Source organism: Petromyzon marinus, unplaced genomic scaffold, assembly GCF_048934315.1.
Source record: "Petromyzon marinus isolate PM22_M1 ecotype Great Lakes invasive population unplaced genomic scaffold, UKy_Petmar_22M1.pri1.0 PM_G_Scaffold_47, whole genome shotgun sequence".
Lineage (NCBI taxonomy): Eukaryota > Metazoa > Chordata > Hyperoartia > Petromyzontiformes > Petromyzontidae > Petromyzon > Petromyzon marinus.
In genome coordinates, this window is record NW_027422999.1 from 360,343 (window position 1) to 432,431 (window position 72,089).

The 72,089-nt window shown below is 46.8% G+C and overlaps 3 protein-coding genes and 1 long non-coding RNA gene across 5 annotated transcripts in view; 1 reads left to right on the forward strand and 3 right to left on the reverse strand.

The window, feature by feature from the left end:
* Positions 1 to 8,490: 8,490 nt before the first annotated feature.
* Positions 8,491 to 34,076, reverse strand: LOC142917348 (R-spondin-3-like). The gene is made up of 5 exons (XM_076061983.1): positions 34,047 to 34,076; positions 32,579 to 32,774; positions 10,141 to 10,398; positions 9,589 to 9,738; positions 8,491 to 8,501 (listed from the first exon to the last, which is right to left on the reverse strand). Exons 1-5 carry the CDS (start codon positions 34,074 to 34,076, stop codon positions 8,491 to 8,493), a joined length of 645 nt encoding a protein of 214 aa, XP_075918098.1.
* A 2,892-nt stretch (positions 34,077 to 36,968) lies between these two features.
* On the reverse strand, positions 36,969 to 40,257 carry LOC142917358 (uncharacterized). Its single transcript, XR_012936973.1, has 2 exons — positions 40,168 to 40,257; positions 36,969 to 37,019 (listed from the first exon to the last, which is right to left on the reverse strand). It is a non-coding gene; the product is annotated as an uncharacterized LOC142917358 (long non-coding RNA).
* A 3,917-nt stretch (positions 40,258 to 44,174) lies between these two features.
* LOC142917337 (uncharacterized) lies at positions 44,175 to 55,915 on the reverse strand. The gene is made up of 6 exons (XM_076061972.1): positions 55,826 to 55,915; positions 53,338 to 53,522; positions 51,995 to 52,259; positions 46,257 to 46,332; positions 44,585 to 44,649; positions 44,175 to 44,342 (listed from the first exon to the last, which is right to left on the reverse strand). Exons 1-6 carry the CDS (start codon positions 55,875 to 55,877, stop codon positions 44,215 to 44,217), a joined length of 771 nt encoding a protein of 256 aa, XP_075918087.1. The 5' UTR covers positions 55,878 to 55,915; the 3' UTR covers positions 44,175 to 44,214.
* An 11,749-nt stretch (positions 55,916 to 67,664) lies between these two features.
* Positions 67,665 to 72,089, forward strand: part of LOC142917360 (speckle-type POZ protein-like) — an 8,747-nt gene continuing 4,322 nt past the window's right edge. Inside the window, exons 1-4 of one of the 2 annotated variants that reach the window (XM_076061995.1) lie at positions 67,665 to 67,782; positions 68,345 to 68,466; positions 68,640 to 68,791; positions 71,994 to 72,089. The exon at positions 71,994 to 72,089 is cut by the window's right edge and continues 32 nt beyond it. In XM_076061995.1, the coding sequence (XP_075918110.1) occupies positions 67,705 to 67,782; positions 68,345 to 68,466; positions 68,640 to 68,791; positions 71,994 to 72,089 (448 nt within the window). In that variant the 5' untranslated portion in view covers positions 67,665 to 67,704. Of the gene's footprint in view, positions 67,783 to 67,858; positions 67,923 to 68,344; positions 68,467 to 68,639; positions 68,792 to 71,993 lie in introns of those variants that run through there. The other variant, XM_076061997.1, reaches the window with a different exon arrangement.

Consider the following 72,089-nt stretch of genomic DNA (forward strand, 5'->3'; position numbering starts at 1 on the left):
GCGCTATGCTGCGCTACGAACCCGGAGACCCGGGTTCGTTTCCCGCTCACGGCCAACACCGCCAGTGACGATTATCTGAACCGGTCCTGGGCCTTCCCTAGGTCGACTCAGCCTAAAACTGAGTACCCAGTGTGATGTGAGCATCGCCACTCGGGATACAAAGGCGGCCGGGCGCGGTGCTGGCTTCCCACCCCCTCGTGTGCCGTGCCAGCCTTCATAGGTGCTCGCTAACAGCACTTGCCCCTAGAGTCTGTTAATGCTCTACCGGGGATCTTTGTTCTTGTCGTTGTGTACGAGTGGGGAGCAGTAATTTAGTGGCTATCGCACTGAACTCCGTAACCCGGTGACCCAAATTGGATTCCTGCTCATGACACACAACAGTGGCAGATATTTAAACCAGTCTTGGGTTTTCCCTACACCGATGTAGTCTTGAATGACTTCCTAGTGTGGTAAATACCAGGGGAGACAAAGGCGGCCCGGTGCGGTGTTGGCCACCCTCCCCCTCGAGTGCCGTGCGTGCCGGCGTTTATAGGAGCTCACCAACAGCACTTGCCCCAGCAGTCTGTTGAAGGCTGTACGGGGGATCTTTGTGTGTGTGTGTGAGTGTGTGAGTACCTAGTACGGCGTGTAAACATTGCCACTAGGGAGACAAAGGCAGTCGGGCGTGGTGCTGGCCACTCACCCCCTCGTGTACTGTTCCGGCCTTCATAGGTGCTCGCTAACAGCACTTGCCCCTACAGTCTGTTAAGGCTATATGGGGGATCTTTGTCTTTGTGTTAGTGCAATAAGATCAGGCAACATAACTGGCAGAGAAAATTGCTTGAGATTATTTTAAAAGCATGGGTTTAGAAAAGTGAACAAAGCATGTCTCTATTATGTGCATTGCCATTGAAGGGTGCATTGGGTTCAAAGCCATCCGCATAGCCTCAAATCTGCATTAATGGCAATTTGTCTCCGCATCTGGTAAGATCATAGTATTACAGGAGGTCCTCTCACGTGCTAACCCAGACTGATGTGAGTGCACAATCTCTGTATTAGTTTTTTTTATTGTCCTTAACTCAAATCAAACAATATGCAGTTCAGGTCAAATAAGACATTCCTTTTTAACGCTTTCCAACCAAGGTTGAGATGTTAATGCATTTGCTCCGTTCGTTCATATCTGCCCATCTGTCTGTAGCATGGCATTTAGATAACCCTCTTAAAGATGTATGGACTGATGCTGTACAGAAGGATGTGGAGCTGAGTGGACTTGCCGATGACTGGTACCAGCGGTGTCAAGATCGGCCTCTGTGGAGGAGGCTCATGAAGCACGCTGCTGGGCAATTGGAGGCAGTCGCCCTCCAGTAACAACAGAGGGCGGATGAGCGATGCTCACGACAACGAGCGGAGCGTCAGCCACACCAAGTCGGTGCAGTGGTGCCTCTGTCAGTCATCTTATTGAGCACATGGCAACTTGGGTCTGTCCTGAGCTGGCAGAGAGCCTTCGACACATCACGTGGCCTCAACACGTAAGACAAAACTAAAATTCGTGTTGTAGAGAATGTACCTCCTCCTATACGTGTAACTTTTAAGTGGTATGCCTTGTAACTGATGAATGATCCGAGTGTGCCACCTATTTAAAAGACAATGAGTTGCTCCAGATGCTTCGTGGGACACAAAAACACCGTTTGACCTGTATCACAAGAACAACGGGTCTCACCCGAGTTCTCTGTACAGGTTACTTTCAAACACACACGCACACTTTGTCCTAACATCACTTATTCAATATTTGACCCTTACAGATCAAATGTTACAAGTATGCACAAAACCAGACAAGTATACATTCTAAATTATTGACAGGCATATTAACAAAACTGGATTACTTCATTTACCACACTAGGAAGTCATTCAAGACTACATCGGTGTAGGGAAAACCCAAGACTGGTTTAAATATCTGCCACTGTTGTGTGTCATGAGCAGGAATCCAATTTGGGTCACCGGATTACGGAGTTCAGTGCGATAGCCACTAAATTACTGCTCCCCACTCGTACACAACGACAAGAACAAAGATCCCCGGTAGAGCATTAACAGACTCTAGGGGCAAGTGCTGTTAGCGAGCACCTATGAAGGCTGGCACGGCACACGAGGGGGTGGGAAGCCAGCACCGCGCCCGGCCGCCTTTGTATCCCGAGTGGCGATGCTCACATCACACTGGGTACTCAGTTTTAGGCTGAGTCGACCTAGGGAAGGCCCAGGACCGGTTCAGATAATCGTCACTGGCGGTGTTGGCCGTGAGCGGGAAACGAACCCGGGTCTCCGGGTTCGTAGCGCAGCATAGCGCTAACCGCTGCCCTACCGCTCGTACAAAGATACGTTTAAACACGCGCACGCAAATACACATTCTGTTTGACTAACACTTCTTTCAAACCGTACGTAGCCAAACATTTCCGTTGTAGAGTTTCTGGATAATGTTTTGGAATTACCACAATTTTGACCGTGACACCAACATGCAATGACCTGTGCGTTGTGAGTGACACAATACTCTGTTTTACATCCGCCGTGAAGCAGAACAGCGCATATTGTGGTGAATGTTACTGGTGTAGCCAGGTGTGCCTGTCGGATTTGAACTTTGAACCTCTGCAACAAATAGAGAATGCGCTACCATATTCCTGATTCTTTCGGTAAAGTCACGTAGATAGAAAACAAAAAAAAGATTAAAAAGATACAAATAAATACAAATAAATAAAAATAATACATTTTTTTAAATAAATTGATGAGAAGATGCCATGGGTCGACTGACTCAGATGACTGGCCAATGCACCGCCTTTGCCCCCCACTACACTCACACAGTGTTTGTACACTGTGTATACGTGCATACTGTGTGTGTATGTACACACACTGTGTGTGTATGTACACACACACAGTGTGTATACATAACAATGTCCACGTTGTTGTTGCTGAGTTCACGCACTCAAGGGAGGGGGCAATGGAAAATTAAGCTAAATCAACTTAAACTCCATCCCCGCTCTGTGACGTCACCACTCAGCATGACCTCATCGGCATGAAAGCGACCAGATTGTTAAAACAATAAAAATTCCATATATCTCAGGAGTAACTGACAAATTAGCCGGTGTTTTGCAAAAGCAAAACATTACAGTAAGATTTGGTACAGTACACAAAATTCAAAAACTAGTATCTTGCACTAAAGACGCATTACCTAAACTATCAACAGAAGGTGTATATCGGATTAATTGTTCATGTGGCAGCTGCTACATTGGGCAGACGGGACGTAACATCAGTGTAAAACTAAAAGAACATCAGAGAAATATTAAATTATCTCAAACACAACTGTCGGCAGTGGCAGAACATGCTTGTCAACAAGGACACTCAATTGATTTTGACAATGTTGCAGTGGTGTGTAAAACTAATTATTACTGGCAAAGACTAATTAGAGAATCCATTGAAATTGAGAGGAACAAGAATAACTTTAATCGCTCTGACAGCTACCGGCTTAATGCGGCCTGGAAGCGTATTATTAAATAATACACATTACATTTTGATTTAAAGAATTACTAATCTACAACTCATTTCTAATCATAACCAATGACTGATTACTAATCGATTATATAATTACAATACCCCCCCCCTCTCCGCCTCTAATCACTGCACCTGATATGAGTTAAGTGATGACGTCACCCTGCTGCTCTATATAAAACCGGGAGCAAGCGAGGGCTTTACCATTCTGGCGAATTGCCCGATGATGCTGGATGTATTTACCAGCGAAACGTCGTACTCAAACTGTAAATGTGGATTCACTCTTTAACACACCGGTGGGCTAAAGTAGTGAATTATTTGTCTTTTGTCAACGTGACACTTTTTTTGCTGATTGGCCGTGTCGGGTGGTGGAGGGTTACGACACATTTATAAATAAATGCGATCTAACCCAAAAACCTTTATTATGAATAATATTGGTCGCGAAAGCCTACGTGTTAAACTGACAAGTAGCCTTCTTCACGTGAAGAAACAGAACTGTCGGGACGACAGCGCTTCAATGAACGCTGCTAAGATTCGTAGCGTCTTTTAAGCTAGGTGAGAGAAGTGAAGCGCCTTGAAATAGCTGAGGGATTAGTTTGTGACTGGTCACAGAAATAGCTATGTTAAAGTCAAAGTTTACATATCAACAGAGGCATGTAGTATATGGATGCTAAAGGGCTGCAACTACCCAACTATCATACAGTAAACCAATATGAAAAAACTAAGTCTAAATTACATCAATATAATAAATGTAAATTTTGATTTAAAGCTTTCGTGACTGCAGTAATTCAAACCGACACACCTGATGATGACCGTTTGAGTTATGGTCGAAACGTCGTAAGAATTTTTTATTGTTTTATATATATTTTGTTATTTTGTTGTTTCTCTTCAACGTGACTTTACCGAAAAAACTAAGAATATAATAAATGTACTCAATATATTCTAACAATAAGGTGAGCTATTAATACAAAGCAACTTGGTATACACTACACTATATAATGAATACCATATAGTAAACCAATAAAAAAACTAAAATATAAACTACCTCAATGTTATCAATAAACTCTATATACTCTCCAATCAGCTGAGCCACCAACAATAAGTCGTTATATATCACAATGCCATATGGCGAAAAATTCGGTGGCGGTTTCTTCCCCTCAACGTCAGCACCACGGACAGCGACGAGCCCCGTTCAGATGGAGGAGTCCATCCATGCTCGGAACGGAGGAGGGGGGAGAAAAACAGCTATTATACTCGATGTTATAAACCATACCATTAACCGTGGTGTGCCAGCGAAAGAGCTGCGGTCTGAAGGTCACCGTAAAATACAATTAAGAAACGAAATGGTTTAAAACATCTTTCCAATGGTTACAAAGCCAGAATCCATCTTCTCGGTTGGAATTGTCTCTGTGCTTGTATATGTGGATGGCCTCATGAACGAGTCTCTCATGGTAGCCGGTTGGCTTGCAAAGAACCTCCGTCTTGGAGAAGTCAATGTCATGTGAGCCCACTGAATTATAACAGTGATTTGCCACGACAAAGGAGTTCGTCCTACCGTGTTTCAAGTCTGCTTTATGTTCGCGGATGCAGTCCGAGATATGTCGTTTGGTTTCTCCAATGTAGCTGCTACCACAGCGGCACTTTAGTTTGTAAACGCCCGGGTACTGTATGTCTGGAAGAGCATCTTTTACAGATGGAACCAGATCACGGATTGTATGTACTGTGTTGAATCGGACCTGGATCTTGTGTTTATTCAGGATTTTGGAGATCTTTTTAGTGACCCCTACAATGTAGGGTACGGTGATGGTTTTGAGTGGCTCCTCAAGAGGATCCTTCTTCATGACTGGAGTGATGGCTTTGCTGATTGTGTAGTCGGAGTAACCATTAGCCCTGAGAGCCTGGTGTATGTGCTTGAGTTCACTGGCAATGTGTTCCTGGTCGGAAACGCATTGGGCTCTATGGTATAGAGTCTTGATGAGGGAGTTCTTCTGGGATAGATGGTGGTGGGAATCCGGTTTCAAGTAAGCATCTGTATGGGTAGCTTTCCTGTAGACAGAGTGGCTCATTGAACCATCAGGTCTCTTTTTAATTAAGACATCAAAAAAGGGTGGCTTGCCATCTTTTTCGACCTCCATGGTAAATCTGATGGCTGGTTGTATGGAATTTATGTGGTCAAGGAATTGGTCTAGAACAGGCTGGCCATGTGGCCAGATGACAAAGGTGCAAATCAATTTATAACATTTTTGACATGCGTTTTTCTGGATTTTGTTGTTGTTATTGTCTCTCACTGTTCAAATAAACCTACCATTAAAATGATAGACTGATCATTTGTCAGTGGGCAAACGTACAAAATCAGCAGGGGATCAAATACTTTTTTTCCCTCACTGTACAGCCCAGCCTAGCACAAGCGTCGTCGTGACGCCACTGCCACTTAGCGGCGAATGGTGGTTGTTGTTGTTGATGTTGGTATACTGCTGCCGCTGGTCAGTTTGGCGTTGCTGGTCATTGTGGTGGTGGTGGTGCAGGTGGTGGCGGTTGTTGTTGGTATACTGCTGCCGCTCGTCAGTTTGGCGTTGCTGGTCATTGTGGTGGTGCAGGTGGTGGTGGTTGTTGTTGTGGCTGTTGGTGACGCACAGTCGCGGGTTGATGTCAGGGCTCGACCTCGAATGTCGTCACCGTGAAACGGTCGCCTCCTCTTCTGCTCCAAACGTTCTGCCTCAGCAGACCCAGCTCTGCAACGCGCACACGGCACGATGGCATTTGACGTATTGACATCACTGACGCGTCTTTCTGCACGTGTTGGTTTACACACCGATACTCATGGCACATGCCCTTGAAAGGGGCGCGATGCAAATCCTCTACAGAATCTTTGTTTGTTCGCGTGAGAGCGCTATGGGTGGAGCCTATATTTGTTTTTACAAGACGTGATTTTGTAACTTGTATCAGGGGGTTAGTCTCAGTGCTGAATCTGTTCAGAGCTGCAGGGGATATTCATATTTAGCTTCGATTTAACGTCGATTTATGTTCGTTTTTACAAGACGTAATTTTGTAACTTGTATCAGGGGGTTAGTCTCGGTGCTGAATCTGTCGGAGCTGCAGGGAATATTAATATTTATCTTCGATTTAACGTCAATTTATGTTCGTTTTTACAAGACGTAGTTTTGTAACTTGTATCAGGGGGTTAGTCTCGGTGCTGAATCTGTTCAGAGCTGCAGGGGATTTAAATATTTAGCTTCGATTTAACGTCGATTTATGTTCGAGCAATACTTTCTATGGCTCGTAGGCCTTATTTTAATTTCCGATTGCTGTTTTTACATAATTTCTCTGCTTGGTTTTCACCGTCTTCGTTTCGGGGCCGTAGGTCACCTCGCCCGGTATCCCGAGCGCTCGCCTGGTTGAACTTCATCAGCTTGCAACTTAAACACGCGGCGGAGCGCATGTCGAGGCGCGGTTGAATTCAGACGCCTCTAATGACAACCCCGAATGATGAGAGTGCACGGTGTGGTTGATATTAATGTGGATGTGTGAAACTTATTGATGGAACCGATGCGGTAACGTTGCACTCGGATTACACGTAAAAAAATGTATCAATGTTGGTAATGGCCAACGTGTTTGTGATAAACGCTAAATATTATTGCAATTTCGCAAGCAGAACGATACACAACCCAATACAGCATGCTGTCGCAATGTATAATTGCATTGGCAATTATTGTTCACGAAGCGCCGTTGAGGACACACGTGTTAATGCACCGGTCACGTAATATCAGCTGTGATGAATGGAAACGCAACGATGGTGACAACGATGGGAATCTACCGATCGTATCAACGATTACAATTGCATCCAATGCGGGCAGCGTCATCGATTACGATGACGAGGATGACGATGATGATGGATCAAAGATCCTCACCATCCCCGGGGCAAACCGGGGCTGCACGCGGCAGCGCCGAGCCTGCCGGAGTGGCGGGCAGCGCTGCCCATGGGGGGCAGTGGGGGCACTCTTCTTCACACTGCGCCTCCTCTCCTGGGCCCCCCACATGAAGCTGCACATCCTCCCCCCCCTTTCACACGTGGACCATGGCCCCCACGTGGACACCTCGCAGTTCCCTGGGGATTCAAACATCAGTCTCGCCAGCAGCAGCAGCAGAATTATCATCCTCACCAAACCACCAAGACGACCACCACCACCGGCATCATTCCCATTAACCTCAGAAGCATCCATCAGCATCAGCGTCAGCAGTGGCATGACCACGATTATAACAACAACCAAGTTCATCATCAGCACAACAAACAATCGCGAATTTCACCAACACCAAGGCAGCAATCCTATACGGTACACTCAAAAACAATTTCGACCACGCACAGAGACCACCTCCACATCTACTGAATGTAAATATAGCGTGCATCATTTCAGGGTTACTCATGTCCCCCTCATGCCCCCTCTCCTTGTGCCCCACCAGTGGCCCCACCAGTGCCCCCCTCCCAAGTGCTCACCCACGTGCTCCGTTCAGTAATGAAATCATGAACAAGCAAGAGTCACTCAACATGAAATTACAACAGCATTCCACTCCCACAGTCTATGTGCATTCTGGACCAACATTTTCCAGCAGAGTTTGCAATTTAGGCGACAAACTTTGGACCAGTGTAAATTTTGTTTTTAAAGACAGGCCACACACTGCTGCATGAGACTCTGGTCAAGTTAGAAACCAGCCCAGGGATTGCTTATGGAAAAAACTTTGTTCCAAGAGAATCTTAATGCTTTGAGCCGAACGTCAACCTTTTTTTTCCACACGGCGGAAACCGACCCTTGCCCCTTGACGATTTTATTTACGGACGCTGCCGGCCCACGTGTGGGGACACGGCAAGGATGACGGCAACGCAGGCAACAAGAGCAAACTCCACGAAGCAGCTGTAGCCGTGAAGACTCGAGGCGTTTGTTGCAGTTGACGACGCCACCACCGGTGGCAGTGGTGGAGCGGTTAGCACGACGCTGCGCCAGGAACCAGCGGCCAGATTACGATGCCCGTTCACGGCCAAAACCACTGACGATTATCTGAACCCGTCCAGGGCCTCTCCTAGGTCGACTCGGCCTCAAATGAGTACCTGGTGCAGTGTGGAACATTGCCCCCTGGGATGGGGCGCTGACCACCCACCGCGTTCTGGCCTTCAAAAAGGTGCTCGCTAACAGCACTTGCCCCAAGTCTGCTAAGGCTACACGGGGGATCTTTGTCTTTATCTTTGGTAGTAGCAATAGGGAGGGGTGCTGTATTGGTCCCCCACCTCAATGCCCTACCAACTTTGACCCCTAGGTCACGGCCAACTTCTCTGGGTAGTGATATCTCACAGTTCCGCGCCTCCCTTGGGTCAACTCGGCCTTAAAATTACAACCTGGCACGGGATGCGGACATCGGCGCTGGCGAGCCAAAGGTCGCTGGCCGGGCATTGCACCGACCATAACGCCTCACCGGCATTCATAGATCTTGGCTGAACCGCACTTGTACCCAACGGCCTATAATGTGGCTACGTGGTGAACCATTGCCCTGGTGGTGGCGATGTTTATGCTGTTGTTAACGTGGTCAAACAGACAGGAGTCTTTGTTTTATTATCCACGATATTCCGCGAAGGATGAACTCGGACATTTGCGGTTGTCCCCAACTCCCTTCACCCCCCGGCGTGTCTCCCGTATAGCGGTGGGCAGACCTGGCTGTGGCTGTGTGTTCAAACCTCCCCCCCACCACCACCCTGACTAACCATATCCCAATGGCTTGGTTTGTAACTGCAGTGGTTGGGTCCCCGTGTCGTGATCCGTACAAGTCGGCAGGCGGGTCCACATCCATTGCGTCCCCCATGTCCTCTCTCTCCCTCTCTCGTCATTCCGTACGGTTACATGTACGCAAGTTGAACTTTTTTTTTGTTTAAACACTTCGGCTTTCGCGACGAATATCATTCACAATAAAGGTGTGTTTGGGTTAGATACTTAGCCAGCCATGACGATCAGCGGCGGTTGCGCGTCCCTCTGGTCACAATGACCCCGCGATGTCCATAGTCCCCACCTCCCCCCCACCCGCCCAGCGTACCTGCGGGGAGACAGCCCTGCGTGAGGCTGTTCCCCTCGTATCCGCTGGGACAGCTGGTCACGCAGCGGCCACGGTGCTGGAAGTGCCCCCGCGAGCAGCGCTCGCACGACGATTGTCCGTAGCAGCTGTCGCAGTGCGGGACCTGGCAGCCTGCGGGGGACAGCGGGCCGAGTGCTAGCGAGCGCCCGGTAAAGGTCGGCACGGCGAGCGGGTGTGTCGGCGAGCGCCCATCAAGGTCTGCACGGCAGCCCGACGAGTACGGGGCGCTCGTCTAAGTCGGCGAACAACAGCCGGCGGGCACCGAGGAGCTAGTGGGTGAAGTTCAGTTCAAGCGAGTGCAAGCGGGGGACCGCAAGGTCGTGTCGGCTGAAGGTCAGGAGCTCACAGTCTGGCGAGGGGCTTTGGGTCAGCACGGGCCACCAGAGACGAGTGGTTGGGTTAGCGTCGGCAGGGCTGCCGCATACACGAAGCTCGTGGAGATCGGTGCCGGACATTGGCGGTGCAGCGAGGGACGTGCGAGTTCAGTGAAATCCCAGGTCAATTGTGGCACACTGCATGCAATGGGGACGCGCATCTCGAGGAGGGCGTTGAGGAGGGGGCGCAGCTCACGCAAGCAGCGGGGTCCGATGACGCCGCCGCCCTTGCCGTAGTGGCCGGCGGGGCAGGCGAGGAGGCACCGGCCCAGCTGCCGCATGCCCAGGCGCTGCAGGTGCAGGAAGAGGCGCGGGGCGCACTGCAGGCAACCATTGGCGGCCGAGCAGACGGAGCAGCCCGGCGGGCACGAGAGCGGCGCCTTCCCCGCCGACAGATCTGGTCACGGCAGCCGGGGCAGGGCAAAGACAAAGACCCCCCTCCCCCCACCGTGTAGCCATGACAGACTGCGGGAGGAGGGGGGGCAAGTGCTGGTCGCGAGCAGCACCTGTGAAGGCCGGTAATGGTACGCGAAGGGGTGGGTGGGCCAGCAACCACGCCCGACCACCTTTGTCTCCCCGGTGGCGATGTTGACTACACAGCGCTACACCAGGTGCTCATGTCAGGCCGAGTCGACCTCGGGGAGGACCGGTTCAGATAATCGTCACTGGGCGTTGGCAGTGAGTGGGAATCGAACCCTGGGTCGCCAGGTTCGTAGCGCAGCGTAGCGCTGACTACTACACCACCGCGCCAGGGCACACGCGATCACACGGTGGGGGGGGGGGGGGGCGATGGGTCACCCACACGACCATGGGAATGTTGAGGGGGGCGATGGGCAACATGTGGGGCAGCCGTAGGTCACCCGCCGTATGGCGTTGGGTCACACGGTTGGGGCGATTGGTCACCCGCAAGTGATGCAACCAGTAGGTTATAGTCCCACATGGTCACCGATGGATTAAAGATCCCCTTCCCGGCATATCGCCGCATCTACACTGACCTGCGATTCCTAAAGTCTCACTCTACAATAGCCCCAAAATATTAAAACCTAATTATAAATATCAAAGTCACTGCCCTTTGGGTGTACGAGCTTCATACATGAACAGTGAACTAAATAAACTAAATAAATTATTTGTTTACGGTGATTCCAGTCACCAGGCATTAACGTTGAACATTAAGAATTAAAAACAACTTTCTTGATTTGGCTCCAGGCCTCGTATATCAACACCGAAGCTTCTTCAGTATGCCCAAAAAAGCCTCAGGCATCAGCAGCTCTCGGAACCTGGTGGGGGGGCTGGGAGACAGACCCACGTGGCTTGTCGCGGTGCAAGATGAAGAGGCATGAGAGGGGACAACAACAACAACAACCGCCATTCACCACTAAGTGACGGTGACGTCACCACGACGCTTGTGCCAGGCTATGTGCACCCTGAGGCCACGTGAAGTGTTGAACGCCCGCTGGCAGGAGGTCACGGGGCAGACCCAGGTGCCACGGGTCGACTGACTGAGATGACTGGCTGATGCACCACCTGTGCCCCCTACTGTGCCAACCTGCTGTGCTTTAGCCACCCGGCGCTCCGCTCGTTGATCTGAGCGTCGCTCCTCCGCCCTCCGTTGTTGTTGGAGGGCGACTGTCTCCAACTGCCCAGTAGCATCCTTCACGAGCCTCCTCCACAGAGGCCGATCTGGACACCGCTGGTACCAGTCATCGGCAAGTCCACTCAGCTCCACGTCCTCCTGTACCACATCACTCCATCTCTTCTCTAGCCCGTGCCGCGCCCGCTTAGCCCCCTCGATCCGGCCAAACAAAAGCTGTTTCGGCATGCGGTGGCTGGGCATGCGGGCTACATGACCCAGCCATCGCAGCCTTGCCTGCCGGAGGAGCTCACCGATGGGACCCTGCCCAGATCTTTCAAGGATTTGTGAGCTCCTCACACAATCCAGTCTGGTTAAACCCAGGATGGATCGTAGGCAGGCCAGCCTAAATGTTTCTAACCGGCGAAGATGTTCCATTAGGGGGGTCCACGTTTCGCAAGCGTAGAGAAGGGAGGGAATGACCGTGGCCAAGAAGACCTGAAGCTTAGTGCGGAGCGACAAACCAGGTAGCTTCCACACAGCGTTACGCAACCGATGAAAATATATTGCCGCTCGACTGATTCGGAGTGAAACCTCTGCTGTTAAACCGGAGCCAGTCATAAGCACACTGCCCAGGTATGGGAAACTCTCCACTCTCTCCACAACTGCCCCATCACCGTTTGGGAGTTGTGGGGGTGTAGTGTCCGATGGTACAAAATAACCAGGCATACATACATACAACAACAACCGCCATTCGCCACTAAGTGGCGGTGACGTCACCACGACGCTTGTGCCAGGCTATGTGCACCCTGAGGCCACGTGAAGTGTCGAACGCCCGCTGGCAGGAGGTCACGGGGCAGACCCAGGTGCCACGGGTCGACTGACTGAGATGACTGGCTGATGCACCACCTGTGCCCCCTACTGTGCCAACCTGCTGTGCTTTAGCCACCCGGCGTTCCGCTCGTTGTTCTGAGCGTCGCTCCTCCGCCCTCCGTTGTTGTTGGAGGGCGACTGTCTCCAACTGCCCAGTAGCATCCTTCACGAGCCTCCTCCACAGAGGCCGATCTTGACACCGCTGGTACCAGTCATCGGCAAGTCCACTCAGCTCCACGTCCTCCTGTACCACATCACTCCATCTCTTCTCTAGCCCGTGCCGCGCCCGCTTAGCCCCCTCGATCCGGCCAAACAAAAGCTGTTTCGGCATGCGGTGGCTGGGCATGCGGGCTACATGACCCAGCCATCACAGCCTTGCCTGCCGGAGGAGCTCACCGATGGGACCCTGCCCAGATCTTTCAAGGATTTGTGAGCTCCTCACACAATCCAGTCTGGTTAAACCCAGGATGGATCGTAGGCAGGCCAGCCTAAATGTTTCTAACCGGCGAAGATGTTCCATTAGGGGGGTTCACGTTTCGCAAGCGTAGAGAAGGGAGGGAATGACCGTGGCCGAGAAGACCTGAAGCTTAGTGCGGAGCGACAGACCAGGTAGCTTCCACACAGCGTTACGCAACCGATGAAAAGATATTGCCGCTCGACTGATTCGGAGTGAGACCTCTGCTGTTAAACTGGAGCCAGTCATAAGCACACTGCCCAGGTATGGGAAACTCTCCACTCTCTCCACAACCGCCCCATCACCGATTGGGAGTTGTGGGGGTGGAGTGTCCGATGGTACAAAATACCCAGGCAGGTGCTTAGTTTTGGTGGGGCTGATGGTAAGGCCCCACCTCTTAGTGGCACGCTCCAGTCTCAGCAGCAGCGTCTCCAACTCCTCCTCTGACTGAGCAGCTATTACATACACACACACATACACTACACACCACACATACACACATGCATACACACACATACACACACACTACACACGCACACGAACACACATACACACACACATACACACGAACACACATACACATTACACACACTACATACACACACATACACACCACACACACACTACATACACACACCACACATACATACACACACATACACACCACACACTACATACACACACTACACATACACTACATACACACACCACACATACACACACACACTACATACACACACCACACATACATACACACACGCGCACACTCCGCACCTCTCCGGCTCCTGTAGGAGAGGCGCGGCGCCGTGGCCTCGCGCGACCCCACAGAGCCGCGGAGCAACAGGGCGACGGCCAACACCAGCAGCAGCAGCAACCTCATCGCGAAGAGGACAGAGCTGGCGACGACGACGACGAGGAGGAGGGAGTTTTGACGATGACGGGAGGTCTCCTCCAGGGCTTCTCCTCTTTTCGGTGCCGAGTGGCTCTCGTCACGGGATCTGAGTTCGTGTGCAACGTGTGGCATTGATTGGACATGTGGCATTGATTGGACAACATGTGGCATTGATTGGACGTGTGGCATTGATTGGACGTGTGGCATTGATTGGACGTGGCATTGATTGGACAATATGTGGCATTGATTGGACATATGGCAGTGATTGGACATGTGGCATTGATTGGACTTGTGGCATTGATTGGACAATATGTAGCATTGATTGGACAACATGTGGCATTGATTGGACATGTGGCATTGATTGGACATGTGGCATTGATTGGACGTGTGGCATTGATTTGACAATGTGGCATTGATTGGACAACATGTGGCATTGATTGGACAATATGTGGCATTGATTGGACAATATGTGGCATTGATTGGACAATATGTGCCATTGATTGGACATCATGTGGCATTGATTGGACATCATGTGGCATTGATTGGACATGTGGCATTGATTGGTCAATATGTGGCATTGATTGTACAACATGTGGCATTGATTGGACAACATGTGGCATTGATTGGACAACATGTGGCATTGATTGGACAACATGTGGCATTGATTGGACAACATGTGGCATTGATTGGACAACATGTGGCATTGATTGGACAACATGTGGCATTGATTGGACAACACGTGGCATTGATTGGACAACATGTGGCATTGATTGGACAACATGTGGCATTTATTGGACAACATGTTGCATTGATTGGACATGTGGCATTGATTGGACAACATGTGGCATTGATTGGACATGTGGCATTGATTGGACATGTGGCAATGATTGGACAATATGTGGCATTGATTGGACAACATGTGGCATTGATTGGACAACACGTGGCATTGATTGGACAATATGTGGCGTTGATTGGACAATATGTGGCATTGATTGAACATCATGTGGCATTGATTGGACATCATGTGGCATTGATTGGACATGTGGCATTGATTGGTCAATATGTGGCATTGATTGGACAACATGTGGCATTGATTGGACATGTGGCATTGATTGAACAACATGTGGCATTGATTGGACAACATGTGGCATTGATTGGACAACATGTGGCATTGATTGGACAATATGTGGCATTGATTGGACATCATGTGGCATTGATTGGACATCATGTGGCATTGATTGGACAATATGTGGCATTGATTGGGCAACACGTGGCATTGATTGGACAATATGTGGCATTGATTGGACAATATGTGGCATTGATTGGACATCATGTGGCATTGATTGGACAACATGTGGCATTGATTGGACAACATGTGGCATTGATTGGACAACATGTGGCATTGATTGGACAACATGTGGCATTGATTGGACAACATGTGGCATTGATTGGACAACACGTGGCATTGATTGGACAACATGTGGCATTGATTGGACAACATGTGGCATTTATTGGACAACATGTGGCATTGATTGGACATGTGGCATTGATTGGACAACATGTGGCATTGATTTGACATGTGGCATTGATTGGACAATATGTAGCATTGATTGGACAAGATGTGGCATTGATTGGACAACATGTGGCATTTATTGGACAACATGTGGCATTGATTGGACATGTGGCATTGATTGGACAACATGTGGCATTGATTTGACATGTGGCATTGATTGGACAATATGTAGCATTGATTGGACAACATGTGGCATTGATTGGACAACATGTGGCATTGATTGGACAACACGTGGCATTGATTGGACAACACGTGGCATTGATTGGACAACATATGGCATTAATTGGACATGTGGCATGATTGGACAACATGTGGCATTGATTGGACAACACGTGGCATTGATTGGACAACACGTGGCATTGATTGGACAATATGTGGCATTGATTGGACATGTGGCATTGATTGGACATCATGTGGCATTGATTGGACATGTGGCATTGATTGGTCAATATGTGGCATTGATTGGACAACATGTGGCATTGATTGGACATGTGGCATTGATTGGACAACATGTGGCATTGATTGGACAATATGTGGCATTGATTGGACAACACGTGGCATTGATTGGACAACGTGTGGCATTGATTGGACAACATGTGGCATTGATTGGACATGTGGCATTGATTGGACAACATGTGGCATTGATTGGACAACATGTGGCATTGATTGGACGTGGCATTGATTGGACAACATGTGGCATTGATTGGACAATGTGGCATTGATTGGACATGTGGCATTGATTGGACAACATGTGGCATTGATTGGACGTGTGGCATTGATTGGACAACATGTGGCATTGATTGGACAACATGTGGCATTGATTGGACAATATGTGGCATTGATTGGACAACATGTGGCATTGATTGGACATGTGGCATTGACTGGACAACATGTGGCATTGATTGGACGTGTGGCATTGATTGGACAATGTGGCATTGATTGGACATGTGGCATTGATTGGACAATATGTAGCATTGATTGGACAACATGTGGCATTGATTGGACAATGTGTGGCATTGATTGGACGTGTGGCATTGATTGGACAACATGTGGCATTGATTGGACGTGTGGCATTGATTGGACAATGTGGCATTGATTGGACAATATGTGGCATTGATTGGACAATGTGTGGCATTGATTGGACAACATGTGGCATTGATTGGACAATATGTGGCATTGATTGGACAATATGTGGCATTGATTGGACAATGTGTGGCATTGATTGGACAACATGTGGCATTGATTGGACAATATGTAGCATTGATTGGACAACATGTGGCATTGATTGGACAATATGTGGCATTGATTGGACAATATGTGGCATTGATTGGACAATGTGTGGCATTGATTGGACGTGTGGCATTGATTGGACAACACGTGGCATTGATTGGACATGTGGCATTGATTGGACAACACGTGGCATTGATTGGACAACACGTGGCATTGATTGGACAACACGTGGCATTGATTGGACAACATGTGGCATTGATTGGACAACATGTGGCATTGATTGGACAATGTGGCATTGATTGGACAACATGTGGCATTGATTGGACAACATGTGGCATTGATTGGACAACATGTGGCATTGATTGGACGTGTGGCATTGATTGGACATGTGGCATTGATTGGACATGTGGCATTGACTGGACAACATGTGGCATTGATTGGACGTGTGGCATTGATTGGACAATGTGGCATTGATTGGACAATATGTGGCATTGATTGGACATCATGTGGCATTGATTGGACATCATGTGGCATTGATTGGACAATATGTGGCATTGATTGGGCAACACGTGGCATTGATTGGACAATATGTGGCATTGATTGGACAATATGTGGCATTGATTGGACATCATGTGGCATTGATTGGACAACATGTGGCATTGATTGGACAACATGTGGCATTGATTGGACAACATGTGGCATTGATTGGACAACATGTGGCATTGATTGGACAATATGTGGCATTGATTGGACAACATGTGGCATTGATTGGACATGTGGCATTGACTGGACAACATGTGGCATTGATTGGACGTGTGGCATTGATTGGACAATGTGGCATTGATTGGACATGTGGCATTGATTGGACAATATGTAGCATTGATTGGACAACATGTGGCATTGATTGGACAATGTGTGGCATTGATTGGACGTGTGGCATTGATTGGACAACATGTGGCATTGATTGGACGTGTGGCATTGATTGGACAATGTGGCATTGATTGGACAATGTGGCATTGATTGGACAATGTGTGGCATTGATTGGACAACATGTGGCATTGATTGGACAATATGTGGCATTGATTGGACAATATGTGGCATTGATTGGACAATGTGTGGCATTGATTGGACAACATGTGGCATTGATTGGACAATATGTAGCATTGATTGGACAACATGTGGCATTGATTGGACAATATGTGGCATTGATTGGACAATATGTGGCATTGATTGGACAATGTGTGGCATTGATTGGACGTGTGGCATTGATTGGACAACACGTGGCATTGATTGGACATGTGGCATTGATTGGACAACACGTGGCATTGATTGGACAACACGTGGCATTGATTGGACAACACGTGGCATTGATTGGACAACATGTGGCATTGATTGGACAACATGTGGCATTGATTGGACAATGTGGCATTGATTGGACAACATGTGGCATTGATTGGACAACATGTGGCATTGATTGGACAACATGTGGCATTGATTGGACGTGTGGCATTGATTGGACATGTGGCATTGATTGGACATGTGGCATTGACTGGACAACATGTGGCATTGATTGGACGTGTGGCATTGATTGGACAATGTGGCATTGATTGGACAATATGTGGCATTGATTGGACATCATGTGGCATTGATTGGACATCATGTGGCATTGATTGGACAATATGTGGCATTGATTGGGCAACACGTGGCATTGATTGGACAATATGTGGCATTGATTGGACAATATGTGGCATTGATTGGACATCATGTGGCATTGATTGGACAACATGTGGCATTGATTGGACAACATGTGGCATTGATTGGACAACATGTGGCATTGATTGGACAACATGTGGCATTGATTGGACAACATATGGCATTGATTGGACAACATGTGGCATTGATTGGACATGTGGCATTGATTGGACAACACGTGGCATTGATTGGACAACATGTGGCATTGATTGGACAACATGTGGCATTTATTGGACAACATGTGGCATTGATTGGACATGTGGCATTGACTGGACATGTGGCATTGATTGGACATGTGGCATTGATTGGACATGTGGCATTGATTGGACAATATGTGGCATTGATTGGACAACATGTGGCATTGATTTGACATGTGGCATTGATTGGACAATATGTAGCATTGATTGGACAACATGTGGCATTGATTGGACAACATGTGGCATTGATTGGACAACACGTGGCATTGATTGGACAACACGTGGCATTGATTGGACAACATATGGCATTAATTGGACATGTGGCATGATTGGACAACATGTGGCATTGATTGGACAACACGTGGCATTGATTGGACAACACGTGGCATTGATTGGACAATATGTGGCATTGATTGGACATGTGGCATTGATTGGACATCATGTGGCATTGATTGGACATGTGGCATTGATTGGTCAATATGTGGCATTGATTGGACAACATGTGGCATTGATTGGACATGTGGCATTGATTGAACAACATGTGGCATTGATTGGACAACATGTGGCATTGATTGGACAACATGTGGCATTGATTGGACAATATGTGGCATTGATTGGACATCATGTGGCATTGATTGGACATCATGTGGCATTGATTGGACAATATGTGGCATTGATTGGGCAACACGTGGCATTGATTGGACAATATGTGGCATTGATTGGACAATATGTGGCATTGATTGGACATCATGTGGCATTGATTGGACAACATGTGGCATTGATTGGACAACATGTGGCATTGATTGGACAACATGTGGCATTGATTGGACAACATGTGGCATTGATTGGACAACACGTGGCATTGATTGGACAACATGTGGCATTGATTGGACAACATGTGGCATTTATTGGACAACATGTGGCATTGATTGGACATGTGGCATTGATTGGACAACATGTGGCATTGATTTGACATGTGGCATTGATTGGACAATATGTAGCATTGATTGGACAACATGTGGCATTGATTGGACAACATGTGGCATTTATTGGACAACATGTGGCATTGATTGGACATGTGGCATTGATTGGACAACATGTGGCATTGATTTGACATGTGGCATTGATTGGACAATATGTAGCATTGATTGGACAACATGTGGCATTGATTGGACAACATGTGGCATTGATTGGACAACACGTGGCATTGATTGGACAACACGTGGCATTGATTGGACAACATATGGCATTAATTGGACATGTGGCATGATTGGACAACATGTGGCATTGATTGGACAACACGTGGCATTGATTGGACAACACGTGGCATTGATTGGACAATATGTGGCATTGATTGGACATGTGGCATTGATTGGACATCATGTGGCATTGATTGGACATGTGGCATTGATTGGTCAATATGTGGCATTGATTGGACAACATGTGGCATTGATTGGACATGTGGCATTGATTGGACAACATGTGGCATTGATTGGACAATATGTGGCATTGATTGGACAACACGTGGCATTGATTGGACAACGTGTGGCATTGATTGGACAACATGTGGCATTGATTGGACATGTGGCATTGATTGGACAACATGTGGCATTGATTGGACAACATGTGGCATTGATTGGACGTGGCATTGATTGGACAACATGTGGCATTGATTGGACAATGTGGCATTGATTGGACATGTGGCATTGATTGGACAACATGTGGCATTGATTGGACGTGTGGCATTGATTGGACAACATGTGGCATTGATTGGACAACATGTGGCATTGATTGGACAATATGTGGCATTGATTGGACAACATGTGGCATTGATTGGACATGTGGCATTGACTGGACAACATGTGGCATTGATTGGACGTGTGGCATTGATTGGACAATGTGGCATTGATTGGACATGTGGCATTGATTGGACAATATGTAGCATTGATTGGACAACATGTGGCATTGATTGGACAATGTGTGGCATTGATTGGACGTGTGGCATTGATTGGACAACATGTGGCATTGATTGGACGTGTGGCATTGATTGGACAATGTGGCATTGATTGGACAATATGTGGCATTGATTGGACAATGTGTGGCATTGATTGGACAACATGTGGCATTGATTGGACAATATGTGGCATTGATTGGACAATATGTGGCATTGATTGGACAATGTGTGGCATTGATTGGACAACATGTGGCATTGATTGGACAATATGTAGCATTGATTGGACAACATGTGGCATTGATTGGACAATATGTGGCATTGATTGGACAATATGTGGCATTGATTGGACAATGTGTGGCATTGATTGGACGTGTGGCATTGATTGGACAACACGTGGCATTGATTGGACATGTGGCATTGATTGGACAACACGTGGCATTGATTGGACAACACGTGGCATTGATTGGACAACACGTGGCATTGATTGGACAACATGTGGCATTGATTGGACAACATGTGGCATTGATTGGACAATGTGGCATTGATTGGACAACATGTGGCATTGATTGGACAACATGTGGCATTGATTGGACAACATGTGGCATTGATTGGACGTGTGGCATTGATTGGACATGTGGCATTGATTGGACATGTGGCATTGACTGGACAACATGTGGCATTGATTGGACGTGTGGCATTGATTGGACAATGTGGCATTGATTGGACAATATGTGGCATTGATTGGACATCATGTGGCATTGATTGGACATCATGTGGCATTGATTGGACAATATGTGGCATTGATTGGGCAACACGTGGCATTGATTGGACAATGTGGCATTGATTGGACAATATGTGGCATTGATTGGACATCATGTGGCATTGATTGGACAACATGTGGCATTGATTGGACAACATGTGGCATTGATTGGACAACATGTGGCATTGATTGGACAACATGTGGCATTGATTGGACAACATATGGCATTGATTGGACAACATGTGGCATTGATTGGACATGTGGCATTGATTGGACAACACGTGGCATTGATTGGACAACATGTGGCATTGATTGGACAACATGTGGCATTTATTGGACAACATGTGGCATTGATTGGACATGTGGCATTGATTGGACATGTGGCATTGATTGGACATGTGGCATTGATTGGACATGTGGCATTGATTGGACAATGTGTGGCATTGATTGGACAACATGTGGCATTGATTGGACAATATGTGGCATTGATTGGACAATATGTGGCATTGATTGGACAATGTGTGGCATTGATTGGACAACATGTGGCATTGATTGGACAATATGTAGCATTGATTGGACAACATGTGGCATTGATTGGACAATATGTGGCATTGATTGGACAATATGTGGCATTGATTGGACAATGTGTGGCATTGATTGGACGTGTGGCATTGATTGGACAACACGTGGCATTGATTGGACATGTGGCATTGATTGGACAACACGTGGCATTGATTGGACAACACGTGGCATTGATTGGACAACACGTGGCATTGATTGGACAACATGTGGCATTGATTGGACAACATGTGGCATTGATTGGACAATGTGGCATTGATTGGACAACATGTGGCATTGATTGGACAACATGTGGCATTGATTGGACAACATGTGGCATTGATTGGACGTGTGGCATTGATTGGACATGTGGCATTGATTGGACATGTGGCATTGACTGGACAACATGTGGCATTGATTGGACGTGTGGCATTGATTGGACAATGTGGCATTGATTGGACAATATGTGGCATTGATTGGACATCATGTGGCATTGATTGGACATCATGTGGCATTGATTGGACAATATGTGGCATTGATTGGGCAACACGTGGCATTGATTGGACAATGTGGCATTGATTGGACAATATGTGGCATTGATTGGACATCATGTGGCATTGATTGGACAACATGTGGCATTGATTGGACAACATGTGGCATTGATTGGACAACATGTGGCATTGATTGGACAACATGTGGCATTGATTGGACAACATATGGCATTGATTGGACAACATGTGGCATTGATTGGACATGTGGCATTGATTGGACAACACGTGGCATTGATTGGACAACATGTGGCATTGATTGGACAACATGTGGCATTTATTGGACAACATGTGGCATTGATTGGACATGTGGCATTGATTGGACATGTGGCATTGATTGGACATGTGGCATTGATTGGACATGTGGCATTGATTGGACAATATGTGGCATTGATTGGACAACATGTGGCATTGATTTGACATGTGGCATTGATTGGACAATATGTAGCATTGATTGGACAACATGTGGCATTGATTGGACAACATGTGGCATTGATTGGACAACACGTGGCATTGATTGGACAACACGTGGCATTGATTGGACAACATATGGCATTAATTGGACATGTGGCATGATTGGACAACATGTGGCATTGATTGGACAACACGTGGCATTGATTGGACAACACGTGGCATTGATTGGACAATATGTGGCATTGATTGGACATGTGGCATTGATTGGACATCATGTGGCATTGATTGGACATGTGGCATTGATTGGTCAATATGTGGCATTGATTGGACAACATGTGGCATTGATTGGACATGTGGCATTGATTGGACAACATGTGGCATTGATTGGACAATATGTGGCATTGATTGGACAACACGTGGCATTGATTGGACAACGTGTGGCATTGATTGGACAACATGTGGCATTGATTGGACAACATGTGGCATTGATTGGACAACATGTGGCATTGATTGGACGTGGCATTGATTGGACGTGGCATTGATTGGACAACATGTGGCATTGATTGGACAATGTGGCATTGATTGGACATGTGGCATTGATTGGACAACATGTGGCATTGATTGGACGTGTGGCATTGATTGGACAACATGTGGCATTGATTGGACAACATGTGGCATTGATTGGACAATATGTGGCATTGATTGGACAACATGTGGCATTGATTGGACATGTGGCATTGACTGGACAACATGTGGCATTGATTGGACGTGTGGCATTGATTGGACAATGTGGCATTGATTGGACAACATGTGGCATTGATTGGACAATATGTAGCATTGATTGGACAACATGTGGCATTGATTGGACAATGTGTGGCATTGATTGGACGTGTGGCATTGATTGGACAACATGTGGCATTGATTGGACGTGTGGCATTGATTGGACAATGTGGCATTGATTGGACAATATGTGGCATTGATTGGACAATGTGTGGCATTGATTGGACGTGTGGCATTGATTCGACAACATGTGGCATTGATTGGACGTGTGGCATTGATTGGACAATGTGGCATTGATTGGACAACATGTGGCATTGATTGGACAACACGTGGCATTGATTGGACAACATGTGGCATTGATTGGACAACATGTGGCATTGATTGGACAAAATGTGGCATTGATTGGACAATGTGGCATTGATTGGACAACATGTGGCATTGATTGGACAACATGTGGCATTGATTGGACAACATGTGGCATTGATTGGACGTGTGGCATTGATTGGACAACATGTGGCATTGATTGGACATGTGGCATTGACTGGACAACATGTGGCATTGATTGGACGTGTGGCATTGATTGGACAATGTGGCATTGATTGGACATGTGGCATTGATTGGACAATATGTAGCATTGATTGGACAACATGTGGCATTGATTGGACAACACGTGGCATTGATTGGACAACACGTGGCATTGATTGGACAACATGTGGCATTGATTGGACAACATGTGGCATTGATTGGACAACACGTGGCATTGATTGGACAACACGTGGCATTGATTGGACAACACGTGGCATTGATTGGACAATATGTGGCATTGATTGGACAACATGTGGCATTGATTGGACAACGTGTGGCATTGATTGGACAACATGCTGCAGTATCTCCTGATGCAGCTGCAGCAGGAGATACTGCAGCAGCCACTGGGGCATGCCCTGGAGCATGCGGAGCAGCAGCAGCAGTAGCCGCTGCAGCTGCTGCTCCTGCTTCAGCAGCTCCTCGGCCAGCGTCCAAACGACGTCAATCAGCCCACACTGACACTGACGCTGGCGCTGGTGGTGGTGTCAAGAAGGCGCTGTTCGTCTCTCTTGGAGAGCTGCTTGGCATGCAGCACGATTACAACCAGATGCTGAGAGAGCTCTTGAGTCGGAAGTGATGGGGGGAGGGGGATCAATAAGCAAATTGCTTTGCTGTGTATTTGGAGTCTGGATGCTCTCCCCGTGGTCGTCTGGATTTGTCTCTGGGTCCTTCGGTTTCTCCCCTCCACATTTGGAACCAACAACAACGTGCGTCTAGAGTCGATGTGGAACCAACAACAATGTGCGTCTAGAGTCTATGTGGAACCAACAACAACGTGCGTCTAGAGTCTATGTGGAACCAACAACAACGTGCGTCTAGAGTCTATGTGGAACCAACAACAACGTGCGTCTAGAGTCTATGTGGAACCAACAACAACGTGCGTCTAGAGTCTATGTGGAACCAACAACAACGTGCGTCTAGAGCAGTGGTTCTTAACCTGGGTTCGATCGAACCCCAGGGGTTCGGTGAGTCGATCTCAGGGGTTCGGCAGAGCCCCCGCCACGGAGGTCCGGACACACTTGAATTATTGTGTAAATTTGTGATGACACACACGGCCCGCTTGGCCATCACTGGCTGCAGATGATCATGCTACACTGCTTGGCCAATCAGCGCTGCGGGGAATTTAGTGCGTACTCAGTAGTCAACGTGTGACTGTTGTTGTCGTACATCGTGTGATTTCTTTAATATTTTATCCATACTATGTCGGGCAAAAGAAGAAAGTGGTCGGACGAATATGTACAACATGGATTCTCATGTATCACGGAACGTGATGGGAGTGAGCGTCCTATCTGCATGATTTGCAACGCCAAGTTGAGCAACTCTAGCCTTGCACCGGCAAAACTAAAGGAACACTTCTTGAAGCTGCATGGAGACGGGGAATACAAGAACACAACACTTGCTGAATTCAGGGTGAAGAGAGCCAGATTCGATGAAAGGGCCACTCTGCCTGCTCTTGGATTTGTACCTGTTAACAAACCGATCCTGACAGCATCGTACGAAGTTGCTTACCTGATCGCAAAGCAGGGCAAGCCACACACCATTGGTGAAACACTTGTGAAACCAGCTGCATTAAAGATGGTGAATATGATACTCGGAACAGCGGCCGAAGGTAAATTATCCCAAATTCCCCTTTCAAATGACACCATCAGTGACAGAATAGAAGACATGAGTAAAGACATCTTGGCTCAAGTAGTCGCGGATCTGATTTCAAGCCCGGCAAAATTCAGCCTTCAACTCGACGAAACCACAGACGTTTCTGATCTAAGCCAGCTTGCTGTTTTTGTACGCTATGTGAAAGACGACATGATAAAATAAGTTTTTATTTTGTAAGCCTCTTACAACAACAACGAAGGCAGCCGATGTGAAGAAGCTTGTGGATGACTTCTTCAGAGACAACAATCTTTCATGGGATATGGTTTCTGCAGTTTGTACGGACGGAGCTCCAGTCATGCTGGGAAGAAAGTCTGGTTTTGGTGCGCTAGTAAAGGCCGATGCACCACACATCATTGTGACGCATTGTATTCTGCACAGGCATGCGTTGGCAACAAAAACCTTACCTCCAAAAATGGCAGAAGTATTAAAAACTGTGGTGGAATGTGTGAACTATGTGCGAAAAAGTGCTCTGAGGCACCGCATCTTCAGTGAGCTGTGTAAAGAAATGGGCTCTGAATTTGAGGTACTTCTGCTCCATTCTAATATTCGGTGGTTATCCCGGGGACAGGTGCTGAATCGTGTTTTTGCCATGCGTGTGGAATTAGCCCTGTTTTTGCAAGAGCACCAACACTGCCATGCAGATTGCTTCAAAAATCCTGAGTTCATTCTCATTTTAGCGTACATGGCTGATATATTCGCAGCTCTCAATCATCTCAATCAGCAGATGCAGGGTGGTGGAGTCAATATCATGGAAGCGGAAGAACACCTGAAGGCTTTTCAAAAAAAGCTACCGTTATGGAAACGACGAACAGAGAACAATAACTTCGCAAACTTCCCGCTTCTGGACGACTGTGCAAGTAAGATCGAAGATGTGTCTGGAATCGGAGATATTTCTGTATCCACGGAACTGAAGAAAACAATTGCCACGCACTTAGATGAGCTTGCAAAGTCTCTCGACGGATATTTCCCTACAAGAGAGTCATATCCAGCATGGGTGAGACAGCCGTTCACGTTTGCTGTTGAAACAGCAGATGTCAATGATGAATTCCTCGACGAAATCATTGAAATTCAGCAGAGCCAGGTTCAACAGCAACTCTTCAGAACAACAACGCTCTCAACGTTTTGGTGTCGACAAATGAACAAGTATCCAGTTATTGCTAAGAAAGCCCTGGATTTTTTTATACCATTTGTTACAACATATCTTTGTGAGCAATCCTTTTCGAGGATGCTGGACATAAAAACGAAGAAAAGGAACAGACTTTGCTGTGAAAATGACATGAGAGTGGCACTTGCCAAGGTGAAGCCACGCATATCTGAACTGATCTCTCAAAGGCAACAGCAGAAGTCACATTGATTTCCAGGTATGTAATTTGTTGTGAGTTTATGCATTGTGTTGGTTTTATTCTTTGAACAAGGTAATGTTCATGCACGGCTCATTTTGTGTACCAGTAAAAAAAACATATCTATGTCTTGAATTTGAAAAAAATCACATTTTATTTTTCACTAAAGAGGGGTTCGGTGAATGCGCATATGAAACTGGTGGGGTTCGGTACCTCCAACAAGGTTAAGAACCACTGGTCTAGAGTCTATGTGGAACCAACAACAACGTGCGTCTAGAGTCTATGTGGAACCAACAACAACGTGCGTCTAGAGTCTATGTGGAACCAACAACAACGTGCGTCTAGAGTCTATGTGGAACCAACAACAACGTGCGTCTAGACTCTAGAGTCTATGTGGAACCAACAACAACGTGCGTCTAGAGTCTATGTGGAACCAACAGGGGCAGCTGCCACTAGGGGGCGCCCTTCGATTGTTTGAGATGAGATTCGATACGAAACACCGAGTTGCTGAGGCAATTAGGCAAGCGACTTATGAGTGCAAATATGTTGTTTATAACGTAGTGAATGCTTGGCAGCTTAATTGTCTCTTGCTCCTGCTCACAGATTTACCCAGCCCACAGATCATACATATGAAAAGCTAATGGTCAGTGAGGTCAGCAGCACTGTAGGTTCTGGTGTCAAGGACATGGGCCTGCATTCGCTGGTCCACTGGCTATATAGTCCAGCGGATGTTCTTGCTTGGACCCGGCGTGAATCCATGATGTTGTCTGGATGCATAGATGCCAGAACAGCGTGTTGGCAATGACAAGCCCACAGGCTGCACAGAAGTCTAACAGCCTCCTACCGTTGTTATTGAGTTGATCTGGCCCATGCCTTCCAATCGCTCCAGACCAGGTGCCAGCATCATCACCAACTCGGGCATTGAAGTCACCCAACATGATGACTCTATCCCGAGGGGCCACTTTTAGCTAACACCTGTGACAGGGGGTCATAGAAGGCATCTGAATCCTCGGACATGCCTGCATCCAGGCCAGGTACACTTTGAGGCCACGTGAAGTGTCAAAGGCTCGCTGGAAGGAGGAAGTCGCGTGACAGACTCAGCAGTTGTGATGGGTTAACTGACGGATGGCTATCGATTAGAAATCACATATCCCCGAGTCTCACCTGTGAGTGGCACCGCCTCACGCTGTTGTGGATCCCCACGTGGCTCGGAGCCTCAAAAGCTCTGTGACTCCTGGGTGGTGATGCAAAGACAAAGATCCCCCGTGTAGCCTTAACAGACTGTTGGGGCAAGTGCTGTTAGCAAGTAGCAGCACCACTTATGAAGGCCGGAACGGTACACGAGGGGATGGGTGGCCAGCACCGTGCACGACCGCCTTTGTCTCCCAAAGTGGCGATGTTTCCACACCACACCGGGTACTCATTTGAGGCTGAGTCGACCTAGGGGAGGCCCAGAACCGGTTCAAATAATCGTCACTGGGTGTTGGCTGTGAGCGCGAATCAAACTCGGGTCGTTATGTTCGTAGAGCAGCGTACTAACCGCTAGACTACCGCCACACACGTTACACACACACGCACAGTACACACACACACGGTGCACACACACACGGTACACACACACACGCACGGTACACACGCACAGTACACACACACGGTGCACACACACGCACAGTACACACGCACGGTACACACACACGGTACACACACGCACAATACACACACACACGCACAGTACACACACACGCACAGTATACACACACACAAACGGTACACACACACACGCAGAGTATACACACACGCACGACACGCCCACACTCCTTCAGTCACGTGACTAAGGTTAACGCGCCGCACCGTCTCCCGAGGTGACCTCTTGGCTCTCTCCTCTCTCCTCGACATGTAGATTCATTTCTTAGTTTTACCTATAAACGTTATTATTTGTCTGTCTGTCTCTGTATCTGTGGACGCAACTTGCGAGGAATTGTACTCACAAACTGTGGGGTTTACGATTCAAATAAAGTGCCCAGATACCACGCGATAAGCCCCGTGGTGAGCCAGTGCTATTCCTATTTCCAATCCGTAAACTTGAAAGTAGTTAAATTAACAATTTATTACTAATCTCCATATATATCAAAGGCAAAGTTGTGATTGTGTGTCTGTTCAAAATGTTTAGCGTACTTCCTGACACGCACCAAACTTGAAATTTGCCATGTGGGTAATTTCCAGACTGTACACCATGCAAACATTATAAAAATACACTTTTGTATATATTTTTTGGGGGGGGTGCGTAATAATGTATAAGCATGAAAACACCACGATACATAGGACTTACTTTGATAAGAATCTTGGAATTGATTGTGTACATGTTGAAATTGGTAAATTTGCATTTTGAGCACACTGCTGTTGTAATAGATTCTGAGAATATAAGCGTAATTCTGAGCATCATAATGACCACATTGGAATTGTCATCATGAATGGCGGTTCAATGATTTTTATAATAGGAATGTGGTTTTGAGCATGACTATTGATTGATATTTCGGACTCATTTATGACAATAGATTGATGATTAAAGTGCGATTTTGTTTTGCTCATCAATCAGGATACTGTTAATGATGCGCATGCCCATAAATTGTTGAAATGACTAGAAATGCAAGTTGTGTATACTCTCCAACCCCATTCCTCTACCTACCCATTCCCTTGACGGGCTCCGTGCCCACTTAAACCCATGACGATGGCGGTGATGATTCCACCTCTCGCTGTAACAATCAAAGCACCTCCAACTTCTGAATGCAAAGGTGCTGGTTGGTGCAACGCCAAAACACATCGTCAACGCCGCTCCCAAGCCCGCCCTACGTTAGTTCAATCGTTAGAATCAACAAAATAAAAAGTTCCACAGAGGAAACTAAAATGACATTACGCAATCCCCAAAGTCGCACGAGGTAGGCTACACGACTCAGAGAACAACGTCAGACTTCAACACTTGCATCGCCATCATCATCATCATCATTCTTCCTCTCCACAAGTCATCGCACGTCAATATTCAATAAGCTGCACACACGTGCAAATAACCTCTCGACCCGCCACCTGCATAGTTAACGCGATCAGACCCGGGGGTCAAATTAAAATTGTGTCGTCTTTGGTGACGTATTGCAATCGGTGTAATTTTAATGATGTACGTACAGCAACTGGTGTACGTACATCAAATAATATCGTTGACAACGGGGTCCGCTTTTGTGATATCTGCGTGCGGTCTTTTAATAATATATAGATACGTAGTCAGTTCATTAGTATGGGGTTCCTCTATAAGGAATTGTAATTGTAAAATGTATTACTTAATAATACGATTCCAGGCCGCACTTAGCTTGAAGCAGTCAGAGCAGTTAAATGACTGTACATGTGTAGGTATGAAATAAGATACATTTAATTTAAATACATTTTATTTATTAAAGCATTTAATTTAACGTAGGTATAAAATAAATGTAATTTAAATAAATTTACCAAAAAAAATTTAACATAGGTATAAAATAAATGTAAATAAATGTAATTTATAAAAAATTTAATTTAACGTAGGTATAAAATAAATGTAATGTAAATAAATGTAATTGATTAAAAATTTAATTTAACGTAGGTATTAAATGTAAATAAATGTAATTTATTAAAAATTTAAATTAAACGTAGGTATAAAATAAATTTAAATAAATGTAATTTATAAAAAAATGCAATTAATTTAACGTATGAAATAAAATTTAATTTATTACACATTTAAATTAAATTTAACGTAGGTATAAAATACATTTTAATTAATTTAATTTAAATTACATTTAACGTAGGTAAAAAAATGTAATTAAATTAAATAATAAATAACTTTTATTTTCTACCTCCGTGACTTTACCGAAAGACACAAAGAGTGTGGACCCACGTGACATCAAGGCTGTCCTAGTCTAGGCAAGGCCTCAGGGTGTACCGGGCCTTTCACAACAACAGCAGCAGCAACAACGGTTCTCTTGAGAAAATGCTTTAAAAAATAAAGTCAACGTAGCTTACCTTGACACTCGCGAACTTTAATAATTAAAATAATTAAAACAAAACTAAACACTCACACGCACTTGGGCGCGCGGCGTTCAGCGTGCAGGGCATTAAAAACTACAGGGGCATCTCACTCCTCAGTGTGCGGGAAAGGTCCTGGGGAATCTCCATATGGTACAGATATAATGGAAGGCTGATCGACGCCCGGGTGCGGTCAAGGGATGGCTCCCTATTGCTCAACCACGTTATGTATGCTGATGATTTGGTAATAGCTGCTCATTCAGAGGAGGAGTTAGAGACGCTGTTGCTGAGACTGGAGCGTGCCACTAAGAGGTGGGGCCTTACCATCAGCCCCACCAAAACTAAGCACCTGCCTGGGTATTTTGTACCATCGGACACTCTGCCCCCACAACTCCCAATCGGTGATGGGGCCGTTGTGGAGAGAGTGGAGAGTTTCCCATACCTGGGCAGTGTGCTTATGACTGGCTCCAGTTTAACAGCAGAGGTCTCACTCCGAATCGGTCGAGCGGCAATATCTTTCATCGGTTGCGTAACGCTGTGTGGAAGCTACTTGGTCTGTCGCTCCACACTAAGCTTTAGGTCTTCTCGGCCACGGTCATTCCCTCCCTTCTCTACGCTTGCGAAACGTGGACCCCCCTAATGAAACATCTTCGCCGGTTAGGAACATTTAGGCTGGCCTGCCTACGATCCATCCTGGGTTTAACCAGACTGGATTGTGTGAGGAGCTCAAAAATCCTTGAAAGATCTGGGCAAGGTCCCATCGGTGAGCTCCTCCGGCGGGGAAGGCTGCGATGGCTGGGTCATGTAGCCCGCATGCCCAGCCACCGCATGCCGAAACAGCTTTTGTTCGGCCGGATTGAGGGGGCTAAGCGGGCGCGGCACGGGCTAGAGAAGAGATGGAGTGATGTGGTACAGGAGGACGTGGAGCTGAGTGGACTTGCCGATGACTGGTACCAGCAGTGTCAAGATCGGCCTCTGTGGAGGAGGCTCGTGAAGGACGCTACTGGGCAGTTGGAGGCAGTCGCCCTCCAACAACAACGGAGGGCGGAGGAGCGACGCTCAGAACAACGAGCGGAGCGCCGGGTGGCTAAAGCACAGCAGGTTGCCGCAGTCAGTCGACCCGTGGCACCTGGGTCTGCCCCGTGACCTCCTGCCAGCGGGCGTTCGACACTTCACGTGGCCTCAGGGTGCACATAGCCTGGCACAAGCGTCGTGGTGACGTCACCGCCACTTAGTGGCAAATGGCGGTTGTTGTTGTTGTACGTGCGTGTGCGTGTGCGTGCGTGCATGTACGTGCGTGTGTGTTCGTGCGTGCATGTACGTGCGTGTGTGTGCGTGTGCGTGCGTGTACGTGTGTGTGTACGTGCGTACGTGCGTGTGCGCGTGCGTGCGTTCGTTACCCAGCACGGTGAGCCTGATGGTCTCCTGCTTGATGAAAGTGCCGAACTTCACCTTGCACGTGTAGACGCCGGCGTCGCTCGCCCGCAGCCCGGCGATCTGCAGCGACGCGTCCCTCCGCGTCACGTTGCGGGCGAAGCGCACGCGGGAAGCGAAGTCCGGGTAGATGTGCCCCTCGCCCCCGGCGAACGTGGCCACCTGAGGGCAGGGGGGTGGGGGACGGACAAAAAGGGCTCCGCCATCGCCACCGCCGCCGCCGTGAGGCTATCCGCACGTACAAACACGAAGACAATTTCAACTGAGGAGAAGGATTCTGGGCTTAGCAATCGTTGGAAGGATTTGATAAACCATTTGGGGTCTTGATTGATTGTTCACGCTTACGGTTACCAAGAGAGATTCGTTCATGAGGCTATCCGCATGTACAAACACGGAGACAATTTCAACCGAGGAGATGGATTCTGGGCTTAGCAATCGTTGGAAGGATTTGATAATCCATTTGGGGTCTTAATTGATTGTTCACGCTTACGGTTACCAAGAGAGATTCCTTTTCCGAACATAGATGGACTCGTCCATCTGAACAAACTTACAAATCGCTCTCCGTGGTGCTGACGTTAAAAAAAACCCGCCACTTTTATTCAAATTGTTCTTGCTGTGGTTTTCACACCTGACGATGATGATTGCTTCTTGTGTTGCAGTCGAAACGTCGTGAGAATTTTATTGTTTTATATTTTTATTATTTTATTGTTTACCTTCTACGTGGCGGTGACTTTACCGAAAGAACCAAGAATAAGACCCTAATAGTTCAGTGGGCTTTACCAGGTTTAAATTTATATTTATTTTTATACTGTTCAATTGATTTGTTTTCCTATACGTTGCACTCCTGTCACGTGTTCTTGTAGCCGTTTGTTGTTGGAACGTTCTGACCCACCCCATCTGTGAACAAAGAGCTTTACAGCTCATTGGATTCCTCCTGCAGTGTAGATACATATTCCGATTCTGTTTCGATTTAAAGCTTTCGTGACTGCAGGGATTCACATTCTTGGTTCTTTCGGTAAAGTCACCGCCACGTAGACTGGAAATAAAATAATGAAGTCAAGTAATAATGCAATTCTCACGACGTTTCGGCCACAACACAAGTGACCTTCTTCAGGTGAAGAAACAGGGCTATCAAGAAGACGGAGCTTGAATGAATGCTGTTAAGCAAGGACCGCGTCTTTTGAAGCTGTGTGGGCGGAATTTTGATTTAAAGCTTTCGTGACTGCAGTGATTCATATTGTTAGCTCTTTCGGTAAAGTCACGTTGAAGGGAAACAATAAAATAATGAAATATATATAAAACAAAAAAAATTCTTGTTATATATTTGATTATTTTAATATATTTTATTATTTTATTGTTGCCCTTCAACGTGACTTTATCGAAAGAGCTAAGAATATGTGTGGGCAGAGTTGAATTAGCATGTTACCATCCCACCTCCCTCTCCGGATGTGAGGCTGGTAACATGCTAATTCAACTCCGCCCACACAGCTTCAAAAGACGCGGTCCTTGCCTGACAGCGTTCATTCAAGTTCCGTCTTCTTGATAGCCCTGTTTCTTCACCTGAAGAAGGCCCACTTGTGTTGTCGCCGAAACGTCGTGAGAATTGCATTATTATTCTTTTATTTCATTATTTTATTTCCAGTCTACGTGGCGGTGACTTTACCGAAAGAACCAAGAAGGTGAATTCTGATTCTGTACGAGCCTGGGGGGGGGGCTTCTGTGTAGGAGCCTGCTGGTGTCTGTGTAGGAGCCTGCTGGTGCCTGTGTACGAGCCTGTGGGGGCGGCTTCTGTGTAGGATCCTACGGGTGCCTGCATAGGAGCCTGCTGGTGTCTGTGTAGGAGCCTGCTGGTGCCTGTGTAGGAGCCTGTGGGGGCGGCTTCTGTGTAGGAGCCTGCTGGTACCTGTGTAGCAGCCTGCTGGTGTGTGTGTAGCAGCCTGCTGGTGCCTGTGTAGGAGCCTGCTGGTGTCTGTGTAGGAGCCTGCTGGTGTCTGTGTAGGAGCCTGCTGGTGTCTGTGTAGGAGTCTGCTGGTGCCTGTGTAGGAGCCTGCTGGTGTCTGTGTAGGAGCCTGCTGGTGCCTGTGTAGGATCCTACGGGCGCCTGCGTAGGAGCCTGCTGGTGCCTGTGTAGGAGCCTGCTGGTGCCTGTGTAGGAGCCTGCTGGTGTCTGTGTAGGAGCCTGCTGGTGTCTGTGTAGGAGCCTGCTGGTGCCTGTGTAGGAGCCTGCTGGTGCCTGTGTAGGAGCCTGCTGGTGTCTGTGTAGGAGCCTGCTGGTGTCTGTGTAGGAGCCTGCTGGTGCCTGTGTAGGAGCCTGCTGGTGCCTGTGTAGGAGCCTGCTGGTGCCTGTGTAGGAGCCTGCTGGTGCCTGTGTAGGAGCCTGCTGGTGCCTGTGTAGGAGCCTGCTGGCGCCTGTGTAGGAGCCTGCTGGTGTCTGTGTAGGAGCCTGCTGGTGCCTGTGTAGGAGCCTGCTGGTGCCTGTGTAGGAGCCTGCTGGTGCCTGTGTAGGAGCCTGCTGGCGCCTGTGTAGGAGCCTGCTGGCGCCTGTGTAGGAGCCTGCTGGTGCCTGTGTAGGAGCCTGCTGGTGCCTGTGTAGGAGCTACAGGCGTCTCTGAGTAGGAGCTACGGGCGTCTCTGAGTAGGAGCTACAGGCATCTCTGAGTAGGAGCTACGGGCGTCTCTGAGTAGGAGCTACGGGCGTCTCTGAGTAGGAGCTACAGGCATCTCTGAGTAGGAGCTACGGGCGTCTCTGAGTAGGAGCTACGGGCGTCTCTGAGTAGGAGCTACGGGCGTCTCTGAGTAGGAGCTACAGGCGTCTCTGAGTAGGAGCTAGGGGCGTCTCTGAGTAGGAGCTACAGGCATCTCTGAGTAGGAGCTACGGGCGTCTCTGAGTAGGAGCTACGGGCGTCTCTGAGTAGGAGCTACAGGCATCTCTGAGTAGGAGCTACGGGCGTCTCTGAGTAGGAGCTACGGGCGTCTCTGAGTAGGAGCTATGGGCGTCTCTGAGTAGGAGCTACGGGCGTCTCTGAGTAGGAGCTACAGGCGTCTCTGAGTAGGAGCTACGGGCATCTCTGAGTAGGAGCTACGGGCGTCTCTGTGTAGGAGCTACGGGCGTCTCTGAGTAAGAGCTACAGGCATCTCTGAGTAGGAGCTACGGGCGTCTCTGAGTAGGAGCTACGGGCGTCTCTGAGTAGGAGCTACAGGCGTCTCTGAGTAGGAGCTACAGGCATCTCTGAGTAGGAGCTACAGGCGTCTCTGAGTAGGAGCTACAGGCATCTCTGAGTAGGAGCTACGGGCGTCTCTGTGTAGGAGCTACGGGCGTCTCTGAGTAGGAGCTACGGGCGTCTCAGAGTAGGAGCTACGGGCGTCTCTGAGTAGGAGCTACGGGCGTCTCTGTGTAGGAGCTACGGGCGTCTCTGAGTAGGAGCTACAGGCGTCTCTGAGTAGGAGCTACAGGCGTCTCTGAGTAGGAGCTACGGGCGTCTCTGAGTAGGAGCTACAGGCATCTCTGAGTAGGAGCTACAGGCATCTCTGAGTAGGAGCTACGGGCGTCTCTGAGTAGGAGCTACGGGCGTCTCTGAGCAGGAGCTACAGGCTTCTCTGAGTAGCGATGTGCGTCTCTGCGTAGGAGCTACAGGCATCTCTGAGTAGGCGCTACAGGCGTCTCTGAGTAGGAGCTACGGGTGTCTCTAAGTAGGAGCTACAGGCGTCTCTGAGTACGAGCTACAGGCGTCTCTGAGTAGGAGCTACAGGCGTCTCTGAGTAGGAGCTACAGGCGTCTCTGAGTAGGATGTACGGGCGTCTCTGCGTGTGCGATGGGCATCTCTGAGTAGGAGCTACGGGTGTCTCTGAGTAGGAGCTACAGGCGTCTCTGAGTAGGAGCTACAGGCGTCTCTGAGTAGGAGCTACGGGCGTCTCTGAGTAGGAGCTACAGGCGTCTCTGAGTAGGAGCTACAGGCATCTCCGAGTATGAGCTACAGGCGTCTCTGAGTAGGAGCTAAGGGCGTCTCTGAGTAGGAGCTACGGGCGTCTCTGAGTAGGAGCTATGGGCGTCTCTGAGTAGGAGCTACAGGCGTCTCTGAGTAGGAGCTACAGGCGTCTCTGAGTAGGAGCTATGGGCGTCTCTGTGTAGGAGCTACAGGCGTCTCTGAGTAGGAGCTACGGGCGTCTCTGAGTAGGAGCTACGGGCGTCTCTGAGTAGGAGCTACGGGCGTCTCTGAGTAGAAGCTACAGGCATCTCTGAGTAGCGATGTGCGTCTCTGTATCCCTCTCTCTTCCTCACGTAGATGTTCGTAGTGGGCATCTGCAGGAACCACTCCACGTCCAGGACCTCGGTGTCTGTGGGGTCGCCCGTCCAGGTGCAGCCCAGCACCACCGTCTCCCCCTGCACTTTCTCTATCCACGAGACGGCTGCAAAGAGGGGGGAAAGGGGGTGGTGGTGGTGACACGGTTGTGAAGTAATATCTTCAAGTAGACTCACACAGAGACCCGTAGACTCACACAGAGACCTGTAGACTCACACGGAGACCCATAGACTCACAGAGACCCATAGACTTTACAGATACCCATAGACTCACACATATACCCATAGACTCACACAGAGACCCATAGACTCACACAGATACCCGTAAACTCACACAGACACCCGTAGACTCGCACAGACACCCGTAGACTCACACAGAGACCTGTAGACTCACACGGAGACCCATAGACTCACAGAGACCAATAGACTTTACACAGATACCCGTAGACTCACACATATACCCATAGACTCACACAAACACCCGTAGACTCACACAGATACCCGTAGACTCACACAGAGACCCGTAGACTCACACAGAGACCCGTAGACTCACACAGAGACCCGTAGACTCACACAGAGACCCGTAGACTCACACAGAGACCCGTAGACTCACACAGAGACCCGTAGACTCACACAGAGACCCGTGGACTCACACAGATACCTGTAGACTCACACAGAGACCCGTAGACTCACACAGAGACCCGTAGACTCACACAGATGCCCGTAGACTCACACAGAGACCCATAGACTCACACGGAGACCCAAAGACTCACAGAGAGCCATAGACTTTACACAGATACCCGTAGACTCATACAGAGAACCGTAGACTCACACAGAGACCCGTAGACTCACACAGAGACACGTAGACTCACACAGATACCCTTAGACTCACACAGATGCCCGTATACTCACACAGAGACCCATAGACTCACACAGAGACCCGTAGACTCACACAGAGACCCATACCCAGAGAATTACATGGGGACCGATAAGATTCTATCGTGGCCTCTTGCGTTTTCACCCGCTTGAAACAAAATCAGCTAAGGTGACCCACTCCTGGGCGGAGGGGTACGTCTATATGCACGCTGAACTTCTTTCGCACCACCGTAACGTAGCCAACCGTGCGAATCGGAGGTGCGGGGGAAGGACAAAAAACTAAACGTTAAAAGCAGATTGTTGTTGTGGTGGTGGTGGTTGCTAGACTCTCGTCGCGAAAGCTCCCTCCTCGCGGTGGCCATGAACAACACAGAGCTGCCTCTGAGCTGCCTGCTTCTTCAAGTGACTCTCTGTGGTTCACTGGGAACGGAACCCGCGGAAGTGGACATCACAGAGCTGCCTCTGAGCTGCCTGCTTCTTCAAGTGACTCTCTGTGGTTCACTGGGAACGGAACCCACGGAAGTGGACATCACACATTGAAGTATCACCTATGAAGTGTCACCTATGAAGTGTCACCTATGAAGTGTCACCTATGAAGCGTCACCTATGAAGTGTCACCTATGAGTATCACCTATGAAGCGTCACCTATGAAGTGTCACCTATGAAGTGTCACCTATGAAATGTCACCTATGAAGCGTCACCTATGAAGTGTCACCTATGAAGCGTCACCTATGAAGTGTCACCTATGAGTATCACCTATGAAGTGTCACCTATGAAGTGTCCCCTATGAAGTGTCACCTATGAAGTGTCACCTATGAAGTGTCACCTATGAAGTGTCACCTATGAAGTGTCCCCTATGAAGTGTCACCTATGAAGTGTCACCTATGAAGTGTCACCTATGAAGCGTCACCTATGAAGTGTCACCTATGAGTATCACCTATGAAGTGTCACCTATGAGTATCACCTATGAAGCGTCACCTATGAGTGTCACCTATGAAGTGTCACCTATGAAGTGTCACCTATGAAGTATCACCTATGAAATGTCACCTATGAAGCGTCACCTATGAAGTGTCACCTATGAGTATCACCTATGAAGTGTCACCTATGAAGTGTCCCCTATGAAGTGTCACCTATGAAGTGTCACCTATGAAGTGTCACCTATGAAGCGTCACCTATGAAGTGTCACCTATGAGTATCACCTATGAAGTGTCACCTATGAGTATCACCTATGAAGCGTCACCTATGAGTGTCACCTATGAAGTGTCACCTATGAAGTGTCACCTATGAAGTATCACCTATGATGTATCACCTATGAAGTGTCACCTATAAAGTGTCACCTATGAAGTATCACCTATGAAGTGTCACCTATGAAGTGTCACCTATGAAGTATCACCTATGAAGTATCACCTATGAAGTGTCACCTATGAAGTGTCACCTATGAAGTGTCACCTATGAAGTATCACCTATGAAGTATCACCTATGAAGTGTCACCTATGAAGTGTCACCTATGACGTGTCACCTATGAAGTATCACCTATGAAGTGTCACCTATGAAGTATCACCTATGAAGTGTCACCTATGAAGTGTCACCTATGAAGTGTCACCTATGAAGTATCACCTATGAAGTATCACCTGTGGTATCACCTATGAAGTGTCACCTATAAAGTGTCACCTATGAAGTGTCACCTATGAAGCGTCACCTATGAGTGTCACCTATGAAGTGTCACCTATGAAGTGTCACCTATGAAGTATCACCTATGAAGTATCACCTATGAAGTGTCACCTATGAAGTATCACCTATGAAGTGTCACCTATGAAGTGTCACCTATGAAGTGTCACCTATGAAGTATCACCTATGAAGTATCACCTATGAAGTGTCACCTATGAAGTATCACCTATGAAGTGTCACCTATGAAGTGTCACCTATGAAGTGTCACCTATGATGAAGGTCTGACACGCGAGGGAGACTGTGTCCAGGAAAGACAAAGCTCCCCCGTGTAGCCTTCAACAGGCTGTAGGGGCAAGTGCTGCTAGCGAGTCAGCAGCAGCTGCTACAACATGTGACACAGCACCACGCCCGGCCGCCTTTGTCTCCCTCCCTCCCACCCCCCCCCCCAGTGGCGACGTTCAACCCAGTCGCTAACCACTGCGCCACCGCTCCCCGTTACCGCACCAGCCTCGTGTGTCAGGCTAGGTTCACTTTGAGACATCGAACACCTCCTCACAGATCCGCACCGCCCGCACCGACCACCACCGTTACCAACGCCGCTCGTGCCAGGCTAGGTGCACTTGGCAAAACAGAACAAACGTACCTAAATAAACACACACACAAAGCCTCGCCAATAAGATGGCACGACCACCGAGACAGCCGCCGACTCACCGCTCATAGCGATCGCAGTCGTCTGCAGCAGCGGCAGCAGCAGCAGCGCAGAGCGAGACACCGCCATAGCCGTCATCTTGTCTCCTCGTCTCTCTCGCGCCCTGACGTCACGCATCACATGGGCGAGGGGCGGAGCTCCGGTGGATTCACCCCTTCACCCCCCCCACACGCAACCCCCACCCACGACACTACCCCCACCCACGCCCCTCACCCCATTCACCCAACCCCCTCTATCTCCCACCCCTACGCTCTCAACACGTCACGTGGGTGAGGGGCGGAGCTCCGGTGGATTCACCCCTTCACCCCCCCTCACGCAACCCCCACCCATGAAACTACCCCCACCCACCCACGGCCACGCCCCTCACCCCATTCACCCAACCCTCTCTCTCTCCCACCCCTACCCTCTCTCTCTCCCACCCCTACCCTCTCTCTCTCCCACCCCTACCCTCTCAACACGTCACGTGGGCGAGGGGTGGAGCTCCGGTAGACCCCCGCCCCAACCACGCCCCTCTTTACAAGGACCCTCCCCCTTCCCTAAGACCTCGGCAAGGTTAAAGGTCAAAAGCAACGAGCCGACTTTTGCCCGACCTTTGACCCTTACCGTCATCATTCACCATCATCACCATCATCGTCATCACCATCATCGTCATCATCATCACCATCACCGTTATCATCATCACCATCACTGTCATCACCGTCAACATCATCATTACCATCATCACCGTTATCATCATCACCGTCATCACTGTCACCGTCATCATCACCGTCACCATCATCATCACCACCACCGTCATCGTCACTGTCACCGTCACGATCATCACCGTCATCATTACCATCATCACCATCACCGTCAACATCATCATTACCATCATCATCACCATCACCGTCAACATCATCATTACCATCATCACCGTCATCATCATTACCATCATCACCATCACCACCATCATCATCACCATTACCGTCATCGCCGTCACCGTCATCATCACCGTCGTCACCATCATCATCATCATCGTCATCATCACCATCACCATCATCAACCTCATCACCGTCATCATCACCATCATCACCATCACTGTCATCATCACCACCATCATCACCGTCATCATCACCACCATCATCACCGTCATCATCACCACGTCATCACCGTCATCACCGTCATCATCATCACCGTCATCACCGTCATCACCATCACCGTCATCATCACCATCACTGTCATCACCACCGTCACCATCATCATCACCGTAATCATCATCATCACCGTCATCATCATCATCACCATCACCATCATCATCACCATCATCATTACCATCACCATCATCACCGTCACCATCATCACCATCATCACCGTCATCACCGTCACCGTCATCATCACCATCACCGTCATCGTCACCGGTGGACCAAGCAACTCTCCTCACGTGACCCCTCAACAACAATGGACTACACCCACGGGCGGAGTTTTGGGGTGGGGTGGGGGGCAATGCCCCTCCTAACCTGCACACCTTCATCAATGTATGTTCAGTAGTTTACAAGTTAGGGGCGGGGGGGGTGGAAGTTTTATTAAATGGACCCGCGATTCCGAACGCGAGGGACAAAGCGAACTGGAACCCAACTGTGCTTCCATTCCGCTGCATCTTGCATAGAGAGCGATGCAAAATAATCCACCACATTCTCCTGTTCAAACTCGACAAGTACTTATTAAATTATTACACAAACCCCCTGCCACTAACTACCACCCCCCCACCCCCCCCCCCCCGGTAAATATGAAAATCAAACGCTGCCTATGAATACGACGCAAATCCTGATGCAGGTTTCTGTCTCTAGATCATCGGGCGTTCTTCATCGCCCCCAGGGGGGATGCGAGATGCCCTCTCTGGGCGTGCGAGACGACACGGCCAGACGTTTCTTTAGAAGGCAAATCGGAAACACAAATCAGGCGCGGGCACGTTGGCGTTGCAGCTCTTTCTTACGTCTCAACGAGAGCATCGTGGGGGTGGGGAGTGTTTGAGGAAGGGAGGGGGAGCGGTTGTCGTGCATGGAGCGACCGGTGACAGTGCTTTAGTAGCAATGTGGAATTTCCACAGACCAATTCAGGACCTCATATTCTTGGTTCTTTCAGTAAAGTCACCGCGTAGAAGGGAAACAATAAAATTATAAAAATTAAATCACGACGTTTCGACAGCAACACAAGCAATCATCATCAGGTGTGAAAACCACAGCAAGAACCATTTGAAAAAAAAAACGCCACTTTTTTCAAATTTTCTTGCCGTGGTTTTTCACACCTGATGATGATTGCTTCTTGTGTTGCAGTCGAAACGTGGTGATTTAATTGTATTGTTTTATATTTTTATTATTTTATTGTTTACCTTCTACGTGCTGGTGACTTTACCGAAAGAACCAAGAACATGAATCCTGCAGTCACGAAAGCTTTAAATAAAAAATTCAATTCAGGAGCGTGAACAGGGAAGAGGCGGTGACGGAGCTCAGCGCTCGCTTGAGGCTCAGTCTCTGAAACGAGACACTCCGTCGAGGTACGGCAGACACACGGTCGGTATGAAAAACATCACCAACATTTATTCAACTCGCCATCGTACAGCACGCTACGCACGGTCACACGGCAGCGGTCACACGGCAGCGGGGGAAATGAACAACCTTCTTTGGTTCTTTCGGTAAAGTCACCACCACGTAGAATGAGAATAAAATAATAAAATAACACGATAAAATTCTCACGTTTCGGCCACAACGCAAGCGGCCGTCTTCAGGTGAAAGAAACAGACCTGTCAGGACGACGGAGCCTCTTCTCTGTTCACAGAGCTACATTGAAGCTCTGTCGTCTCGGCAGGTCTGTTCCTTTCACCTGAAGAGGGCCGCATGTGTTGTGGCCGAAACGTCGTGAGAATTTTATTGTGTTATTTTATCATTTAATTCTCATTCTACGTGGTGGTGACTTTACCGAAAGAACCAAAGAAGATGAATCCTTGCAGTCACGAAAGCTTTAAGTCGAAATTTAAAATGAACAACAATTATAGCGCAACGCATCCTCACGCAAGCACCCTCCTGAAGCGTGCGTCCCGAGACTCGGGCGAGGCTTTCCCGGGAAATCGACGACGCATCATCGTCATCATCAGAAGAACGGTTAGCGCGCCGTCCTCTGAACCCGCTGACCCGACCTTCATTGCCGGCCGCGGTTAACTTAAATGGCAAGCGATGTCCGGATCGGTCCCCTTCAGCAACCCGCGCCGACCGGCACGGTGAAGTATGGCCTCGCAACCCCCCCATTACATATCTTAGCTCTTTCGGTAAAGTCACCACTGGCAGAAAAACTGACACCTTTATTCAAGGCATCATGTTTGCAATAACCACGAAGACGCCAAAAGGTCCAACACCAGTGGAGACTGGGCTTTAAGAAAAGCCGTCTCGGGTGTGGACCAATCAAATTCAAGGACAGTGCCAATATTATTATCAGAGTTGTCTTTTTGTTTGTTTGCATTTTGACTGCTTGTGTTGTGGTTATTGCAAACACGGTGCCTTGAATAAAGGTGTCAGTTTTTGTGCCAATTAAAAGGGTAAAACCTATTCCTATATCTTGTTACTGACAAAGGAGGTCTCATAATGAGAATGATTCTGCGAGGCTGTTGGCGATGGAGGTTAAGCCCATCGGCTCGCCGTCAACTCGCCGCGCGCTCGCGCCGAAAGGGCGAGCCGTGTCCGTGAGGAACCAACGCCGGCTGAAGCCGCGATCGAACCGCGGGAGTGGAGCCCGTGGTCCTCGGTGGTCCCCCAGTCCACTGACGGAGCTCAGCCCCTCGTGGACACCCGCCCGAGGTACACGCAACAACCTCCTTCCCGACGTGCGACACGCGACTCCGTCACGATCGCGCCGCAGAAACCACACCGTGGATTTCGTGGTGGTTTCCGTGCCATTCCCGCCCCACCCCCCCCCCCCCCAAACATTTTTATATCATTAGAACGTAAAACAACGTAAACAACGCATTATAATAATAATAATAATCTAATTATACGATGTGCATGGGCATCGTTGGGTATTCAAGAAAAGAACGAGGTTTTTGTAACGGATGCACCGGGGCTTCCCAAACTTGTCTCCGTTGTCTTGTGGCACTGGGCGGAGTCGGGATGCCCTCCGGATGTCTGCACTTTGACGCCGTTTGCAAAACCTTAAAGGGAAAAGAACCCCGCCACAAAGAACAAGGAATGAAGATCCGAAGGCCGGCGGTCCCTCCCCACCCATCGGCGGTCCCTCCCCACCCACCGGCGGTCCCTCCCCACCCATCGGCGGTCTCTCCCCACCCACCGGCGGTCCCTCCCCACCCATCGGCGGTCTCTCCCCACCCACCGGCGGTCCCTCCCCACCCATCGGCGGTCTCTCCCCACCCACCGGCGGTCCCTCCCCACCCACCGGCGGTCTCTCCCCACCCTTTCTCATCGTCTTCATCGGCCAAACCTCCACTTCCTCCCCCTCTCCTGCCGGGAAAACAACAACAATAATATATAATTGTTTTTTTACCCTTTTATCTGGCAACAAAACTGACACCTTTTGTACAAGGAGTCGTGTTTACATTGACGACAATACCTGCGGTCGGAACGCAAACACAAAACACTGATAATGTATGTGGCACTGTCCTTGAAATTGATTGGTCCACACCCGAGACAGCTTTCTTTAGAGCCTCGTGCATACATTATCAGAGTTGTTGTTTTGTGTTTGCGTTCCGACCGCAGGTATAGTGGTCAATGTAAACATGACTCCTTGTAAAAAAAGGTGTCAGTTTTGTTGCCAGATAAAAGGGTAAAAAAACAATTATCATATTTTGTTACTGGCAAATGAGGTTTCCAATGGAACAACAACAACAATTACCATCGTCATCGTTGCCTGTAGATGGTTGTTGCCTTCAATGCCGTTGCAAAGTACCTTCGTCTTAGAGAAATCAATGTCGTGTGAGCCCACCACGTTAAAACAATGATCAGCACACGGCCGAGGTATTGGTCCTACCGTGTTTCAGATCTGACTTATTGTCACGAGAACGGTCCGAGACACGTCGCTTAGTTTCCCCAATGTAACGACAGCCTCAGACACAGCTTAGTTTGTAGACGCCGGGGTATTGCATGTCAGGGATCACATCCTTCACAGATGGGATCAGATCACGAATTTTATGTGCTGTGTTAAATCGAACCTGAATTTTGTGTTTGCTCATTGTTTTTTAATTATTTTTAGTGACCTCTTGCTATGTATGGCAAGGTGATGGTTTTGATTGGGTCCTCAGACGGTTCTTTCCCAACGGTTGGGGTGATAGCTTTACGGATTGTGTAGTCTGAATATCCATTCATCTTGAGAGCTTGGTGTACGTGTTCAAGTTCACTGGCTCGGTGATGACGGTTGGAAATACATTGAGCTCCATGGTGTAGAGCTTTGATGAGGGAATTCTTCTGGGAGGGATAGTGGTGGGAGTCAGGTTTTAGATAAGCATCCCGTATGGGTGGCTTTCCTGTAGACAGAGTGTCCCACTGAGCCATCTGGTCTCTTAAAACATCCAAGAACGGTAGCTTGCCATCCTTTTCCACTTCCATTGTGAATTTGATGTCTGGGTGTATGGAGAGTTGATGCGGTTGAGGAATCTGTTTAGTGCTGGTCGGCCATGTGGCTAGATGATGAATTTGTCATCCACGTACCACAAGGATGAACGTAGGGTGGATGCCTGGACGGCATTCCTTACAAAACTGTCCATGATAACACTGGCTAGGATTGGAGATAAGGGAGAACCCATTGGGGTACCTTCAACTTGTTTGCAGAATGTTCCATTCCAGGTAAAGTAAGCGTTGGTGAGGCAGTGTGTCACCAGGGCCGGTACATCAGCATTCAGCCCTTGTTGGACCAAATCTCCAATGCTTGCAATGGTGTCCGGCACAGGAACTTTGATAAACAAAGAGACTACATCAAAACTATCGCCAGCAGCAGCGGCGGCGGTGGTGGTGTTGGGAATGGTGATGGTGGAGCTCCTGGTGGTGGTGGTGGGGGTGGTGGTGTTGGGAATGGTGATGGTGGAGCTGCTGGTGGTGGTGGTGGCGGTGGCTACCTACACTCGGCAGAGACGGCGTCACTCATCAGCAGGCACTCGGGAACCAGGATTGGGGCGCTCCGTCGCTCCCTCGCTGGGGGAATGAGAACATCACGCGCAGGGTGGGGAGAAAAACTCAACAACGCACGGAACTCCGTTGACGCTTCCCGAAATACAACAACAGCAGCATCAAGCAGCAGCAAGCAGCAGCAGCATCGTCAGGTCTGTTGATGTGTCTGCTTGTTGTTGTTGTCGTAGTTACCGGTGAAATGTCACCAGGTACTCGAATTGTAAAACGCTGTAGTGGATTTACTCTCCAACACACAACCAGTTAGTACTGAACTAGTATACTACACAATAGACTACACTATACACTACACTATAGACTACACTATACACTACACTGTACAGTACACTAAGTTTCAAGTTTCATTTATTAGGTATAGCCCTGTGAGCCATGCGGCTCTTAAGTCGGGTGCAACCGCAACAAACAAAACTTGAACACAGAACATCTTAAAGCGACAACGCGTAACAGAAACATCCTGGAATAAACCAGGAAATATTCCACTAAAAAAAACGTATTAAAACGCTGTGTGTTAAAATCAATGTGGTGCAAGCCAACAACAACAACAACCATAAGACAATTTAGATTAACCATATGTTTTCGAATCACCAAAATAAAGCTGTAAAAACAATGTAACAACAGTAATCATATACACTGTATACTACACTACACTATAAACTACACTATAATTGTAAATGTTGTAGTGGATTTACTATCCAACACACAACCAGTTAGTACTGAACCAGTATACTACACTATAGACTACACTATACACTACACTGTACAGTACACTATACACTGTATACTACACTACACTATAAACTACACTATAATTGTAAATGTTGTAGTGGGTTTACTCTCCAACACACAACCAGTTAGTACTGAACTAGTAGACTACACTATACACTACACTGTACAGTACACTATACACTGTATACTACACTACACTATAAACTACACTATAATTGTAAATGTTGTAGTGGATTTACTCTCCAACACACAAACGGTATGTGTTGAACTCGTATACTACACTATACACTACACTGTACAGTACACTATACACTCCACTATACATGAAACTGTATACTACACTACACTATAAACTACATTATAATTGTAAATGTTGTAGTGGGTTTACTCTCCAACACACAACCAGTTAGTACTGAACTAGTAGACTACACTATACACTACACTGTACAGTACACTATACACTGTATACTACACTACACTATAAACTACACTATAATTGTAAATGTTGTAGTGGATTTACTCTCCAACACACAAACGGTATGTGTTGAACTCGTATACTACACTATACACTACACTGTACAGTACACTATACACTCCACTATACATGAAACTGTATACTACACTATAAACTACTTTATAATTGTAAATGTTGTAGTGGGTTTACTCTCCAACACACAACCAGTTAGTACTGAACTAGTAGATTACACCATACACTACACTGTACAGTACACTAAACACTGTATACTACACTACACTATATACTACACTATAATTGTAAATGTTGCAGTGGGTTTATGCTCCAACACACAACGAGTTAGTGTTGAACTAGTATACTACACTATACACTACACTGTATACTATACTATACACTCCACTATACATGAAACTGTATACTACACTACACTATAAACTACATTATAATTGTAAATGTTGTAGTGGGTTTACTCTCCAACACACAACCAGTTAGTACTGAACTAGTAGACTACACTATACACTACACTGTACAGTACACTATACGCTGTATACTACACTACACTATAAACTACACTATAATTGTAAATGTTGTAGTGGATTTACTCTCCAACACACAAACGGTATGTGTTGAACTCGTATACTACACTATACACTACACTGTACAGTACACTATACACTCCACTATACATGAAACTGTATACTACACTACACTATAAACTACATTATAATTTTAAATGTTGTAGTGGGTTTACTCTCCAACACACAATCAGTTAGTACTGAACTAGTAGACTACACTATACACTACACTGTACAGTACACTAAACACTGTATACTACACTACACTATATACTACACTATAATTGTAAATGTTGCAGTGGGTTTACGCTCCAACACACAACGAGTTAGTGTTGAACTAGTATACTACACTATACACTACACTGTATACTACACTATACACTATACGATAAACGAGTAACTACTGAGCACGTTTTGTTTATGTGACACAAACCTTACTAATTGGCTGTGTCAGGTGATGGCGGGTTTAACGACAGAGCATTTATATTTACACCATCTCACCCAAACAAACTCTACTATGGACAGGATCAAAATCTCGTGTTTAGAAAGAGAGAGACGCAGACTTCAAATGTACAGCAGACATCAGGGTCAGACCCATGACCTCCTGCATACCGGGCGAGGTAGTTAACATCTCCTAGCCACCGTGATGATGAGAGACACCACAAATTCAAAATACAGAACAGGTGGCGGGCGTCAGCGCACCTTGCAGACGAACGCGGCGACGACGGCAGCAGCCCCGGCCACCAAGCCCAGCGCTGTCAACGTCGCCACCGCCACCACCACCACCATCATCAGCGACGTCCCCTTCGTGGACGAGGGGAGCGGCGCGGTCGCTGTGGGGTCGGAGGCGGCGTCGCAACTGCACCGCCGCGGGGCTGACAGAGAACCGGGGCGGCGACAAAGAAGGGGCTCGGTGAGACCAGCACGCGGCGCCACCGGCTCAACGCGGCTTCGCGTTTTGTTCGTTCGCTGTTGTTGCACCCGACTTGAGAGCCGCACGGCTCGCAGGGCTACGCCCGATAAATGAAATGAAAAAAAAAACTTGAAACTTCGCCTGCGGCAGGCAGACAATTTCAACCGAGAAGATGGATTCTGGCTTAGCAATCATTGGAAAGATTTGATAAACCATTTCATGTCTTAATTGATTGTTCACGCTTACAGTGGCTTTCAGACAGCATACATTAATTTTTCGTCTCCCCCCTCCTCTTTTCAGAATATAGATGGACTAGTCCTTCTAAATAAACTGCCAAATCGCTGTGCGTGGCGGTGACGTTTTATATAAATAAAAGCACCGTTAAAAAATAAATAAATTAATGCTAACCGACACACCTGATGACGACCGTTTGTGTTATGGTCGAAACGTCGTGATAATTTTTATTGTTTTATATATATTTTATTGTTTCCCTTCAACGTGACTTTACCGAAAGAGCTAATAATATGAACTGAGTGTTCCCTTCTCTGGTTGGGCATTTAATGAATTGTATGTATTTGGGGAGTTCGTGGCTGAGATTACCTTTGTTAAAGTCGCCAAGTACGATAACCAACGAATCTGGATTTGCTCGCTCCACACTCAGAATCTGATCGGCGAGCATGCGTTGGGCCTCTTTAACCTGAGGACAAGGCGGCAAATAAACTCCGACCAAAATGAGCGACGCGAACTCGCGAGGCGAGTAAAACGGTTTACAGGTTATAAAAATTTATTCAAGGAGTGGAGAACAATGTTGCAGAATCACTGTGACATCTACACACCAGCCACTATTAATGTAAAAACAAATACCACCACCTTTCGTCTTGCCGGAGAGTGCTATGTCACGATCCGATCTTACAAGATGGAATCCTGCTAGTTGTAGCGAAGTGTCCGGAATCAAATCACACAGCCATGTTTCCGTGAAGCACAATGCAGAAGCTGAAAGAAAGTCTTTGTTTTTTACCATCAGTAGCTGAAGTTCATCCATTTTGTTGTACAGTGAACGTACGTTGGAGAGGAAAAAGCTCGGAAGCACTGTTCGGATCCCGCGTCTGCGTAGCCGTACGAGAGCCCCCGACCGTTTACCCCTTGGGCGGCGTTTCGTTGCTTGAGCAAAGCCTAGCGCGGCATTGACTAGAATGCCTACTAATTCTGCCGCTGGAAGCAGAAAAGTAGGAATTAAATCCACAGGAGTTGTTTCCCTGATATTTAAAAGTTCGTCTCTTGTTAGAGAACTCCGAAAATCTTGGCAAAACACTGAATTGACAGACAAAACAAGACAAAACAGGGCGCACCGACCGGCTGAGGCTACTATCATCAGCGCCATATTCGCACCAGCACGGGTGTGCTGAACAGCAGGCCTCTCTCACCAGCACTGGTGTGTTGAACAGTAGGCCCCTCTCACCAGCATGGGAGTGGTGAACAGCAGGCCCCTCTCACCAACACGGGTGTGATGAACAGTAGGCCTCTCTCACCAGCATGGGAGTGAACAGCAGGCCCCTCTCACCAACACGGGTGTGATGAACAGCACGCCCCTCTCACCAGCACGGGTGTGATGAATAGTAGGCCTCTCTCACCAGCACGGGTGTGATGAACAGCAGGCCCCTCTCACCAGCACGGGTGTGATGAACAGCAGGCCCCTCTCACCAGCACGGGTGTGATGAACAGCAGGCCCCTCTCACCAGCACGGGTGTGATGAACAGCAGGCCCCTCTCACCAGCACGGGTGTGTTGAACAGCAGGCCCCTCTCACCAGCACGGGTGTGTTGAACAGCAGGCCCCTCTCACCAGCACGGGTGTGTTGAACAGCAGGCCCCTCTCACCAGCACGGGTGTGCTGAAAAGTAGGCCCCTCTCACCAGCACGGGTGTGTTGAACAGCAGGCCCCTCTCACCAGCACGGGTGTGCTGAACAGTAGGCCCCTCAACACGGGTGTGCTGAACAGCAGGCCTCTCTCACCAGCACGGGTGTGCTGAACAGCAGGCCTCTCTCACCAACACGGGTGTGCTGAACAGTAGGCCCCTCAACAGCAGGCCCCTCTCACCAGCACGGGTGTGCTGAACAGCAGGCCCCTCAACACGGGTGTGCTGAACAGCAGGCCTCTCTCACCAGCACGGGTGTGCTGAACAGCAGGCCTCTCTCACCAACACGGGTGTGCTGAAAAGCAGGCCCCTCAACACGGGTGTGCTGAACAGCAGGCCTCTCTCACCAGCACGGGTGTGTTGAACAGCAGGCCCCTCTCACCAACACGGATGTGATGAACAGCAGGCCCCTCAACACGGGTGTGCTGAACAGCAGGCCTCTCTCACCAGCACGGGTGTGCTGAACAGCAGGCCTCTCTCACCAACACAGGTGTGCTGAACAGTAGGCCCCTCTCACCAGCACGGGTGTGCTCAAAAGCAGGCCCCTCTCACCAGCACGGGTGTGCTGAACAGCAGGCCCCTCAACAGCAGGCCTCTCTCACCACCAAGGGTGTGCTGAACAGCAGGCCCCTCAAAACGGGTGTACTGAACAGCAGGCCTCTCTCACCAGCACGGGTGTGATGAACAGCAGGCCCCACAACAGCAGGCCTCTCTCACCAGCACGGGTGTGATGAACAACAGGCCTCTCTCACCAGCACGAGTGTGTTGAACAGCAAGCCCCTCTCAAGACAAAACTGGACAAAACTGGACAAAACAGGGCGCACCAACCGGCCGAGGCTGCCATCATCGGCGCCATCTTGACCACTGTCCTTGAAATTGATTGGTCCACACCCGAGACAGCTTTCTTTAGAGCCTCGTCTCACATGGTGTTGGACCAGAAGACGCCAAAAGGCGCACAACTAAAAGGCAATGCACCATCAGAGTATGAGAGCTCGGGGTAAGCATTTACCCCAGTGGAAACCTCATTTGCCAGTAACAAAATAAGGTGTCAGTTTTGCCACTCACCATCTTTTGCCAAGTGGCCTTCGTGATTGGACGGTCCCCCCAAACACCGCTCGCTCCGTTCACCTGCGACCGTCACGTTCAGCGTCGCCTCCCGTGCCACCGCAACGTCCTCCGTGTTGCACCGCCCGCAGACCACCATGCACCCAATCACGGGGCCGAGGCCCGCGGAGACGCGCCGGAGCCTCACGGAGCAGTCGCCCTTCGCCACGTCGCCCACGAGCGCGGCCACCCCGACGCCGACGACGTCGACGCCCGAGTTGTAGATCTGCGGACGAGAAAAAAGGAAAGGGCCGCGATCCGGTGTTGCCGCCCGCCCGCCCGCCCGCCCGCCCACCCGTCTCCGGCCCGTCTCTCCCGAGCCTCCCACAGCGGCTCCCGGCGGCTCGCGCAGCGTTCCCAGACTCCGGTGCGGAGGAGGCGGCGAAGTCTCGCGATTTTTTTGTTTTTTATTCCCGCGGCGTATGAATTCGGCCGCGGTTTGATTGATGCCGATTGGCCGTGGCCCCGCCGTCATCCGCTTAAGTGGGCAGAGCCTTCTGCTGGGCAGGGGCAGTAAAGTGTTATCACTCGGCATGCGCGTCTCGTCAGTGACGTGTAAATATTCTTTGGGTCTTTCGGTAAAAGTCACGCAGATAGGTTCAAAGAAAATGAACATATCTACGTGACTTTGCCGAAAGAAGGGAAATAATAAAATAATAAAACATAATAAAATTATTATGTTTTATTTTTATTATTTTATTGTTTCCCTTCTACGTGGCGACTTTACCGAAAGAACCAAGAAGATGAATCCCTGCGGTCACGAAAGCTTTAAATCGAATTTTTACCGAAAGACCCAAAGAATATGAACTCGTAAAGTGACAAAAGCCTTAAGTCTAGTAATGTATAACTTATATTAGTGGTTTCTGGCATAGAGATCCACAGAAACTGGTTAAAGTTGTGGATTATCCGTGACTTTGAATTATCCACGGCCGTCTTCCCGATCTGTAAGTGCGGATAATCAAAGAGTCCACTTTATTTGTTTGGAACATCGCACGCTCTTTCCTTGTGCACGTGGGGCTTTATCCCTTGGGTGTGCCAGTTTCATTCAATAGGAAGCCGTTCAATTACGAAATTAGGCAAACTTCTTAAAACGAGATCCTTATTTAAAACAACAAAAAAGTGGCACTCGACGAGACGTTAGCTGGGTCGTTAAGTGACACCGTCACTCCTCCGGAGCAAAACAAACACGCGCAAATAACGCGCCGCCGGTTAAACAAAAACCGCGGCGTGTCAATGCCAGCGGCGACACGGACGGGGGAGTCAGGTCGTTCAAAGTTAGAGCCGGGATGAGGTCCGCCCATCACCTGGATGACGTCGCCAATGGGCGTGTTCTTCGAGTAGAACGCGGGCAACACGGACCACTTGACGATGACGTGATTCGGGTCGGTCGGCGGCGGTGAGAAAGAGCAGTTGATGGTCAAGCTCACCCCCTCCGTCACGTCCAGCCTCTCCGGCAGGGAGAGCCGGAGCTTTGCTGCGAACGTTACATCTGCACGGGAAGAGAGGAGAAAGAGAGTTTAACTCGTAGTAGGCTTTCGCGACCAATATTATTCACAATAAAGGTTGTTTTTGGGTTAGATCGCGTTATTTATAAATGTGTCGTAACCCTCCACCACCCGACACGGCCAATCAGCAAAAAAAAAGTGTCACGTTGACAAAAGACAAATAGTTCACTACTTTAGCCCCACACCGGTGGTGTTGAAGAGTGAATCCACAACATTTACAGTTTGAGTATTATTAAATAATACATATTACAATTCCTTATAGGGGAAACACATGCTAATTAACGGATTACTAACGTAGCATATAATCACTAACACACATTACAACTAATTACTAATCTACAACTCATTACTAATCATAACCAATGGCTGATTACCAATCGATTATATAATTACAATTCCCCCCCTGCCTCTCATCACTGCACCTGATATGAGTTAAATGATGACGTCACCCTGCTGCTCTATTTAAGACCGGGAGCAAGCGAGGGCTTTACCATTCTGGCAAATTGCCCGATGATGCTGGATGTATTTACCAGCGAAACGTCGTACTCAAACTGTAAATGTGGATTCACTCTTTAACACACCGGTGGGCTAAAGTAGTGAATTATTTGTCTTTTGTCAACGTGACACTTTTTTTTGCTGATTGGCCGTGTCGGGTGGTGGAGGGTTACGACACATTTATAAATAACGCGATCTAACCCAAAAACCTTTATTATGAATAATATTGGTCGCGAAAGCCTACGTGTTAAACTAATCAAAGAGGAGTTGTGTTAAGATGTTCCAACACCAAATAGACACCTTTTGCAGGGAACCAAGTCTGAAAATGACCACACATACGGTACGTGTGGTGACCATGCAAACAACCTCTGATAATATATGCAGTGCTTTAATAATAATAATGTAACTATATTCTTGGTTCTTTCGGTAAAGTCAAGTAGAAGGGAAACAATAAAATAATAAATACATTGCTTGCCGTGGTTTTTCACACCTGATGATGATTGCTTGTGTTGCAGTCTAAACATCGTGATAATTTTATTGTTTTATATATATTATTTTATTGTTTCCCTTCTACGTGGTGACTTTACCGAAAGAAGCAAGAATATGAATCCCTGCAGTCACGAAAGCTTTAAATAAAAAAAGTAACGTGACTATAATGTTATATGCATTGTCTTTGAGAAACCGATTGGTCTACACCAGAGACAGCCTTGTTCTTAATGGCCTAGCCTCACCATTGTCAGACCAGGGAACGCCAACAACAGTACAAAGACAATGCGCTATTTCTAGATTTGAAGATTTCGTGACTGCAAGGATTCATACTCTTTGGTTTTTTCGGGAAAGTCACGTGGGTAAAAAAAAATCAATAAAATAAATGAAAACAACTAAATTAAATCATTTAATTTAGTTGTTTAATTCAGCTGTTATCATTTAGATTCTAGATTTTTTTTTTACCTACGTGACTTTACCGAAAAAACCAAAGAGTACAATGCACTATATATATTTTTTTTTATCAGACCATGTCTGTTTGCATGTTCACCACAAGTACGTGTAGCTGATGCAGTAATTGATTCCTTGACAAAGTTATCTATTTGGTATTTGAACATAATAACATGTTTTCTTGGTCATTTCGGTAAAGTCACATAGAAGGGAATTTTATTGTTTTATATTGTTATTATTTTATTGTTTCCCTTCTACATGGTGACTTTACCGAAAGAACCAAGAATATGAATCCCTGCAGTCCCGAAAGCTTTAAATCAAAATATAATAACATCTGTTTTCTTGGTCAAAAGGGTCAAATCTATTCTTATATTTAATACTTTGATACTGGTGAAAAGGTATCCCATGATAGAGCTGCTCACCCTGAGCTATGAATGCTCCGATACGTGTGGCATTCTCCTGTAGCTCGCCATTGCTCAAGCGCAGGCCCTGGGCTGTTTATTTGTTCAATGCACAGAACACTGGCGATTCCAGCCACCCTATTAGCCTCTCCAAATGATGAACTCTGCTGATAACAGCGATGTCGGAAACCTGCTGCCACAACTACGGATTATACGATGGCGGTGCTGACGCGTCTACGGATGACGACGACGATGACGACGCTAGACAAGACGATGCCGAAGAACGGCGTCAATGACGATTACCGTCACGGTGACGCTTGCTGGATGCTGCCGCTGCGGTTTCTTGTTCGTGTTATTGTTTCGTTGCGGTTGCAACCCGATTCAAGAGCCGCATGGCTCACAGGGCTCTAACCAATAAGCGAACTGGACTGGTCGGTGTTCACGGTGGTTGTTACCTCGGACCGCGACGGAGGCCAGAAGGAGCACCGCTAGACACCGCGGCAACATGGCGTGGCCGGTGCGTTCTTGCTGCCGCTGGTGTAGCTGGTACACCACCACCGTCCCCTTCTCCTCCCGCCGTGAACCCTATGTATGTTGCGTATTAAAACACAATGCATTTCACACCATTAGATTATTGATTAAGACAATGCACACACCACTACAATGACATTATACAATACAAATAAGTTAACATCTCTAACCTGCAATAAGTCGATCAGACACCATCCTTCCACCGCGCTTCATATTTTAGACCTTAATAATTCACAGTATTTTATAGCATTGAAATGGACGTTCACATTCAGCTCTGAGGCAGCGACCATTGGTTCTTGTACCTCGTCAACAACACCAGCGTTATCGACTGTTACATCACAGCAACATCGCACTCTCCTCACCAAAACGCATTTACAGTGGACGACCGCTTTGGAATACGTTGAATTTGGTCCACGTCGTGTATTTGACGAGAGAAAAAATGTCTTGGGATACGTCTTGCTTGGGGTACGACGCGCTTGCTGCAACTTGTATGGGTCGGGATGAGTCACCGCGTAGAGTAGAGCCCGTTCACGACTTAAACAAAGCGCCGCTCCTCAGTCTGCCTGTCCAGTAGATCTCGTTCAGTGCGCAACCCTTTTGCTACAACTCTCCGTGAATTTCCACGTGGTGTTTTTTGTCATTTTAACGTTAATTTTTTTGGGCAATTCATTCAAGAAGGTTAGTGAGGAAAGCCAAGCTGCGAAGAAAATGGCGAGGATCACTGTCGACGTGAAATAAGAGATCGTAGAAAAAAGTATGACAGCGGCGTGCGCGTCACTGATCTTGCGGTGGCATCGCGTATATGCCGAGAGCAACAATTTAGACGATGGTGAAGAAAACATAACGAAGCCATCGAATCAGCTAACGTTGCAAAAGGGGGTGAAATTTATATCAAACACAAAGATCACGGACATCAGAGCAAGTAGAAACATTGTCTTCTTTGGTTCTTTCGGTAAAGTCACGTAGAATGAGAATAAAATAACAAATTGATAAAATAAAATAAAATAACACAATAATATTCTCACGACGTTTCGGCCACAACACAAGCGGCCTTCATCAGGTGAAGGGACGAGACTGTCTGGTAGGACAGCGCTGGAGTGAAAGAGCCACGTTCAGATCACGGCCTTTAAGCTGTGTGAGAGGAACAAAGCGCCTTGACAAAGGAATTAGCATATAATTTAGCATTGAAATGGCTGAATGATTAGCTTGTGACTGGTCACAGAAATAGTTATGTTAAAAGTTAAAGCATACACATCCGCAGAGGCACCCCTTGACAATGGAATTAGCATAGAATTTAGCATTGAAATAGCTAAGTTAAAGCATACACATCCGCAGAGGCACCCCTTGACAATGGAATTAGCATAGAATTTAGCATTGAAATAGCTGAGTGATTAGCTTGTAACTGCTCACAGAAATAGCTACGTTAAAGTCAGACCATACACATTCACCGAGGCACTTAGTACAAATCAAACAGGAGAATTTAGCATTGAAATAACTAGGCGAATTTAGCATTGAAATAACTGAGTGATTAGCTAGTGACTGGTCACAGAAATGACTATGTTGAAGTCAAGGCCTACACATCTGAGCTATTCACAGTACTATATAGTGAACCAATAAACAACTAAAATATAAATTACCTTAATGTTATCAATAAACTCTATATTCTCCAATCAGCTAAGCTACCAACAATAAGTCGTTATATATCACAATGCTATATGGCGAAAAAATGGGTGGATTCTTACCCTCAACTTTAGCACCACGGATAGCTACGGGCCCCGTTCAGACGGACGAGTTCGTCCATGGTCGGAACAGAGGAGGGGGAGAGAGACAGCTGCGAGGCCCTAGTATACTCCATGTTGTAAAACCATACCATTAACCGTGGTGTGAGAGGTATTAAGAGGCAATGCTGGCGAAAGAGCTGCGGTCTGAAGGTCATCGTAAAAATACAATTAATTAAGAACAGAAATGATTTAAAACATCTTTCCAGTGCTTACTAAGCCAGAATCCATCTTCTCGGTTGAAATTGTCTCTGTGCTTGTATATGTGAATGGCCTCATGAACGAATCTCTCATGGTAGCCGGTTGGTTTGCAAAGAACCTCCGTCTTGGAGAAGTCAATGTCATGTGAGCCCACTGAATTATAACAGTGATCTGCCACGGCAGAGGAGTTCGTCCTACCGTGTTTCAAGTCTGCTTTATGTTCGCGGATGCGGTCCGAGATATGTCTTTTGGTTTCTCCAATGTAGCTACTACCACAGAGGCACTTTAGTTTGTAAACGCCTGGGTACTGTATGTCTGGAACAGCATCTTTTACAGATGGAACTAAATCACGGATTTTATGTACTGTGTTGAATCGGACCTGGATCTTGTGTTTATTCAGGATTTTGGAGATCTTTTTTAGTGACCCCTGCAATGTAGGGTAAGGTGATGGTTTTGAGTGGCTCCACAAGAGGATCCTTCTTCATGACTGGAGTGATGGCTTTGCGGATTGTGTAGCCGGAGTAGCCATTAGCCCTGAGAGCCTGGTGTACGTGCTTGAGGTAACTGATAATGTGTTCCTGGTCGGAAATGCATTGGGCTCTATGGCATAGAGTCTTGATGAGGGAGTTCTTCTGGGATGGATGGTGGTGGGAATCCGGTTTCAAGTAAGCATCTGTATGGGTAGCTTTCCTGTAGACAGAGTGGCTCATTGAACCATCATGTCTCCTTTTAATTAAGACATCCAAAAAGGGTAGTTTGCCATCTTTTTCGACCTCCATGGTAAATCTGATGGCTGGGTGTATGGAATTGATGTGGTCGCGGAATTGGTCTAGAGCAGGCTGGCCATGTGGCCAGATGACAAAGGTGGCGTAGAGTGGCAGTCTGGATGGCGTCAGTTTCAAATTTTTCCATGAATACGTTGGCTACAACCGGAGATAGGAGGGAGCCCATTGGGGCGCCCTCAGTTTGTTTGTAGAAAGTTCCATTCCAGGTGAAGTATGTGTTGGTTAAGCAATGTCTCACCAGGGGGGGTACATCAGTATGCAGTCCTTGATGAACCAGGTCTTCAATTATAGCGATGGTGTCAGGTACCAGGACTTTGGTGAACAAGGACACCACATCAAAACTGACAAGCAGGTCGTTTGGGGACAGGGAAATGCCTTTGATTGTCGATACCAGGTGAGTAGAATTTAGTACCGCAGAGGTGGTTTTTCCAGTGAAAGGTCGCAGTATATCAGCAAGAAAACGTGCCAGTTTGTAGGTGGGGGAGTTGATAGTAGAGACGATGGGACGAAGGGGTGTATCTTCTTTGTGTATCTTTGGAAGGCCATATAATCTTGGTGGTCTGGCAGCAGAGGGTTTCAACGAGAACTGTTTGATCTCATCAATTAATGCTGTTGAATCAGAGATGATTTTGTTCGTTTTGGTGACCAGGCTGTTGGTGGGATCTCTTTTTATTTTTGTATAGCTGCCATCGTCGAGTAGTTCTTGAATTTTGTTGTTATATTCTGTTTTGTCCATGATGACAGTGGCATTGCCTTTGTCGGCTGAGAGGACGACAATATCATCCCTCTTTTTTAATTGAGATAATTCAAAACGTTCGTCTTTGCTGATGTTGCTGGGTGGCAACTTAGCGTTTTTGAGGGTTGCAGCGATTTCAGATCTTGCTACGCTGCAGAGATGTGACTCAAGCCCTTGAGTGCAACGTCGACATGGGCAATGATATCATTAACCGGTAAGTGTCTCGGTGTGACAGCAAACTTTAGACCTTTAGCTAAAACGGATTTCAGACCATCTGAAATTATTATTGTGTTATTTTATTTTATCAATTTATTATTTTATTCTCATTCTACGTGACTTTACCGAAAGAACCAAAGAAGATGAATCATTGCAGTCACGAAAGCTTTAAATCGAAATTTAACCGCCTCTACGGGGAGGGATTCCACACATCCTTAAGATCATTCAAAAGACTCCGGGATAAGAAGGCTCAACTAATCGAGTCTCTCACCTTTCTGAAGAGATGCCGCGACTCTAAGGTAATACCAACCGCATTTACACTAACCTCTGCTGTTGCAACTTCTCTCAATGCAAAACGAATTCTAGCTAGAACTAGCTTCGCTCTTATCTCGGAAAAAATCAGACTTACACGCACCGAACTCGATCAGTTAGACAAGACACTCTACAAATCACACTTAAAATTGACAGCAACAATGTCTACATCGGATTGGGAACATGTAGACAATATGACTACCTCTTCGGCTGCCACTATGTCGAACAAATGTAGGGACAATTTGATTTCCAAATTCAATCACCTCTCCAGCAAAAAATCGGATCCACACACCGAAAAGATAGACGTCAACAAAGTCGTAATTAATCGCAGTAACAGTTCCATTTCTGATGGTCTGAAATCCGTTTTAGCTAAAGGTCTAAACTTTGCTGTCACACCGAGACACTTACCGGTTAATGATATCATTGCCCATGTCGACGTTGCACTCAAGGGCTTGAGTCACATCTCTGCAGACGTAGCAAGATCTGAAATCGCTGCAACCCTCAAAAATGCTAAGTTGCCACCCAGCAACATCAGCAAAGACGAACGTTTTGAATTATCTCAATTAAAAAAGAGGGATGATATTGTCGTCCTCTCAGCCGACAAAGGCAATGCCACTGTCATCATGGACAAAACAGAATATAACAACAAAATTCAAGAACTACTCGACGATGGCAGCTATACAAAAATAAAAAGAGATCCCACCAACAGCCTGGTCACCAAAACGAACAAAATCATCTCTGATTCAACAGCATTAATTGATGAGATCAAACAGTTCTCGTTGAAACCCTCTGCTGCCAGACCACCAAGATTATATGGCCTTCAAAAGATACACAAAGAAGATACACCCCTTCGTCCCATCGTCTCTACTATCAGCTCCCCCACCTACAAACTGGCACGTTTTCTGGCTGATATACTGCGACCTTTCACTGGAAAAACCACCTCTGCGGTACTAAATTCTACTCACCTGGTATCGACAATCAAAGGCATTTCCCTGTCCCCAAACGACCTGCTTGTCAGTTTTGATGTGGTGTCCTTGTTCACCAAAGTCCCGGTACCTGACACCATCGCTATCATTGAAGACCTGGTTCATCAAGGACTGCATACTGATGTACCCCCCCTGGTGAGACATTGCTTAACCAACACATACTTCACCTGGAATGGAACTTTCTACAAACTGAGGGCACCCCAATGGGCTCCCCCCTATCTCCGGTTGTAGCCAACGTATTCATGGAAAAATTTGAAACTGACGCCATCCAGACTGCCACTCTACGCCCGACCTTATGGAAGAGGTACGTTGATGACACCTTTGTCATCTGGCCACATGGCCAGCCTGCTCTAGACCAATTCCGCGACCACATCAATTCCATACACCCAGCCATCAGATTTACCATGGAGGTCGAAAAAGATGGCAAACTACCCTTTTTGGATGTCTTAATTAAAAGGAGACATGATGGTTCAATGAGCCACTCTGTCTACAGGAAAGCTACCCATACAGATGCTTACTTGAAACCGGATTCCCACCACCATCCATCCCAGAAGAACTCCCTCATCAAGACTCTATACCATAGAGCCCAATGCATTTCCGACCAGGAACACATTACCAGTGAACTCAAGCAGGTACACCAGGCTCTCAGGGCTAATGGCTACTCCGACTACACAATCCGCAAAGCCATCACTCCAGTCATGAAGAAGGATCCTCTTGTGGAGCCACTCAAAACTATTACCTTACCCTACATTGCAGGGGTCACTAAAAAAGATCTCCAAAATCCTGAATAAACACAAGATCCAGGTCCGATTCAACACAGTACATAAAATCCGTGATTTAGTTCCATCTGTAAAAGATGCTGTTCCAGACATACAGTATCCGGGCGTTTACAAACTAAAGTGCCTCTGTGGTAGTAGCTACATTGGAGAAACCAAAAGACATATCTCGGACCGCATCCGCGAACATAAAGCAGACTTGAAACACGGTAGGACGAACTCCTCTGCCGTGGCAGATCACTGTTATAATTCAGTGGGCTCACATGACATTGACTTCTCCAAGACGGAGGTTCTTTGCAAACCAACCGGCTACCATGAGAGATTCGTTCATGAGGCCATTCACATATACAAGCACAGAGACAATTTCAACCGAGAAGATGGATTCTGGCTTAGTAACCACTGGAAAGATGTTTTAAATCATTTCTGTTCTTAATTAATTGAATTTTTACGATGACCTTCAGACCGCAGCTCTTTCGCCAGCATTGCCTCTTAATACCTCTCACACCACGGTTAATGGTATGGTTTTACAACATGGAGTATACTAGGGCCTCACAGCTGTCTCTCTCCCCCTCCTCTGTTCCGACCATGGACGAACTCGTCCGTCTGAACGGGGCCCGTAGCTATCCGTGGTGCTAAAGTTGAGGCTTAAAGGCCGTGATCTGAACGTGGCTCTTTCACTCCAGCACTGTCCTACCAGACAGTCTCGTCCCTTCACCTGATGAAGGCCGCTTGTGTTGTGGCCGAAACGTCGTGAGAATATTATTGTGTTATTTTATTTTATCAATTTATTATTTTATTCTTATTCTACGTGACTTTACCGAAAGAACCAAAGAAGATGAATCATTGCAGTCACGAAAGCTTTAAATCGAAATATTTGTCTTTGTTGTGTGTATGAGATGCATGTGTGTGTGTGTATATGGGAAGCGGTAGTGCAGCGGTGAGCGTGCTGCACTACGAACCTGGCGACCTGAGTGATTCCCACTCACGGCCAACACCAGCGACGATGATCTGAACCAGTCCTGGGCTTCCCCTGGGTCGACTCAGTTTAAAACCTAGTAGGCTTTTGCGACCAATATCATCCATAATAAAGGGACCTTTTTTTGGGTTAGATTGCGTAAATATAAATGTGTCGTTAAACCCGCCACCACCTGACACAGCCAATTAGTAAGGTTTGTCACGTAAACAAAACGTGCCAATTAGTTACTGCTTCAGCACACTGGTTGTGTATTGGATAGTAAACCCAGAACATTTACCATTAGAGTATGACGTTTCACTGATTATTACAACCAGCTTCATCAGGCGATTTGCCATAATTGTGAAGAAGTATTCCTGTTTCCGTCTTTGAAGTCAACTCAGCCTTAAATGAGTACTTGGTGCAGGGTGTGAACATCGCCACTTGGGAGACAAATGCGGCCGGGCGTGGTGTTTGGCCACCCACCCCATCGTGTGCTGGGCCGGCCTTCATAGGTGTTGGCTCCCAGCGATTGCCCCGAGTCTGTTAAGGCTATACGGGGGTCTTTGTCTTTGTGTGTATGAGATGCATGCGAGTGTGTGTGTATGAGATGTGTGTGTGTGTATGAGATGTGTGTGTATGAGATGTGTGTGTATATGAGATGCATGTGTATATGAGATGCGTGTGTGTGTATGAGATGCATGTGTGTGTATGAGATGCGTGGGTGTGTATGAGATGTGTGTGTGTATGAGATGTGTGTGTGTGTATGAGATGCGTGTGTGTATGAGATGCGTGTGTGTGTGTATGAGATGTGTGTGTGTGTATGAGATGCACTGCTGTATAATAATGTACTACTCACTACTGAGTACACAGACAGTCCCCACTGTGTTCACAGCTACCACCCCAATGCACGCATAAACTCAACTCAGTCATTAAAAATGTTAAGTTATGTTTAGCAAACAATAGTCATTGCAACGTTATACTTGAATCTAATAACAAGTTTAAGGCACTGCTGTATAATAATGTACTTGTCACTACTAACCACACAGTACCCACTGTGTTCACAGCTACCACCCCAACTCACACATAAACTCAACACACACTCACACAGTGCGCTAACCACTGCACCGCCGCTCCCCACACACACACAGTGCGCTAACCACTGCACCACCGCTCCCCACACACACACAGTGCGCTAACCACTGCACCACCGCTCCCCACGTCCACCACAACCTGGCACCCGATGATGTATCGATCGGCTCGGCTTACTGTGGCTGCTGCGCCAAGTCACCTGCAGAGAAAATCGATTCAAATTTCGATTAACTATTCTCGCGCCGATTCCTAATGGGATAACATTAGGAATCGATTATAATAGAATTACGGATGTATGAGTCGATTTCAATTGGGACAACATGGGAACCGATTTATTTGTGGCTTAGGCTAATAAAATCGATTTGCATTGGGATAACATGGGAATCAACAGTGGTCTAAAATGAACCTTCATTAATCGATTCCTACTGTGTAGACGTGGGAATCGACCACGTTAGACGATCACGTGTGTGGGCGTGGTCTCTCAACGTCAATCAACCAGGTAGGGCGTTGACTGGTGGAGAGTTTGGGATCTGATTGATTGATTGCTTCTGTGGACAGGTGTCTTTTATACAGGTAACGAGCTGAGATTAGGAGCACTCCCTCTAAGAGTGTGCTCCTAATCTCAGCTCGTTACCTGTATAAAAGACACCTGGGAGCCAGAAATCTTTCTGATTGAGAGGGAGTCAAATACTTATTTCCCTCATTAAAATGCAAATCAATTTATAGCATTTTTGACATGCATTTTTCTGGATTTTGTTGTTGTTATTCTATCTCTCACTGTTCAAATAAACCTACCATTAAAATTATATTTCTTAAAATTATATTTCTTAAAATTATATTTCTTTGTCAGTGGGCAAACGTACAAAATCAGCAGGGGATCAAATACTTTTTTTCCCTCACTGTAAACCCCAATGATCCGATCGAAATTAGGGATTTTGATCGGATCATTGGGGGGCCACGTGTCACCACCACCCCCCCCCCCCCAAACAGTCATGAGCAGCACCTCCCCACACGCCCTGCCACCGAGAAAAATGTTTCACGTACGAGAGTGAAACTGATATTTTCATTCTCAGCTGGAATTTAGCCAAATGCAATACGCTTGAAAAACCTGGTTTAAAATCACAAGCAAGTTGCCTGAATTTCAAACCCATGGTCTCAGCGGTACAGCTCGGTGCTCTTGACAGGCTGAGCCAACCGGTCACTTCATCGCAAGCAACCGGAAGCATCAAGGTTGTCAATGCCGTGTGCGTCGTCCTAATGGGGAGCGGCAGTGTGGTGGCTTGCAATGCTGTGTTGCGAACCCAGTGAACAGAGTTCAATTCCTCCCCACTCACGACCAATAATGGTGCCGAATATTTAAACCGCTTTCCATGGGTCGGTATGGCTTTAAATGAGTACCTGGTGCAGTGTGATCGTGGTGGTGGTTGTGATGGTGGTGATGATCATGGTTGTGATGGTGGTGGTGATGGTGTCTCTATGGGTCTCTGTGAGTCCCTGAGCCTCTATGGGTGTCTACGAGTCTCAGTCACTCTGGGTCTATATGGGTCTCTATGAGTCTCTACGGGTCTGTACGGGTCTCTGTGTGTCCCTGTGGGTCTCTATGAGTCTCTGTGTCTGTTGGTCTCTGTGTATCTCAGTGTGTCTCTGTGGGTGTCTCTGGGTCTCTGTGTGTCTCTGTCGGTCTCTCTGAGTCTCTGTGGGTCTCTGTGTGTCTCTGTCAGTCTCTATGTTTCCCTGTGGGTCTCTGTGGGTCTCTGGTGGCCCGGCCTGCTGTTGGCCACCCACTGCTCGTGTGCTGTGCCAGCCTTCATAGACGCTGTTACTCGCCAACAGCAATTGCCTCAACAGTCTGTTATTCAAGTTTCATTTAAAGTTTTCATGTATTAGGTATAGCCCTGTGACATGGGAATCAATAGTGGTCACCCACCTAAGTTCATTATAAATGTGGGAGCATTATACGCATTAGTTCGCTATCACGACATACAGTACCCTGGTGTCTACAAACTAAGTTGCCTCTGTGGTAGTAGTTACATTGGAGAAACCAAACGCCATGTCTCGGACCGCATTCGTGAACACAAAGCAGACCTTAAACACGGTAGGACCAACACCTCGGCCATGGCAGATCACTGTTATAATTCAGTAGGCTCACATGACATTGACTTCTCCAAGACAGAGGTTCTTTGCAATCCATCTGGCTACCATGAGAGATTTGTTCATGAGGCTATCCACATATACAAACACAGAGACACTTTCAACCGAGAAAATGGACTCTGGCTTAGCAATCATTGGAAGGATTTGATCAACCATTTCAGGTCTTAATTTATTGTTCACGCTTACGGTGGCTTTCAGACAGCATAAATTCATTTTTCGTCTCCCCCTTCCTCTTTTCAGAACATAGATGGACTCTTGATTTAAAGCTTTCGTGACTGCAGTAATTCATATTCTTAGCTCTTTCGGTAAAGTCACGTTGAAGGGAAACAATAAAACAATAAAATATATATATAACACAATATATATTTTATTATTCTTAGTTTTTTCGGTAAAGTCACGTTGAAGAGAAACAACAAAATAACAAAATATATATAAAACAATAAAAAAAATCTCGCGACGTTTCGACCATAACTCAAACGGTCATCATAATTTATAAATAAATGTGCCGTTTAAAAATAAATTTATGCAAACCAACACACCTGATGATGACCGTTTGAGTTATGGTCGAAACGTCGTGAGAATTTTTTATTGTTTTATATATATTTTGTTATTTTGTTGTTTCTCTTCAACGTGACTTTACCGAAAAAACTAAGAATATGAATTACTGCAGTCACGAAAGCTTTAGATCAAAATATATTTTATTGTTTCCCTTCAACGTGACTTTACCGAAAGAGCTAAGAATATGAATTACTGCAGTAAGGAAAGCTTTAAATCAAAACATCAACAGGCTGATGTGCCACATCTCCTCCTTCAAGAAGTCTCACAGCCCTGCGATGTTGTGTCCACACAACCCAAATTACGGAGTGCCTTGTGGTAAACCGCTGTGCTGTAGCCTGCGCCCCTCCAGTGGAGGAGGAACAGTAAAACCTCGCTGATGCTCTCCTGAAGCACTCCTGTGCGCAACAATCATTGAGACTAGTTGCACGTGCATCGATTGTAAAACCCCGTTCCGTTTCAGGAAGTGGGGACAGTTGGTGCCGTGTGCTCGTTTCACGTCGGGGTGCCACTAAAGGCGCAGGTCCCACTCCTGAGTGATAGGTTACGCGACGCTCTTTTGCACGAATAATCAATCTCTTGCAATTTTATTTAATTATTTAAATCTTTCGTGACTGCGGCGATTCATATTCTTTGTTCTTTCGGTAAAGTCACCACGTAGAAGGGAAACAATAAAATAATAAAAAAATATATAAAACAATAAAATTCTTACGACGTTTCGACCGCAACACAAGCAATCATCGTCAGGTGTGAAAACCACAGCAAGAACATTTAACTCGTAATCTCGTAGTCACTTACGTGTTAATATCGCCTGATGATGTCACTTACATGTTAATATCGCCTGATGATGTCACTTCCCTCTTAATGTCGCCTAATGATGTCAATTCCCTCTTAATGTTGACTGATGATGTCACTTCCCTCTTAATGTCGCCTGATGATGTCACTTACCTCTTAATGTCGCCTAATGATGTCACTTCCCTGTTAATATCGCCTGATGATGTCACTTCCCTCTTAATATCGCCTGAAGATGTCACTTCCCTCTTAATGTCGCCTAATGATGTCACTTCCCTCTTATTGTTGCCTATTGATGTCACTTCCCTCTCAATGTCACCTGATGATGTCACTTCCGTCTAAATGTCGCCTGATGTCACTTCCTTCTTAATGTCGCCTGATGATGTCACTTCCTGCTTAATGTCACCTCATGATGTCACTTCCCTCTTAATGTCACCTGATGATGTCACTTCCCTCGCATTCAATGCAAACATGTCCAGGGCCCCGAGCCCCCCACCTCCGTCTGAAATGTCCAATGCGCCCATCGCAGAAAGCTGGTGCTACACACAGGTAACTTGTTCCCCTGTGGCCAATCACATTCAACGGGTCTCCGTCTTGTGCCGGTCAAAGTATGCGCATGGCTAATGCATTTAACTTTTACACGTTTTTTGTTCATCGCAAAGCCATACAAAATGGTTTCATAATTATGTGTAAGTGCAATTATGGATTATCATTGTACAGGCTATTTTTGTACATCAGATTGCAAAGTTCATAGAATTGCACTAACAACATTATACTAGATAATTGTCTCTGATTTTGACTGGTAGTGTATTTTTACAAAAGGGGCAGCAGTTTTTATCAAATAAAAAAAATAAAAAGGCCTTTTATTGCACACTCTAATCTATGACATGTTGAGACTTGTGTTAACGCTGTGCAGTAATGAACATGCAAGGTAATCCCAGAACACTAATAAGACCCTTTCATGTACAGTAATGTTTCTTTCCTTATAGGCAGTTTGTGTTTTTGAGCACAATATTCAGATGTGTGGGTGAAATACTTGAGGGTTTGTCAATGGTCATGTATTTATGGTAATGAATGAGCTTTATAGCTGTTATGTGCTCGTGTATTTCAGGTTAAGGTTGTAAAGTTCTCTTATATGTGGACCATCAACAATTTCAGCTTCTGTCGTGAAGAAATGGGCCAAGTTCTCAAGAGTTCTACATTTTCAGCAGGCACCAATGATACATTGAAATGGTACAGTAAATTCTGGCTATTTTATGACATTAAAAAAAAATCACAATGCTCACGGAGGTGCTTTACTAGAACAATTTTGCATAGTGCATGTTTTAGTTCATACTATATTGTTTTAGCAATGTAGTCTGCGCGTACATACACACCTAATATGTCTTGTTTATATGTTCAATCAGGTGCCTACGCATACACCCCAAGGGTCTTGACGAAGAGAGTAAAGATTACCTATCGTTGTACTTGTTATTGGTCAGCTGTCCCAAGAGTGAAGTCTACGCCAAGTTCAAGGTTTCTATTCTTAATGCCAAGGGAGAGGAAACCAAGGCTATGGGTGAAACTACTTGTATTTAAGTATCAATTCACGTCATATGTGTATTTGGTAACAGGATTATATCATAATCAGCCATTATTTATCGACTGCTTGAAACATTGTATAAACCTTACGAACACCATCCCTCATCCTTCACATGAGCTGTCTACGTTTGACATCGTCTTGGGCATGTACTCTACTTTTCTTCCTATTCGACCACTAGTCTCATCCATCAACCATCCCATTTAGCGATGTGTCCTGTCCAAGCCCAATCTATATTTACAACAGTCAATATGTTGTCTCTAATTTGCCGTTTTGATTTGACCAACGTGTTCCTCTTTCAGTTTCTCACTGTAATTCTCAACATACTTCTCTCCACGCTTTGTGTACTTTTTGGTTTTGTTCCATTTGTCAGTGTTTCTATTTGTAATCAGTGTTTCATAGTAGGTAATATGCACTAGATTGGAATCTTTCATCCTGTAGCACATTGCAACTTTTCATTATCAAATTCATATTCCAAAAGTGCTCTTGATCCTGTTCCACCTTCAGAAGTTGCCATTATGCATATTTTTTGTGTTTTCCATGATATTGACCCTCCAATAATTATTTTATTTTGCTTAGTGTACCTGGACATTGTCATTCACGGACATTTATTTTCCTAGTTTTACAATCTTCACCATGTGTTATTCCATTGTAATTTATCAAGTGACGGCTTTATTTTTCTGCTTGCACTCACTGTTTATTACAACTTCATTATTTTTGTTTGTATTCTCATCCATTTTTTTATTCATTTCTGGTGGTTTTACAAAGGTTGGCATTTTCATCCCATTTCACACTTCTCCTTTACCTTGCTTTAGTGGTTCATATTGTTTGTTTTATAATTGCCTTATTACTTTCAGGATACTCTTTCAATGCGCGATAACTATTTTAAGTGATGACATCCATACATTTACTGTGCTTTGCTAAGGCTATTAACATGTTTCTGAGAGTCTAAATCTATCTTTTTGTTTTAAACTTTCATGTTTTTTTCTTATTATTTGCTTTGGTGTTGTCTTTGGTAATGTTAACATGTAACTCACGTCACACAACCATGTTTACAAAGACAAGCATTATTAATACACAAACACATTCAACTAATCCATATGAACTATATCTTCATACACTTAAATCCAGGTCTGATTTTCATCTACCTTGAAGTTAAAAGCTAAACTGAACTATTTTTATTTTACCAGGCAAGGCCCACTGAACTACAGTGTGGGAAAAAAGTATTTGATGCCCTGCTGATTTTGTACGTTTGCCCACTAACAAAGAAATGATCAGTCTATAATTTTAATGGTAGGTTTATTTCAACAGTGAGAGACAGAATAACTACAACAAAATCCAGAAAAACGCATGTCAAAAATTGTATAAATTGATTGGCATTTTAATGAGGGAAATAAGTATTTGACTCCCTCTCAATCAGAAAGATTTCTGGCTCCCAGGTGTCGTTTATACAGGTAACGAGCTGAGATTAGGAGCACACTCTTAAAGGGAGTGCTCCTAATCTCAGCTTACCTGTATAACAGACACCTTTCCACAGAAGCAATCAATCAGATTCCAAACTCTCCACCATGGCCAAGACCAAAGAGCTCTCCAAGGATGTCAGGGACAAGATTGTAGACCTACACAAGGCTGGAATGGGCTACAAGACCATTGCCAAGCAGCTTGGTGAGAAGGTGACAACAGTTGGTGCGATTATTCGCAAATGGAAGAAACACAAAAGAACTGTCAATCTCCCTCGGTTTGGGGCCCCATGCAAGATCTCACCTCGTGGGGTTGCAATGATCATGAGAACGGTGAGGAATAAGCCCAGAACTACACGGGAGGATCTTGTCAATGATCTCAAGGCAGCTGGGACCATAGTCACCAAGAAAACAATTGGTAACACACTACGCCGTGAAGGACTGAAATCCTGCAGCGCCCGCAAGGTCCCCCTGCAAAACAAAGTACATATACATGCCTGTCTGAAGCTTGCCAATGAACATCTGAGTGATTCAGAGGACAACTGGGTGAAAGTGTTGTGGTCAGATGAGACCAAAATGGACCTCTTTGGCATCAACTCAACTCGCCGTGTTTGGAGGAGGAGGAATGCTGCCTATGACCCCAAGAACACCATCCCCACCGTCAAACATGGAGGTGGAAACATTATGCTTTGAGGGTGTTTTTCTGCTAAGGGGACGGGACAACTTCACCGCATCAAAGGGAAAATGGACGGGGCCATGTACCGTCAAATCTTGGGTGAGAACCTCCTTCCCTCAGCCAGGGCATTGAAAATGGGTCCTGTATGGGTATCCCAGCATGACAATAACCTAAAACACACGGCCAAGGCAACAAAGGAGTGGCTCAAGAAAAAGCACATTAAGGTCCTGGAGTGGGCTAGCCAGTCTCCAGACCTTAATCCCATAGAAAATATGTGGAGGGAGCTGAAGGTTCGAGTTGCCAAACATCAGCCTCGAAACCTTAATGACTTGGAGAAGATCTGCAAAGAGGAGTGGGACAAAATCCCTCCTGAGATGTGTGCAAACCAGGTGGCCAACTACAAGAAACGTCTGACCTCTGTGATTGCCAACAAGGGTTTTGCCACCAAGTACTAGGTCATGTTTTGCAGAGGGGTCAAATACTTATTTCCCTCATTAAAATGCAAATCAATTTATAACATTTTTGACATGCGTTTTTCTGAATTTTGTTGTTTTTCTGTCTCTCACTGTTCAAATAAACCTACCATTAAAATGATAGACTGATCATTTCTTTGTCAGTGGGCAAACGTACAAAATCAGCAGGGAATCAAATACTTTTTTCCCGCACTGTACATAGTTCTTTTTCAGAAGTGCCCCGGCCACAAACGATAGCTTAACGAGATGGCTTATTGTGTTGAAATGTATAGCAGCCAAATACTCTGGATTTTTATAAATATGGAGGGAAAAACCGGAAGATCTGGATAAAAATACATGCAACCACAAGGAGAACATGCAGATTCTAAATATACAGGCATCAGGGTTGAGATCGAACCCATGACCTATATACCAGGCGAGGTAGTTGACTGCCACCGTGGCGCAGGGCTTTAGAATACATTGCTGTCTTTACACTTTGAGAATAGAATAAAAAACAATTTTCCCATTACATGAAATTACCACCGTTTATTGTAAGAACTGGTGAGTATTGTTTGAAATCTATTTTTTTACAGAGAGCCCGCGAGCATACCACTTTTTCCAAGGAAAAGACTGGGGATTTAAAAAATTCATTCGAAGAGATTTTTTGCTTGATGAATCTAATAGCTTGC

What these genes read in the sequence shown, in the direction of transcription:
- LOC142917337 (XM_076061972.1), bottom strand. Translation starts at nt 55,877, where the DNA reads ATGTTGCCGCGGTGTCTAGCGGTGCTCCTTCTGGCCTCCGTCGCGGTC. An exon ending in GGCCTCCGTCGCGGTCCGAG is followed by an intron (nt 53,523 to 55,825) that starts GTAACAACCACC and finishes CTTCCCGTGCAG; the next exon opens with ATGTAACGTTCGCAGCAAAG. An exon ending in AGGCCACTTGGCAAAAGATG is followed by an intron (nt 46,333 to 51,994) that starts GTGAGTGGCAAA and finishes TCATTCCCCCAG; the next exon opens with CGAGGGAGCGACGGAGCGCC.
- LOC142917348 (XM_076061983.1), bottom strand. Translation starts at nt 34,076, where the DNA reads ATGTTACCAGCCTCACATCCGGAGAGGGAG. An exon ending in CATCAGGCTCACCGTGCTGG is followed by an intron (nt 10,399 to 32,578) that starts GTAACGAACGCA and finishes TGCCGTGACCAG; the next exon opens with ATCTGTCGGCGGGGAAGGCG. An exon ending in GCGCGTCCCCATTGCATGCA is followed by an intron (nt 9,739 to 10,140) that starts GTGTGCCACAAT and finishes TGTCCCCCGCAG; the next exon opens with GCTGCCAGGTCCCGCACTGC.